The 51,717-nt window shown below is 41.6% G+C and overlaps 1 protein-coding gene and 1 pseudogene across 3 annotated transcripts; one reads left to right on the plus strand and one right to left on the minus strand.

Annotated features, from left to right (window-relative positions):
• Positions 1–3,902: 3,902 nt before the first annotated feature.
• Positions 3,903–43,692, minus strand: SUCLA2 (succinate-CoA ligase ADP-forming subunit beta). 2 transcript variants are annotated; one of them, XM_084767556.1, is made up of 11 exons: positions 43,536–43,692; positions 34,124–34,304; positions 28,637–28,736; positions 28,397–28,559; positions 20,999–21,127; positions 18,447–18,585; positions 9,732–9,893; positions 9,499–9,641; positions 7,843–7,963; positions 6,522–6,610; positions 3,903–4,667 (listed from the first exon to the last, which is right to left on the minus strand). In XM_084767556.1, the coding sequence occupies exons 1-11, from the start codon at positions 43,623–43,625 to the stop codon at positions 4,593–4,595; spliced, it is 1,392 nt and encodes a 463-aa protein (XP_084623682.1). In that variant the 5' UTR covers positions 43,626–43,692; the 3' UTR covers positions 3,903–4,592. The 2 variants fall into 2 exon arrangements, with proteins under 2 accessions (XP_084623682.1, XP_084623681.1); XM_084767555.1 differs by lacking the exon at positions 43,536–43,692 and adding an exon at positions 43,239–43,521.
• LOC311589248 (large ribosomal subunit protein uL23-like) lies at positions 14,059–16,784 on the plus strand (annotated as a pseudogene). Its single transcript has one exon. The product of its transcript is annotated as a large ribosomal subunit protein uL23-like (transcript).
• Positions 43,693–51,717: the final 8,025 nt, after the last annotated feature.

Genomic DNA, 51,717 nt, shown 5'->3' on the forward strand with positions numbered 1-51,717 from the left:
GGAATAGGACTTCACAGCAAAAAGAGAAACCTTAGTGCACACAAAGCCATGGAGACTGAACACATTACCTACTGGTAGTCAGGTCCCTGAAGAAATCAACAAGAAAATTAAAACATTCTAGACCCAAATGAATACACGAAATAACCTCAGAGAACCCTGAAAACAGTCCTAGGGGAGGGTTGACTTTGGCTCTAAGTGCATACACTAAGAAATCGGAGAGCTCCCAAGCAAACAGCGTGATGACTGGAGAAGGTGGAATGGGATGTCCTTCACAGGCATGTACATTTGAGCACTTGGTCCCCAGCTGGCAGCTTCGTTTGGGGAAGTTGTGGACTTGTTAGGTGTTGGAGCCTTGCCCTAGGAAGTATGTCACTGGGCGAGGGCTTGGAGTTTACAGCCTACTTCTTGTTCTTTCTCTGCTTCCTGCTCCAGCCACCTACCACCATGCCTTCCTTGCCGATGGACACGCTGCTCTGGAACGGTAAGCCAAATGGAGTCCTTCCTTTGATAAGCTGCTTTTGGTCATATTCTTTACTACAACAACAGAAAAGTAACTAATACGATGGTTAACTTTAAGGTTTTGGAAAAAGAAACTGAACTCCAAACCAAGAAACAAAAAAGAGCTCTCTCGGATCAGGGTAGAAATTAATGATGACAAAACAAAATAAGAATACAAAGAATCAATGAAGCAAAGAGTTCTTTGAAATGGGAAACAAGATACACTGTGGAGTCTACCAGTAAACTCTTAGAACTGACAAACACTCTCAACAAGTAGGCAGGACACAAAATAACACATGGAAATCAACAGGTTCCTATATATCAAGGACAAGTATACCAAAAAGGAAACGAGGGCAACAAGTCTATTCATAATTACCAAAACAAAAACCAGTAAGCTTGGGAGAAAGACCTCTACAATGAACCCTTTACAACACTGAGGAAACTGAGGCAGACACAAGAAGACAGAAAGACCTCTTATGCTCGAGAGTACAATAGTGTGATATTGGCCATCCTACCAAAAATCATCCGCAGATTCAATGCAACCCCAATCAAAATTCTAGAGTCATTCTTCACAAAAGCAGAAAAGGAAAAAAGAAGCCCATCTTTTTGTCTTAATTCTTTATTTGCTTTACATCCCAAGCATAGCCCCCTCCCTCCTCTCCTCCCGGTCCACCCTCTCACCCAGAAAAATACAATCTTATAATTCATGTGGAAGCACAAAAGTCTCTAGATAGCCAAAGAAATCGTAAACAAAAACTATGCTAGAGATATCACCATTCTCTGATCTTTAATGTACTACGGAGCCATAGTACACAAACAAACAGGCAAACAAAAAACCAACATGGCTCAGTCACAAAAGCAGACATGAAGATCAGTGGAATAAAGTGGAGGACCCGGATACACAGCTTCCTGACTCTTTACAAAGATGCCAGAAGCACACACTAGAGAAAGCAGCATCGGCCACAAACGGCTTTGGGGAAACTGGGTATCTACATGCAGAGGAATGAAGCTGATCTGAATCTCTCAACCTGCATGAACCTAGGACTGTTTACCCTGCAAATGCTAGCAGCACAAAGCATCCACTCCATGTCTAGGCACAGGTAAGGACCTTCTGAAGAGGACTAGACTGCACAGGAAGTAAGGTGCATAAGGAAATAATCAACAAATAAGACCTCATGACACTAAACAACTGCTGTATGCCAAGGGGAGTTATTAATAAATGCAAAGAGTGTGAGAAAATCCTTGACCCAGCAATACATATGCCAAAGGATTAGTATGTAGAATATACAAAGAACTCAAGAAACTAAAAATCAATCCAACTTTAAGGGGTTGAAGGCTCGGACCTGAATGGAGTCTCAGAAAAAAGTATAGATGGCTAATAAACTTTTTAAAAAATGACTTATTATTATGTATACAGTACTCTGCCTGCATGTACACTTGTACACCAGAAGCAGAAGAGGGCATCAGATCACATTATAGATGGTTGTGAGCCACCATGTGGTTGCTGGGAATTGAACTCAGGACCTCTGGAAGAGCAGCAGTCTGTGCTCTTAACCTCTGAGCCATCTCTCCAGCCCCGAGGCTAAATAAGCTTTTGAAAAATGTTCAGCAATAATATAAATATTCAGTCATCAGGGATTGCCTTGAGATTCTGCTTTACTCCACTCAGAATGACTACCACCAAGAAAACAAACGCTGGTGACTATGTGGAGGAAGAAGACACTTACCTCGGCTGATGTGAGTGAAAACTGAGACAGCCACTGTGGAAGCAGTGTAGAGGTTCCTCAAAAAGCTACACCAAGGACTAGCAGATGATCCAGCTACACCATTTCTGAGCTCACACCCAGAGGACTCCACAGCCTGCACATAGGTACTTGCACAACCACGTTCACTGCTGTTCTACTGACTAGCTAGGAAATAGAAAATTGAATCGGCCTAGATATTCATCAACCGATGAATAATGAAAGTGTGGCACATGTACAGAGAGTAGAATTTTAATCAGCTGCAAGGAAAAAGGAAATTGGGATATTTTCAGGAAAATGAAACGAACTGGAAAATACAGACAACCAGAGCGACAAGCACTGAACTCTCTCCTGGAGAGTCTGGGGAGTCAGGAGGCACCTTAATAGAGGTGTCACCTGGAAGAGACAACAGAATACATGTGACAGGAAACAGGCAGGGGATAAAGGGGTTAAGCCAGTATTGTGCAGGGTGAGGGAAGGCAGTGGTGAGGGTATTTAACCAAGACTAAGGATACATTAAAAAGCCTTAGAGAAACCCACTACTTTGTAAGATAATGAAAAAGTTTTTTTTTTTTAAGTACCTTCCCCTGAGATAGGATCTCTATATGTTTCTGGTGTTTACTATGTAGGGCAGAAATCCTCCTGTAAGAATGTCGCTGTTAGACAGTGAAGGCAATCATGATTTTCAGGATCTCATGGCTGCATTATCTCAGTTCTCCTGTGTCACTGTGGACACGCTGGGTGGAGGCAACCCCGGCCCTGGGAGGCACGGACCGCTTCACTGCCCCAGCTCCTCAATGCTACTTTGCCTCTCAGGCTGCCACTTTGGATACCAAGTTCTAAATCAAACACTACTGTCTTACTCTTTCATTTTCAACTCTTTAAAATCAAACCTTAAATTAATATCACAAACTTCTCAATCTTTTTTTTTTTTAAGATTGCACATTACGGAAATCTGAAATTTCTCCGTTTCCTCAGAGAAGGGCATGATTCTCAATATAGTCCTTCATACGTGGCTCCGCTGTCCAACATTTATACTCAGAATTTACATTTTTCTCTAACTACAAATCTTTGCCAGATAGAAGCACATCAGCAAAATAAACACGGACAGCTCCAACATGCAGCCTGGGCACTGTTTTTGTTTCTGCCTTGTTTTTGCTCTTTCCTCCTCACCACGTGCATCTGCTAAACATAATGTAACAGAGGAGATTTAATATCTACACGTCAGTAGTCAAGTGCCTGCCTGGCACAGAAGGCCATAAATTCTATCCCCAAAATCACACATGCAAACACACTTAAAATGTGTTATATTCTCTAAAGAAACTATAGTAGTGTATAGGACGACTCTTCCTTAACTATAAACTAGCATTTTCAGTGTTAAAATGGGCTTTTTAAGTAAGCAATGCATAATGCTATAAACAGGAAAACATCCTTATACACCCAAATTCAAAAGTACAAACACACATGTGAAAGAAGTAACAAACATGTACCAGACAGTAAACCCGTGACCCGCAGAATTCTGCTGACTTCTCTCTATACAGCTTTAGAGCACATAGTGTCACGTCCAGTTGTATGATCTATAAATCAACTCTTCAGACCTACTTACTAAAATGACCATCTCCAACTGTTACTTCAAAAGAAATAAAAATACATTACTCCAAATTATATTGGGAAATTTTTATTAACTTAAAATGGCATTCTAATTTTCCCCAAGTTCTTAATAAATGTCTTGATATCAACCTGCAGATGTTTTCACTACCACAGAATCATGAAGACTTGTAGTTATCACTGTCTTGTAATGATTAAAATGATGTTCAATAATCGACACATTACTTCTCTGAAATACTTAAGATATTCTGAGGAGTGCTTGAAAGTTCTGAGTATAAATAAGGATTGATACATTTAAGATCCATTTGATGCTGAAGATAAATATTTTTTATATAAAACGCTGTCTTAATATACCACTGTCCTAATGAGGCTGTTATTAGATATATTTTCATACTAAAGAATAAAGTTTATCTTTGTAGCAATTTTATTTATAAGACTCTTATCAATGAAGAACTTTGTATTGAACAACAGAAAACAGGCATACTGCAAGTGACATTCTGTAGAGGAAGCAAAAAAGATGGCTGCAAGAAATGAAACCGGCAGTTTGTGTTCTACATTCTTTATACACAGTCCGTTCTGAGCAGCAGGATCAAATGCAGAGCAGATGCTGTCAAAGACCTGTGTGCCTATGTGGTGATTACACTCTCCACACACTGAAAAGAAAAGGGACAACAGCAGCAGAGACCACAGTATAATAAAGAGTTACAGCACACTGACACTGTCGGCCATCCACCAAGTTCTTGCTCAGATTGGCAGCTGAAACTTCACATCCACGTGGGCTTCCTTGGCTAAGGTCACTATTTCAGAGAGCTTTACAACCTGCAAGAGAGAACAGGGCATCTCTGTCTCTATGTTCATAACAATGAATAAACAAGGCAAAAGACAGAATCTTTTCCAATTACAGCCGGGCATGGTGGTGCACGCCTTTAATCCCAGCACTCAGGGAGGCAGAGGCAGGCAGATCTCTATGAGTTCAAGGCCAGCCTGGTCTACAAAGTGAGTCCAGGACAGTCAAGGCTACACAAAGAAGCCCTGTCTGAAAAACCAGAAAAAACAACAACAACAACAACAACCAAAATCAGTGCAATCCTGACATTGCTGCAATACAGCCTTACAGGCACTGATGCTGCAAGATTGTCAAGCCTGGCATTTTTCATAACCTACACTTCAGCTAAATATGTTCTAATACAGATGTGTGGTTAGATACTCTTACCCCAATTTTATCTTGAAGACAAAAACAGTAAGTTATCCTTGTAAGATACCCCACAATTTAAAACACAACTAAATAAAACCTACATTGAAAAAGCCTACAGGCTTATTTTATAATATTGAGGTAGTAGTTTAGATATAAAAGTTTGTTTTTGTTGTTGTTGTTGTTTGTATTTTGTTTTGTTTTTTGGTGAGGTTAACAATATCCGACAAAAAGCCAAATGCCTTTTAGGATATGAGAATATCTATTTTCATATAAAATGTCATACAAATTAGACATGTCTAAGACCAAAATGCAGCTTCTTTCCTAGTAGAGTAGCTATAAAAAGAAATTGTCTGGGGTTAGAGGTACATGACTTTAAATAAGTGAATTTACATAGTCTATTTTTTCATCCATACACATGGAAATTTTACCTCCAGGAGCATCTTGGGGGCAGGAAAAGCACTGTCAAACAGTCACTACTACAGACTGAATTTCCACTTAGGAGAAAATACAGAGGACAGAAGAACATGTTAAATAGATACCCAAGGTTGCAACCATTAAATCCACACCAAGGGAGCCTCTACAGGACCATAACACAGTATTTGACACATAAACTCCAAAGGAGGATTGTTCTATAGCAGAAGGACTATAAATTAAGATCTGTGGAATATAGATTCATATTCCCCGACTGCAGAGCTAACAGCTTGCCCCCAAGTCTAACAAAGACCCGAGAGGGTATGAGATAATCCCTGACCGTTCACAAAGCCCATATTCTACTAAACAGCATGACCCTGCTTCCCTTCACACACAGGGTGAGGTGTGTGCAAGGATGCACGTGGGGATTTACTAACTAATAACAGATGAGAGAACAAACAGGTAGGAACACAGATTAGACCAGACTGGTTATGAACTAACTGGCCATTCAAGATGGATGTATATGAGGTTCTCAAAAAGAATTTCTAAATTCTCATTGCCTCCAAACTCTTTCTGCATTGTCCAACTAAACATCTCCTCTCACGCTGTTTTCTTTCTTTCTTTTTTTTCCAAGACAGGGTCTCTCTGTGTAGTCCTGGCTGTCCTGAACTTACTTTGCAGACCAGGCTGGCCTCGAACTCACTAAGATCTGCCTGCCTCTGCCTCCCAACTGCTGGGATTAAAGGCATGCACCACGCCTGCCCAGCCACATTGTTTTCTTTTAATAATTTCCCACTTGCTAGCCAGCCGTCTAGATCCTTGAATAGAAATTCCCACTTTTCCTTGTTGTAGGAGGCTAAGAACAGTTTTCATCCCCACTGCAAACCCCGTCTTAGCCATGTGTATCAACTGCTACCACTCCCCAGAATTCAGCATGTTCTCCGTATTCTTAGGTTAAGCACTAATATTAGCAGTACTAATACTTCGCTGGGCCATTTTAGAATCTAAAGGTATACAGATCCTTTCCACACTACAAATCTGTCCTTAGACTGTAAGAGCCCACTTACCATTTTAGCAGCTTCATCCAAGTCATCACAAGCAAGAATTTTAAGCCCACTGTCTGCTATTAGTGCCTTAGCATCATCAACTCGTGTACCTAGAAATGATTTACACAAATATAAGCAATGGATTAAATATATATACAAAAGCATTTAAAATCTTTTTCACACCATAAGAATTTCAGCTTGGAAGTTTCTATTATTTGACAGAAATACTTATTTAAAATCTTGTAAGAGCCTTAAACTGCCTTATGAAATATTTCATTTTACCATGTCCATGGTACACAAGCCAACTCAGAACCCCGAGGGTGGGGGGGGGACCACAATATAAAACACACGATGTTACACAAAGAAAAACTTCAAATATATTTGCTCAACGTAGTAAATGCTTTAAAAAAATCACTTTGTGAAGCCTGATGGTGGTGGCCCACACCTTTGATCCCAGGCAGAAGCAGATGGATCTCTGTGAGTTCGAGGCCAGCCAGGTCTACAGAGTAAGTTCCAGGACAGCCAAGGCTGTTACACAGAGAAACCGTATCTCAAAAACAAATACAAAAACCCAACAACAGAATCGCACTGTAGTCACATGAACGAGAGATGTCCCTACAGGCTCACGCGTCTGCACACTCAGTCCCCAGATCCTGGCACCATTTGGGGAGGTTACAGAACTTTCAAAGACAGAGAGCCTTGTCGGAGGAAGTACATCACTAGAGACAGGTTTTGATAGTTTATAGTATCGCCTCACTTCTGTGTGTGACTGAGATGTCACCTTCAGCTTCCTGCTCTTGCACTTCTGTGTGTGTGACTGAGATGTCACCTTCAGCTTCCTGCTCCTGCACTTCTGTGTGTGTGACTGAGATGTCACCTTCAGCTTCCTGCTCTTGCACTTCTGTGTGTGTGACTGAGATGTCACCTTCAGCTTCCTGCTCCTGCACTTCTGTGTGTGTGACTGAGATGTCACCTTCAGCTTCCTGCTCCTGCACTTCTGTGTGTGTGACTGAGATGTCACCTTCAGCTCCCTGCTCCTGCACTTCTGTGTGTGTGACTGAGATGTCACCTTCAGCTTCCTGCTCCTGCGTGGTGCCTTTTACACTGTTGTAGACAATCTTGGCCTCTGGAATGTTAAGCCAAAATAAACTCTTCCTTAAGTGCCATTTACTGTGGTATTTTATCACAGCAACAGAAAAATAAGTAATAGTTTTCAAGTTTTGTATTTCATGTTTTCACTGAAAAGATACAGCTATTTGTAAAATTATATTTTAAATTAACTATGCTCCTTACAACTGTATCATTTAAGCAATTAGAAACAGCTAATGTCTTTAACACTCACCTTGTAACCGTACCACAACAGGTATTTTAATTTCTAAGTCTTTTACTGCCATGACTATTCCTTGTGCAATGATATCACATCTCATAATTCCTCCAAAAATGTTAACCAGAATAGCCTGCACCTACGAAAAAAGTAAACATTAAAGGAGTAAGCGTTTGTTCTTTTCTCCCAAAACAGCAGAGTGTAAGAATCAATTCCATGGAAACATTTTCAGATAAAACCACTATTTCCTTTTCTATCTCCACTACCCGCCAGAACTTACTTCCACTAATTTCCACACTTGGCTTATATACATTTGTTTTCTACTGTATCCCGTACAACACCACCTTGTAATTCAATCTGCTTCTTCTTGTTCACCAACACACTCAGCTCAGGTCTTACCCTACACAGCGCCACAGAGACCATCCCCATTAGTAGTCATCACTGCCCCGCTCCTCATCCCTTCCTGTCATACACCCCTCCAGTTAGCCCTGGCCAGTCCTTTCCAGCTGCCGCGCCCATCCGCTACAGTCCTGTCAGCAGCTCTTTCCGCCCTTACTCTTCTTCACACTGTTGCCTATTCTTCTTTAAAGTGTCTGGACATCAACCCACCCTCCTGACGTTATCTTACCTCTACCAGTGTGTCCTCTCTGTTCAGTGTCTTTTTTACAGCCCTGAGGGGACAGGTTCTATTGCTTTCCTCATTTCCCCAATTCTTAAGGCCTTAATTTTTCCCAATATGCTGAGGACTTTCAAATGTATCCCTAATTATTATAAGAAGTAAAACATGCCGGGGCTGGAGAGATAGATAGTTCAGCAGGGAAGAGTGACTGCTACTCTTGCAGAGGACCAGAACTCAGTTCCCAGCACCCCTGTAGGTGGCTCACAGGCACCTATAACCCAGTCTCAGGAGATCCTCTTCTGGCTTCTTTGGGCACACACAGGCACATATACACACACATGTGCATGAGTGAAAAGAAAATAATGTCCTTAAATATATACAACATATTTACAGCCAATTGTTTACTAGACAGTCACCAAAACTCAAGCTCAGCACCTCAATTCCAAAATCCTTAACCACAGCCTTTGCAGTACAAGAGGCACCAACTCCCACTGTGTCTCATTTTGGCTGAGTCTTTAACTAAGAGAGAAAGACAGAGGAAGAAAGAAAGAAAAACAAACAAACGAACGAAGATGTGGTAAATGACTCTACAAGATTCCAAGGAAAAAACAGTAAAAAAAAAAATTTATACAGGAATAAGGAGTATTTTTTTCCATCTTCTAGTATCTTCTGTGATTTCCTTTTTCCTAAAGGCTAGTGCCAAAAACCCTAAATATTATCAGCAGTATCAACAATATTTACTAATGAACCAAGGATACAGACGTTCATATATTTTCACAACTCCAGGCTTTTGCAGTCAAATAATACCACCAAGACTATTTTCCCTGTGGATGACTTCCATGCCAGTTCACCAGAGGCATTTTATCAAATGTCTTCACTGCTTGCTAAATTTCAACATTAATCTGCCAAAGGTTCTCTAACTTGTTTTTACTTAAAAGTGTTCAATTTCTCTTTTCAAACTATTGTGGTTCTTTGACTTTTAATGTTGAACTAGCATACTGAGCTCTACCAATCAGTCAAGTTACTTCTCACAATTCACACAGCCCCGCCCTTACCTTCTTATCTGATGTTATAAGCTTAAATGCTTCTGTTACTTGCTGGACTGTGGCACCTCCACCAACATCAAGAAAGTTGGCTGGAGTCCCTCCATGTAGCTTTATTATATCCATTGTGGCCATAGCCAAGCCAGCACCATTTACTATCAAGAGGGAAAGATGACTCGTGTAAGAAACGGAGGAAACGCACTAAGCTGTACAAAGCCACATGTAACATGACAGCACACTGGTACCTAGACAGCCTATGTTCCCATCGAGGCCAATGTAGTTAAGATCTGCATTCGCTGCATCTCTGTCCCGTTCGTCTTCCTGGCTCCAGTCCTGAAGATCAAAGATCTTCTTCTGGCGATAGGCTGAATTTGAATCGAAATTGATCTTTGCGTCCATGCATAGCACTTAAAGGGGAAAATGAAAGTAATCTAACTTTATGCCTGATAAAATGAATTATCCAGTAACAAACATGGGTTAATATAAGGGAAAAGAGCATATTTGAATTTGTTATTTATTCAAAGTATTTCAATTTATATTCACAATTAATATAAAATACCCCAGGTACTTTTTCTGCATCCATCCCAGTAGCAAAGAACCGCCCCTCACACACCAGCTCTTCTGACAGGTGCTTCTCTGACTTCCTCGGTTCAGGGTGTAAGTTGGCACAGGATTCAAAAGCTGATAGAGTCTCACCTTGGAGACTAGTTGGGAAGTTAAGACACTTCCATTACTGCTCCTCCCTCCATGACATCCCTCACTGCCTGGCTGATTAGCATCAGGGAAAGTGCAAGACGGAACTTGTTCGGGTTGAGCAATTCTTTGACAGGCCTCCAAAGAGTAAGCCCAGGCAACTGGGCCTTCCATACACCCCATAGCCTCTGTCACAGAAAGCCCTGCACAGTTTAACCTCCAAAGGACCAGAGATGAGATTAGAATTTGCAGGCCAAAGACGTCAAATCAGTTCTGGCCAAAAGTGGACTTCAGTGACAGAAATCCTTTGTCGCCTGTAAAGGACACACCAACTTCCCTGGTTTGAATTACTGAGACTGCAGCCCTCATCCCTACCGTGGAGACTAATAAAGGACCAGGCGTGACAGCAAGCACATTTCATTTTGTTTATTTATTTTGGCTGTCTGGGACTCGCTTTGTAGACCAGGCTGGCCCTGAACTCAGAGATCTGCCTGCCTCTGCCTCCCTGAGTACTGGGATTACAGGCATGTGCCACTGCGCCCAGCTGGCAGGCACATCTTTAATCTTTCTAACTAGAATGTTACAGTGTCATAGGGAATGGCACTATTAGGAAGTGTAACCTTGTTAGAGTAGGTGTGGCATTGTTGGAGGAAGTGTGTCTCAGTCTCTTCCTGTTTCCTGCCAGTCTGAACGTAGAACTCTCAGCTCCTTCTCTGGCACCACGCCTGCGTCTGTGCAGCCATGGCTCCTGCCACGATGATAACGGACGAAACCTCTGAACTGTAAGCCAGCCTCAATCAGATATTTATAAGAACTGCCATGGTCATGGTGTCTCTTCAGAGCAACAGAAACCCTAACTAAGACATAAAGGGACTACAATACTCCATCTTAAGTGTGGACACTTTTATACGCTGTTGTGTTTGAACTATAAGTCAGTCTCTGGAAACGGCCTCTGCCTATCTTTCTCTAAGCCTAACACTCGGTATTTTCTCTACTGCTCTCCATAACTCTAGAGCCCTAGAACACACACTTCCCATTTTCTTTAACCCCTTCATTCTTATGCCCACTCCCTGCTCATTCTGCTACCTGTTTCCTTAGCTCTAAAATAAGAAACTAAGCACCCACCATAGACAGGACCTAGGCCCCCTACACGAATATAGCAGGTACAGCTCAGGCTTCATGTGGGTCCCCTAGTCAGGGGAGCAGGTCTCTGACATGGACTCGGTTGGCAGCTGTTTGATCAACACCCCCCCCCCCCCGTGGGGCTGTCTCACCAGGCTGCTGGGGAAGGGGATGTGCTCAGCCCTGATGTAACTTGATGGGGGAGGGGTCACTCCCCTTTTCTGAGGAATAAGGAAATGGGGATGGGGGAAGAGGGAGAGAAGGTGGGACCAGAAGAAGGGGGAAGGGGCTACAGTCAGGATGTGAAGTGAATAAATTAATTAACTAAAAAAATACTGTCTTTTCAGATTGTAAACATGTTGTCAACTAAGGTTGGAAAACACAGGGCAATTTGAGTAATAAATCCTATTGGCAAAGTCCAAGAGTAGCAGTGGCTCCCCTCCTGTCAAGAGCTCTGTGTTCACTCCAATACACCAGAGTTGAGAGCTAAGGTAAAGAAAACATGGCAGATTCACTATTATCACGATTTGTGGTCCACTTCCTCCTCTTCATAGTCACCTCTTCCCAGAGGGTAAATAACAAATCATCTGCAATAACTGCAGATGTTATAGATGCATGTTCTCTGCTATCTGTTAGTCCAGGGCAAACTCTGTCCTACTGTGGTCTAGCATTTGAGTGGACAGATTATCTAATCTGTAGTTGAGCTGTCAGACCCATTTTGACTTAAATTCCAGCAGGGAAGAAATCTCCAAGGGCCTCTAGGCGGTCATAATGACACTGGATAATAAGCTATTTAAACAAGGTGCTCAGAGTCTTTCTTTAAAGACAGGCTCTTGCCATGCAATCTTCGTTGGCCTGGAACTCACCACGTAAGCCAAACTCATACAGGTGTGCCTGCCTATGCCTTTCAAGTGCTCCACTATGCCCACCGCTATATATATTTTTTATATTATACTATTTTTAGACATTATTTTCCCATTACTAAAAAAAAAAAAAAGTCTATTAGGTCTCCATCTTTCAATTACTCAAACAACTAAACAGTATACATAAGAGATATACTTCATCCTATGCAGTAGATATACTCCTACAAAACAGTAATTATAAATTTAGTTACCAAAACTTCTCCGTACTATTTTAAAGACTGCCATATAAAATTCTCCAAATTTATACTATATATTATGCTATATGGCAACAGTTTACAAAGAGATAAATGTATTTTTAACAAATACTTTTGAAACTATGTATGTACCTTCTAAAGGAAATCTGCCAGTCTATAATCTTTATAACTACTACTTTGGACTACATTGGTCCAATGCTTCTAATAGAAATAAGTAAATACATCACTGTAAAAAAAAAATGTAGATGTGGCAACAAAACCTAAATTTAAACTAATCTGTCAAATAAAGCCTTCTCTTTTCCATTTATACTATCTTGCAACCTTCTGCTAAGCACACAACTACAGCTTTCAAAAAGTATTCCTCTCCTCTCCTCCTGCTCCCAGCACAGCAATATGCATCTCCCTACCAGAACCACAGCTGGCATACAACTGTGTTGTAACTAAGAGCTCAGATCCGCAGGCTATGTTTTGGGGTTGACAGCACAACTCTACAACTTGTCAAATGTCCTCAGGCAAGCCTGGTACCTTGATACTCAGTTTCATAATCTATCAAGATAGCAATAATACCGACCCCACAGAACTACTGTCACTATTAAAAGTGACTAAAAACAGAATGTGGCACTGGTATATTCTTGTTAGTGAAATATACTTATTATTACTTTTTTTTTTTACTATAGAAACCTAAGTATAACTAGAATGCATCTTGGTGAGGTCAGAATTCAAAATTGTTTAATAAGGAAAAGAAGATAAAACATGAAAGGCAAGCTGAAATGCACAAAAGCCTTTTTTTAACTAAGAAAAATAAAAATAGGTGGAGTTAAAAATCTATAGCAAATGCCAGAGTCTCAATCTAGGGAAATGGTTGCAAAGATCTCCTTCAAACAGCAACCAGTGGCTAGAAAGACGGCTCCACGGATAGAGCGCTTGCTGCACAAGCATGAGAGCTGGGCTGTGTTAACAGTCTGGCTACGGCTTAAAGGCATCCCTGTGTATTTTAGAGGCTCAGTCCTGTGTGGTGTTTAGGAGGTGGCAGAATCTGTACTTAGGAGGAAAGGCTACTGCAGCCAGCCAAACAAGGGTGCTGGCCTCTGAGTGGACTAACACGGTTCTTTTATATGTTGGCTAGTTTATATGAGAACAAGTTATAATAAAAAGAGCAAATCTGCACTCTGCATCTTTTTGGTTTCCTGTCTTCATGATGTGGCGTGTCAATGTGTTCCCATCAATGTTACACTATCACCAAGAGAGTCTCTTCAGAAGTCCAACAGTTGAGCCTGACCCTAACCAAACCTGCGAACTACATAACCCCGTCTTCTTTGTTTTAATGTACCTGCCAACATCTGCTCTCAAGAGTTCCTCATAACTGCAAGTTCATACTCTGACTAATGTGCCTTCTCATTCCCCACACCTCAAGCCTGGTAAGCACCCTTCGAACTCTTTCTATGAGCTAAACATTTTGAAATTTCTTACCTAAATGAAATCACACTCTTCTTATGTATGACTTGTTTCACTATAGTGTACTACACACACATACACAGAGAGAGAGAGAGAGAGAGAGAGAGAGAGAGAGAGAGAGAGAAGGAGGAGGAGGGGGAGGGAGAGGGGAAGGGAAGGGGGAGGGGGAGGGAAGAGGGGGAGGATGCTTATGTCAGAGTACCAAAGAGTACATACTCAGAAAGAAGAGGTGGACTCCAGGTAAAATCATTAATAACTCTAAAAACTTAAAAGTATTTAAACAAAACAATAAAAAAGAACATTTACATACTAATAGTTACTGATCTTGAGGTAAATGAAAATAATCTCATCATGAAAATAAAAGAAGTCAAAGAGGTCTGACTAGGTGAAAACTAAAAGCCTTAATATGTTCCCCAAGGTGGGCAAAATTAAACAAACAATATAATTAAAAAATATTCAGATCAAATGCCAGAAAAGCAGTTAGCATCCTTAATAAACAAAGCCTTATACCTGGAGAGATCACCACGGCACATTACTAAATGAATTAAGAAAGATATAAAATATAGTTTACGATCTCTAATTAAGTAACTAATTAAGAACATGCTTCCTAATGCTTTACTTAAGAGTGAGTAACACAGCCTTGTCACCAAGATGGCACCGAAAGCAAAGCAGGAAGCTGCTGGCCCTCCCAAAGCCAAAGCGAAGGCCTTGAAAGCTACAACAGCAGTGCTGAAAGGCGTCCACAGCCACAGAAAGAAGAGCCGTATGTCACCCACCTTCCTGTGGCCCAAGACCCTGCCGTTCCAGAGGCAGCCCACAGACCCAGGAGAAATAAGCTTGACCACTATGCCAGCATCAAATTTCCCCTGACCACAGAGTCAGCCATGAAGGAAACAGAGAATAACAACACACTGTGTTCAAGGCTAACAAGCACCAGATCATAGGCTATGAAGAAACTCTACGACATCGATGTGGCCAAAGCCAATACCTTGATAAGGCCTGATGGAGAGAAGAAGAAAATGTTTGGCTGGCTCCTGATTATGATGCCCCAGATGTTGCCAACAAGGCTGGGATCATCTAACCTAAGTCTAGCTAGCTACTTCTAAATATACACTTTTTCACCATTAAAAAAAATGAGTAATAGAAAAGAATAGTAATAACAACCAAAAATGAGAGGGAGAGGGAATAGATGAGGGCAAAGAGGAAGATTTTTAAGGATGACTAAATATATTTCATTATTGTTTTTAGTTTTGAGTACTACTGAAAAACTAATTTGAAAATATCCAGAAGCCAGCAAAGTAGTAAGACAATCACATCTGGGTGCGCTGGCAAGCAGCCACAGGTGGACAGAGACTGCTACTTGACCTGATAGAGTTTCACAGATGTGACCCAGACACAGACGTTGAGGAACCATAAGCATCTGTAGAAGAGAAAGGATAGACAGACACGACAAACACACAGCAGAGAAAGAGCCAGCGCGGCCACAACAGCGGAGACTGCAATGAAGTGCCTACAGGCCAAGGAACACCCCAGGAAGGAGAACAGCAGGAACAGAGTCCCCACTCTAGCCTCTGAAGCCACACAGCCCTGTCACATCTCGAGTTTATTTGATAAAGATTTTGGACTTCAAGTGTGAAGGGGAAAGGTCACTTAAAGTTATAGTCATTTTCATCGGGCATAGAAAACAAAGAGCATCAACAGAAAACTCCAAAACAGAAAACATGTTGAGCAAACATGAGAAACATACATTAGTAGAAATCAAAGGGCTGAACAAACTAGGCAGCACCACCTCATCGTCAGCCTGAAGACAGAACCCGGTATTTAACACTCATGCAGAACCTGCAGCAAGATGAACTCTGGAAAATATATTAGAAGACTAGAGAGAGTGGAGGGACGGAAGGAGAAAAAACTATCTGGGAAAAGACATCACAAAATGTTATTACCCCAAATAAACACATACCTTTAAAATATTACTATTTAACCCACAAGTCCGACCTCTAAAAATCTGTATGAAAGACAATCACAGATATGGTCAAAGATACAAAATAAGGTACAAGTCTTTTAGAAACATCTTCTGAAACAGATTCAACTTGAAAAGATTCTTGTGTACAATGTTAAAGGTAAGAGGCGAAAGACACCAGCGGCATACACGCACGGCCCGGAGGACGAGGGCCGAAGGAGCTGCACACGGACAGTCCTGGGCTGCAGCACGTTTCCCCCTTTGCACTGACATTTCTTGGCACAACTTTTCTCTAATAAGTACACAATGTGCAAGTACACGTTTAAGCACACTAAGAAAAGACAACCTGAAAACAAGCATGCTAAGAGCATGAAGGCATCTCCACAGCAGCAGATGGTGGCTGCTGCAATTCACCTAGACAGACCCCATGGGCTTGCTTTCAGTGTTAGCTGACTTCTCTCAAGTCACACGATCGCAACAGGAAAACCAGATGCTTTACATGGGCAATTCCTCATTCTCTAAAGAAAATCTAATTATATTCTATTTTACAAATTATGTTTATTATTATAAGAAAATTTATTCACTATATTACAATAAAAATGACTACATAAAAGTTGGTTTCTTTCATAAATAAAAGAAATAACTGTAGGTATAAAGGTAAAAACAGAACTACTAATCCTTAGTAAGATTTAACTGTACAAACAGCCTATAAACAAAACCAAATAAATTGTAGCAGTGGAAGCAGTTAATATAAAATAACAAGAAAAAAATCTGAGTAGGATAAAAATCAATTTATACTAAAGACAAAAAAAAAAAGTTCAGCCAGGCATAGTGGTGCACACCTTTAATCCCAGCATTTAGGAGGCAGAGGCAGGCAAATCGCTGTGAGTTTGAGGACAGGCTGGTCTACAAAGTGAATCTAAGATAGCCAAGGCTACACAGAGAAACCTTGTCTCAACAAAACAAAACAAAACAAAACAAACAAAACCCCTCTACACAAAGGGCACAGTAAATGATGTGCCACTGTGGTGGTTTGACTAGGTATGGCTCCCATAGACTAATGTGTTTGGATACTTGGCCAATAGGGAGTGGCACTATTAGGAGGTGTGGCCTTGTTGGAGTAGGTGTGGCCTTGCTGGAGGAAGTGTGTCACTGTGGGGGTGGGCTTTGAGGTCTCCTATGCTCAAACTAGGCCTAGTATGACACAGTCTCCTGCTGCCTGCGGATCAAGATGTAGGACTCTGTCTGTCAGATATATTGGGCCAGAAGGCTGAAGATGATGCTCCAATGTGAGCTGAAGATGATGCTCCAATGTTAGCTGAAGATGATGCTCCAATGTTAGCTGAAGATGATGCTCCAACATTACAGAGAGCTTTGGGCAACTGTTCAGGCAGCAAACTGTCTCTGTCATTTTTTCATTTTGGAAGCTGCTAACTTGCACTTCCGGTTTACTCCGGTAATTCTCAAGTCTTTGATGGGGCTGAAGACCAGATAGTTTAGTCTTAACAATTAAGCTTAACTGTTTATGGGTTAAGATGTTTTTAGGTCTGGATGGATGTTTTAAGTTGATAGAGATGAGATATGATATTGATTTACATTCAGAATTTTAGACGCACCAAGATAGGAAAGATGTTTTCTTCAAGACTGCCAAATACAAATAGCCAAAACACTATGAATGTAACATTTATATAATTCCTGATTGTTTCATGGTTCTTTTTGCTGTATGTCGTTTATTTTATTTATGTGTAATAATATAAATGTATATGTAAAAAAGAAAAATAAAATTTTTTTTTTTTTTGGTTTTTTGAGACAGGGTTTCTCTGTGTAGCCTTGGCTGTCCTGGACTCGCTTTGTAGACCAGGCTGGCCTCAAATTCACAGCGATCCACCTGCCTCTGGCTCCCAAGTGCTGGGATTACAGGCATGTGCCACCACATCCAGCTAAGAAAAATAATTTTTAAAAAAACAAAAAGATGTAGAACTCGCAGCTCCTTCTCCAGCACCATGTCTGCTTGTACATCGCCATGAGAACGGACCAAGCCTCTGAAACTGTAAGCAGCCCCAGTTAAACGTCTGCTTTATAGGCGCTGTCATGGTCATGGTGTCTCTTCACAGCAACACAAACTCTAAGACAACCAGTTACACCTACGCGAGAGCCCACAGACTTAGACAAGCTACACTTCTCTAATGGCTCCAAGTACGGAAATGACTTCACACCCGAGCCTATTTTTTCACACAAAAGAAGCAAGCATGCAGGTTTGGATGGCTAATTCTCCCAGATCATGGCTAATTCTTGCCACAATCCTCATTACTCCAAGCCAGTGCTCCCCAACAAGAGCTTTTGCCTGGGTGGAAATGCTCCATCTCTGTCGAGCCCAATATGGTGAGCACTGAATCCCGGGAATGTAACTAAGGTGACGGCGCACCTGGATTTTCAAGTGGTCGCATTTTCATAAATTTAACCAGACAGCTGTGACTGACTGATTGGCGGTCACCGTGTGTGCTTTAGTGGGTTTCCTTGGCATCTGCTCACACTCAGTTCATCGGAAGACGAGCTGCTACACAGGAACAACAGATGACACACAGCACCACGGGACACAAGAAGATTCCTTACCCTGTCCATCAGAATCTTCTACCATTGGGTTTATTTCTACCATAGTCGCGTCGTACTTCAGGAAAAGGTTATAAAGCTTGATCATGTTTTCTGCTGCAGAATCCACAATGTTAGGCGGAAATCCCATCTTCTGTGCAAGCTGAAAGTAATTTGTCTTTTTCAGTAGTAACTTGCATATGTGTCCAATCAGCATTTATATAGTGCAAATAAAAACTTTATCATTTAGGAAGATAAGCAGGAGCTGTAGTTAACAGTCACTGAAAGAGCAGCTACTAAAAAACTTAAACAACAACGAAACGTAGAACTTCAAAATCCTGAGAGGATAGGTTTTATGTCCATTTTATAAATCAGAGAATGCCCTAGAGGTCAAGTGCTGGCCATCACCCTAGATTACAGCTCCAGAGTCCATTTCATAGCTTCCCCACTGCCTTAAGCATAAAGTCAACCTAGAGGAAAGAGAGACTGATGTGCTTGCTTTGGCGGCAATATACTAAAAATTGGGACAATACACAGAAGAAAAAGAGACTTACATTTTATTAAAACTATATCTAAGAAGTAGGTTGATAATCTCAATGGTCTAAACACTGAGCAAAGTTATTAAAGCATCCTGTTTCCCCATTAAGGTGACACAAGGCATGTCAACTGGGCTTCTAGGAGAGATGCCCTCAAAGGACACTAGCTCGTCCATTAAAACTCAACTCTGGGGACTGGAGAGATGGCTCAGAGGTTAACAGCACTGGCTGTTATTCCAAAGGTATTGAGTTCAATTCCCAGCAACCACGTGGTGGCTCACAACCATCTATAGTGAGATCTGGTGCCCTCTTCTAGCATGCAGGCCGAATAATGTATAAATAATAAATAAGTAAAAAAACAAAAAACAAAAAAACTCAACTCTGTCAGGTTCCAAAGACACAGTTATTTAAGCCTCTCATCTAGAAGTTACAGAGGTGAGCAGAAATATAAATCAGAGGCATCTATGGAGTATTTTAAACAACATCAAGATCACAGTTTCCAGGGTGAAGCAAGTGTGCATCTTTTGCTGTGTTGGGGCCATGTACTTAAACCTAGGACCTCTTACACGTGTGTCAAGTGCTCTACCACTGAGCTATTCTCCCAAGCTGGAACAATTATCAATTTCAAAATTCCATTAAATTTTAAAATAGTGATACACAGGACAGGAGTCTGCTCAGAAGCACTACAAACAATTCTTTCCTGTTTCAATGATCCGCTGTAATTACTCTTGATCTTCAGTAACAGAAAAATCTTAAATCTCTTGATGGTGACTATGATTCATGTAGAGAGCCAGACAGCAAAAAGTAAAAATAAAGTAGCTGACCAAAAACAAAGCAAAACTTTAAAAAAGAAGAACAACAACAACAAGAAAAAAAAAGAATGTGACTTGGGTGAAGAACTTTACTAAATAAAGAAGAATACTCTATAAATACCATTTCACTAGCAAGATTTTCATGAGCTTTGTTTAGATTTAAATATTTGAGAATTACAAAATGATTTTCACCAATCCAATATTGCCACTGCCAAGCACTGAGACGCAACATTGCTGCTTTATCTTAGCGCTTATAAATCAAGTATCTGCTTCCTCGTCTGAATTTCACTCTCTAGTCATCACTCTCACATAACTCCCAATAACTAAGTTGGCCTTCTGCTTATTTACTCTCTCGTCTGTTTAAGCACTAGAGAAACGCCCTGTCCTGTGAGCCTTATGCCAGCCTAAGGCCTGCTGTTGCTATACTTCAAAAGCTAAGGTTATTTTAACAATGTTTTCTCATAGCAACTGTGAGCTTATATCCAAATAATTTAACCCAACAGCATCATTAAAAATAGTATCAAGTAACTCTCCAAAACACAGATTAAGGTCTAGGGTTTTGTTTGTTTGGAAGGAAAAACGGTATAGAGGCTAGGCAGAGGGGGAAGGAAGGACAGTACAGAAAACCAGAGAAACTACAAACAAATGTTACTGTGTGTATGTTGTAAGACAGCTTCTCTACCACTCTATGCAATTTACAGGAAATAATGGGGTCAGGGGAGCATTTAAAATGACTCAATGAGGATTTAAACCTCAGACTATAAAAAGCAATGACTAATAATCACCACTGATTCTTCAACAAATAAACTGAAATTAAAAAGTAAAGAAAAGGAGACCTCTACATCAGAAAGAAGGCAGTATGGGACATATTAATGAGTCACAGTGAAGACCCTCCTATGGATCTTCACTCAGATAACTTCTACTAGAAGCAATAATGAGATACTTCAGGAGCTGAAAATGACTGGATATGTGAAGACACTCAGGAATTACTGTGAATGTTACTCGATACAGCAATGACAAAACGTCCCATTTAAAAGCATTCCTGTCTTTTAAAGAAACAGAAATATTTATGAAACCTACAAAGAAAAGTACTGTAAATACTTTCAAAAACTGCAATTTAAATAAGGAATTAAACTCTTAAATTGCTTAGTGTTTTACAAAGTTAACAATCTTTCTAAAATATTATAATTATCTAACTAAAAACTAAAGATTTCAGAACATAACATACTGTCACGGCTTGTTCCTTCCTGATGCCTTCTACTATATCGACAGGCTCTTTTACGATGGCTTCAGGATTCTCAGCAGCAACATCTTCAATATTAACACCACCTTGTGCACTTCCTATCAAAACAGGACCCTACAAGGGATGGAGGAGACAAATCATCAAAATTTATTTTAGACTCAATACAATTTAAAAACTAATCTGTGTTTGTCAGATTTGGATAATCTACAGCTCCTAGACCATATTTTAAATTTTGACAATGTAGCACATCTCCAATAAGTAACCAGTATAAGTGTTTAACTGAAAAATGGAAAAGAAACAGAAACAGAAAACAAAAATAACTTGCCTGCAAGGGAAAAAGATTTAAAAAATATACACACTTATACCAAATAAGTAAATATAATCAAATACATAAAGTATACCCTATACATTTTCACATAAAACTAAAGAGACATGAAAGTATTGCTTAAAGTAAAAACAAGAAATCATCTAAGGAAAAATTGGCAGGTTTTCTAAGCTCCTTGTCTTCCTACAAGTAAGCAAAGACTGTCATGCAAGAACATTACTGACTATTGCTACAAACAATGTAAGAAAATAAGGCATAAGTACAAATAATTAAATGCTGAACTTTCAGTTCTGCCGGAAAAAAAAAAATCAATCAAGAAAATTGTAAAGTATCTAGTAGATCTGCTAATCTAGATGGCTAGAACTAATCTAGTAGAATGTAAAAATGGTAAAAATCATATTAAGATAACCTAATGAGTAAGAAAATACAGATCAGGGCTAGAGAACTGGCTCAGCAGTTAAGACGGCTGCCCTTCCAGAGGACTGGGCTTCACTCCCAACCACCAACCACCACCTGTCTGCCACTCCAGTTTCAGACAATCCAAAGTCCTCTTCTGGACTCCAGAGGCACAAGGCACACATGCAGCAATAAACATAGAGACAGGTAAAACCCATATACATAATGTTTAAAAGAAGACTGATCAACAGTAGGATATGAATGAAGAGTGTTATTGATGGGGAAAAAGATTCAAAACCTAACAGAGCCTGTGATTTCTTTTTAAATCAAGTGTGAAATAGACACATAAAAGATGAAACAAAATACAGACAGCTGTCTTATTTTAAATGTACCCATAGTCAAAAGAAAACAGTATTCTTGAACTCAGACTTAACTTGAAAAAATATTCTGAAAACTAATTTCACTTTTCTAGCCAACCACCTAGTACTTCAGTAACAAATATAAAATGTAATGTCAAATAATGGTTTAGTCCCCTTCTCTGGAAAATACAGCTCTTCAAACACTAAAAGCAATAACCGAAGGAAATCTAAGACAGTTTTTTTAAGACAGTTAATTCATATTTACATAAAAAATATTTTCTGCCATGTGGCTGGTTAGATTTTAATATATGTGGTAAGGAACTAGTTATCTGGACTTTGTTCCAGTGTAATAAATAACTTAAGTCTTTAGTCATCTTTGTCTGCGCCTAAGCAGGGACTAGCGTGACCCTGACTTTATGCTAAGGTGAGTGTGGTGGTTGGAACAGGAATGGCCTCCGTAGACTCATGTGTTTGAATGTCTGGCCCACAGGGAGTGACCCTATTAGTAGGTGTGGCCTTGTTGGAAAAGTATCACTGTGGGGGTGACAGTCTCCTCCTGCTGCCTGTGGATCAAGATGGAGAACTCTCAGCTCCTTCTCCAGCACCATGTCTGCCTGCACACCGCCATGTCCCACCATGATGATAGTGGACTAAACCTCTGACACTGTAAGGCAGCTCCAATAAAATGTTTTCCTTTATAAGAGTCATCATGGTCACAGTGTCTCTTCACAGCAATGAAACCCTAATTAAGAAACTGAATCAGTTAGCCAATGGCCATGGTAGACAGTTCAATAACATGAAGAGAGGAGCACACCTTTGAACTGAGTAACACCGTGTGGAGGACTAAGATTTAAAGATTTAGTCAACTGTGGAGATAATGATTTAATCATCCTACAACATTAAAGTCACAGAAAACATCAAATTCTAGCACCAATATGCAGTTGAAAAAGCCTGATAATTCCATTCAAAAACAAACAAGGAGTCACTGCACCCAGAATTAAGAACACCTGTATTAAAACTGCTAAGAAAGCAGGGCACAGTGGCACATGCCTATAATCCCAGCACTCAGGGAGGCAGAGGCCAGTGGACCTCTGTGAGTTCAAGGCCAGACTGATCTACAAAGCTAGTCTAGGACAGCCAAGGCTACACAAAGAAACCCTGTCTCAAAAAACAAAACAAAAAACAAACACAACAACTGCTAAGAAGCCGTTTCATTTCATCTGCATCTGCCACCCACCTATACCCCATACAGTTTGGAACTAAGAAGGAAACAACCTTCGCTCCAAGGAGTACAAAAGTGAAATGTATGTCAATATTCTGGCTTTTCGAGGTACTGTACAGGAAGCTATTTCATTTTTTAATCCCAAATACAACTGGAAACCAGCAAACGTTGGCTATCTGTAGCCACAAGAGACAAGGTGAAAGACAGCGGAAACATCAGTGCTCTAATCAGAGACTGATACTATTAGGATGTGCAGCCTTGCTGAAGGAATTGTCACTGTGGGGGCAGGCTGAAAGGTCTCCTATGCTCAAGTAGCACACAATGTCATACACATCTACTGTCTGAGGTTGAGGATGCAGAACTCTCAGCTCCCTCTCCAGCACCATGTCTGCCTGCACGATGCCATGTTTCCCACTGTGATGATAATGGACTAAACCTCTGAAACTATAAGTCAGTCCCAATTAAATGTCTGTCTTTATAAGAGTTGCCTAGGTCATGGTGACACACACACACACACACACACACATACACACACACACACACACACACACACACACACACACACACTACATACACAAACGTGAAATTCAGAAAGCAGGTATGAGGTCAGGGATATCCTGTTCTACACGGTGAGTTTCAGGTCAGCCAGAACTACATAGTGAGACCTGTCTTTACAAAAAATAAAAAAAAAAAGCACTTGGGAGGCAGAGGCAGGGGCATTTCTGTATTTTCAAGGACAGCCTGCTCTACAAAAAGAGTCCAGGACAGCCAAGGCTACACAGAGAAGCTGTCTTGAAAAAACAAAAAAAAAAAAAAAAAAAGAGAGAGAGAGAGAGAGAGAGAGAGAGAGAAGAAAAGAGGAGGAGCAGGGGGGAGAAAAGAAGAAAGAAAGGAAGAAGGAAAGAAATGAAGAAGAAGAAGAAGGAGGAGGAGAAGGAGAAGGAGAAGGAGAAGAAGGAGAAGAAGAAGAAAGAAGGAAAGAGAAAACAGATATTAAAATTCATATGCAATCTTGCTCACAATAGGCAAAATGATCTTGAAAATTAAAAGACTGGAGACCTCATCTTTATCACAAAACTATAATGATCAAAACAGTATGAAGCCAAGAATGGAAGCACATGTCTGAAGTCAAAGCACTGGGACACTGAGGGCAGCCTAGGCTACATAATAGACCCTGTCTCCAGAGGGAGAGTGTGATGCTTGCCATGAACACAATAGCAGGCCTAAAATAATCTCTCACACATACACATACTCAAATGACAGGCAGCAATAGCAACTATACACAAAGAGTAAAAGATGCTTTCTTTTTAAAATGTAATAGAGGATGGGGGAATTTAAATGCAAAGAATAAAATTGAACCTTTACTTAAATCAGACAAAAAAAATAATTCAAAATGAATTGACGACCCAAACATATGCCCTGAAACTATAAAATCCCTGAAAGGAAATACAGAGGGAAGTTTTATGACATGAATGTGGCAATGATTTTTTAGAATCACACAAAAACATCAGAAACAAAAGCTATAACAAATAATATTGTATTAAACTTGAAAACTTCTGCACAGCAAAGAAGAGTCAAAATGAAAACCAACCTACAGAATGGAAAATACTTGGAAATTAAAATATGGGAAAGAACTAAGTAGGCATTTCTCTATAAAGATAAACACACATATATAGAATACATAGTCAACAAGTATATAGAAAGACTCAATGCTATTCATTTTTACAGAGGCAGATGTCAGAACCACAACAAGGGGCCTGCAAGACGGCTCACACCGGGTAGAGACGTGCACATCCCAGCCTGACAACCTGAGTTTGAACCCCAGTATTCACAAGGTGAAAGGAAAGCAGGCAAGTGCACGTGCATGCACACATACACACACACACACAAATAATAGCAAATGTAATTTTAAAATTCAATAACCCACAGTGAGGTATCATTCCACATCTTTCAGGATGGCCACTATCAAAAAAAATTAGAAAATAAGTATTGGCAAAGAGATGGAAATTTTGGATCCCTTGTACCAATTGATGAAAAACAGAGAAAACAAATCCAACTAGGCGATAAATATTATATACATGAATATACATATGTATGTATGTATTTAACATAGCCATATGATAGAAACTCTGAGTCATTTATTTTGACCACATTTTCAATTTTTTGAAATTAAGAAACCTGGAGAGATTGTTCTGGTTGTCAATACTGTACATAATGCCAGACAGCCTGATGGGAGAGGAGGAGACATGAAGACAACGAAGATGGCAACACAGAAAGCCCATGGATGTGGCATTACTGGAAACAAAGCCTCATGTCTAGGAACCTCTCCACTGGCCCTGTATGTCTCTTCATCTGACTGTGTGTGACCTTTTCCTTATGGCTTATAATAAGCATCATCATCAAGTACAGCATTCAGTATAGTTTTGTAAATTGTTCTAAGGAATTATCAACTAGAGAGGATAAAGGAAGTCCTCAAATCTGTGCCCAAGTCATGTGTGGTTGTGCACACCTTTAATCCCAGCACTCGGGAGGCAGAGGCCAAGGATCGGAGTTCAAGGCCAGCCCAGTCGACAGAGTAAGTTCCAGGACAGCCAGAGCTACACAGAGAAACCCTGTCTTGAAAAACCGAATGAATGAATGAATGAATGCTATTTTCACTTTCCATAACCTAAATTCTTTGTCTTTCAAGAATCCTTGCCTTAAAATAAGCTTGAATTTAAAGTAAATGATAAAGCAGCCACTCACTATAATAAAGGTCTATTAAGAAAAACTTACGGAAAATTTTGGAATTGTTTTAGTACTTTTTACACATCTATTTCAGGCAAAGCACTTGTTCAGCAGATTACCAAGTTTTACTAGAAAAGTAAAGTAGCAAAGGTCATTTGATGAATTCAATTTTCTTAGGACAAAGTCAATACCAAAAGGCAGTAGGTAAATGTCAGTGAAATGTCTCATTTCACAGAGTGCTAGAGCGGGTAAGTTGACGCCCGTCACTCTGGCACACCTACTCACAGCAACTCCAACTGAAGCCTGGTCCTCTCTACACAGCCTAAGTGCGCACCCTCAAGTATCCCGCCCTCCTGCCTCAGTTTCCTCAGTACCAGGATTATAAGCATGCACAAATACCTAGCCATGTGTAAGATTTTAATTCAATCCAAAAAAAAAATACACTTCACTTGTAGCTTCTTCAATTGCTGAAATGACTTTTGATATCATTGCTTTTAAACCTAAAGCCTTATCCGTGCTATGTGAGCACTGAGCTGTGTCCTCAGCTGCTGACGGATTGGTTTGCTCAACAGAAACCTATCCATGGGATTTCCCCCAAAAGTTGGTCATACTCCAGAAAGCACAACCAAGTCTACATTAATCTAAGCTGAGAACATCAAAGAGCTTTATAATTCGCCAGTCTGGATGTAGAGGTAGGCTCTGCCTCAAACAAAACGAACATTGTGATTTTGGCCAAATGATTTCACTATTACAGTATTTTCAATCTGAGTCACTGAAAATACATTACTTTTGTTATTGAAATAAAAGCATGTTTCCATTAGTAAAAAAGACCCAAATACTTCTATGAATATTCAAGTTCTTAAAATGAACCCAAATTTGATCCTTCTCCCAAACGCTCTGGCACATCTTTAATGATATATATTCAGTTTGCTGCACTCACTACAATCAAGATGTTATTCAGGGCAGAAGCTGTAATCACAACAGCGAGGAGGCTGAAGCAAAGGACCTCTGCAAATGAGGCTGGCACAGACTACAGAGTCTCAAAACACACTTTTAAAAAGAAAGAGGTCTGGGCACAACAGAGCACCCCATAACTCAGTGCAGGTGCAGGGGGGCAGGAGGGTCTGGGAGCCTACTGATCTCCATACAGCCCCTTGGGACACATGTCCCATGTATGCCTGCACATGTATGCACATACACATACATATGTGAGCACTCACACTCATTAACTAATAAAAAAAGTAACAAAAAGAACTACAGCCACTCTTGGTTTGTCCAGAAACTTATACAGTACCTAACAAGACAGCAGGTACTGATGTAGGCCAAGTGGGAAAAGGATGTGTAAGGAAAGCAAATAAATGCATAGAGCACAACTTCTGTAAACCTTTGTGGTAAGGTTAGTGTGGTACAATTTCTGAAATAATTGACAAAGCTAAGTTATACGACAAAGAGAAATCTCTACAGCTGCCACTGAAGAATGAAAGAACGCTTTTAAAAATCATATTGAGTGGGTTTTTACTACCACCTAGTGTTATATCTCAAGAAACACATCTTATAAAAATTAAAAAATAAGACGCTTTTATTAACCAAACATTATTGAAAAGTTTAACTATCACAATATAGAAAAAATACTGCTATTAAAAAGCTGTTATATGGAAAACTACTTTCTGATCCTTAAATTTTGTTACTCTATATTATACACAATAATAATGTCCTGTATCAATTCTTACCAGGGCTTCTAGACATGTACAGTTTGCTTTGAGCAAAAAGCTAGTTAACACACCAGGCAGCCCTCTGTGCACAGTGTCTGGGAAAGGGATTGGACTGAAGTGGATGCCTATGTTAAATGCTAAAACTGTAGTTTCTGTAAAGAGAGGCAAGCAGGACTAATGCTCCTTAAAACGTATTGTTACTTTAAAACTACATTATTTAATACTCATGTCACCTTCAACTCATACCAAATAACTGAGTGAAACAAAAGAAAAACAAAACAAACAAAAACAAAAAATAAAATGAAACAAACCTAGAAGTAGAAAAAGAACAAAACGACATTTTTGGCTTATTCTTTCTTCTTTGGTAAGACTACCAAGAAACTAATTTTCTCAGTCCATTAACCCAAATATGATCTTGAGATTTAAGCTACTTCTAATGAATTCACCACTTGAATACCCCATGAAGTGTATTACGGTGGGGTTTTCTTATTTTTAAAAAAAAATTTTTAATTATATTACACATACTATTTTTCAAACATGACAATTTCTGTGTGAGTTCTAGATAATCTTATTTCTCATGTTCAACTTTTGAAACTGGACACCATAAATAAATCCTCATGCGTCCTGTCTACAAGTACTCACTTGAAATGACCTCTCCATTGTTATTGCAAAGTAGTATTCTCTCCTGGGATATTTTCGCTCACAGATCAACACTTGATTGCATATTCTGCCCTTTGCTCCTGTTTGCTTGGTAATCAATTTTTTCCCAATCATCTGTGAGGAAACAGCTTTTGCTTCTTCTGGACTACAACAAGAAAAAGAATTCAAATTCTTCTGTCCTCGAATTAAATAATAAGTTTTCTTTAAGAAATTATGACTTACGAGAAAACTATCTTCACGCCTCCTTTGAGGCCACTTGAAAATGTTCCTTTTCCTCTGCCACCAGCTAAAACCTGTGCCTTTATTACAACATCCTTTGACCCTGGAAGAAAAATACTTTTTATTACACAGAAAGCAGGGAATCACATGCAAGACAGCATTTTATTTAACATGCACACTAATACGTGTTATTAAACAATGTCCCATGAATCCACCATGTCTAAGACTGAGGCATTCCATGTGCATAGATTTTCTAGATTTGAAAAGTAGAACATTTACCATCTAAAAGATGCCTTTTTAGGTACTCAAATTATTTCTGAAACAGTATACTGAAAATATTTTAGCAATTCTCAGACTAGCACTTTAACAAGTATTAAAAGTACAACATTGATATGAAAATGTTTTCTTAAAACTTCCCAGGGCTGGAGAGACGGCTCAGTGGTTAAGATCTCTTGCTGTTCTTCCAGCAGAACCAGGCTCAGTTCCCAGCACCGCATGGCGACTCACAGCCATCCCTAACTCCAACTCCAGGTGACCCAATACCTTCTTCTGACCTTCCCAGGCACCGGCACAGATGAGATGTCTGAAGGCAAAACACCCATGCATAACCAGATCTAAATTAAAACGAACAAACAAAACACTTCCCACTCTCTCTATTAGATATAAACTTGTGTCATGAGACTGCTGGGCCACACATACTACTTTAAGTAGGAGTTGGAACTTGGGATAAGGCCATGACTTGAGACAATTCCTGTACCTGGACTATTCAATTAATGCCTTATTCCCTCCAATAACAACAAGTCTTGTTACCATACATCATCAAGCAGTGATGATATGAAGAGGAAGTTAGGAAGCTGGACACATTTTAAAAATTCCCAAATGCTGTGTATGTGGATAAGTCATTCACATAGCTTGTAAGCAGGATAACGGTTCTTCTTTAACCAGCAGAATGCACACTATATCTTTCCCTCCCCTTTCTAATTTACTGTATAAAACTAGCAAACTTGGGGCTGGGGAGACACTTCAGTGGGTTAAACTGCTTAATGAGCAAGCATGAGGACCCAAGCTCAGGCCCCAGCACCCAAATAAAAAGCCATCAGGTACACATCTATCCACAAAGGCAAACCCTTAGAGCTTGCTTACCAGACAACCATGCTGAAACTGTGAGCTCTGTGTTCAGTAGGTGATGCTGTCTCTAAAACATAGTGTGGAGGGCTGACCAAATGCTCAGCAGGTGAAAGCATTTGTCACACCAGGCTAAGGACCTAAGTTCAATACCCAGGGCCCAAAGGAAAACACTGAAATGTTGTTCTCTTGTTTACACACACACACACACACACACACACACACACACACACACACACACACACACACACACACTCTCGCACATGCACACCAGTATTTTCTTACGTGGAGAGCAATAAAAGAAGACACCAGTACCGACCTCCGGCCTCACATGCACCCACACAGGAACATTCCTCCCCCAAACCTAGCAAACGGGATCATTAATCTAGATTTTACTTACTGTTCATAATCAAGGGTAACATCTCTTAGAAAAGCCTTCGCTTGGCACAAGATATGCACAATCTTTGATGCTCTTCACTCTGTCTCTGTTAACATTTTGCCCACCCTGGCAGTGTGGCATCATTTACCATATTATGGCAAAAGAATACAGGGCTTCATGCTATCTGCTGTATCTCAGGCACAAAGCCATCTCTGGGATATGACCACCACCCTCTAACTATGTATTTGAACAGGCTAAAGACGGGTACTCTACTATGAAAAAAAGTCATTTCCTAATGCACAAAGCAGAATGAACAAACCAATCAGGGAGATAATAAATGCTTTTGATGATCAAATAAGAAGTGAACTGAGCTGGGCCTCATTGCACATGCTTTTAGTGACAGCACTGGGAGGCAGAGGAAGGAGGAGCTCTGAGTCACAGGGCAGCCTGGTCTACAGAGTGAGTTCCAGGACAGCCAACTGTACACAGAGAAACCCAGTCTCAAAACAAAGCAAAGCAAAGCAAAACAGAAGAAGTGAACTACAGTCCACAGGATTACTACAGACCATGTGTGTGGACGCCTGGCCACTCCTTATTGCCTCCAGCAGGGCACCTGGCCTGGCCACCATTCTTCTTACCTGGATGATGGGATGTTTAAAGCAGTAGCCAAAGAACAGATCATGTTCTACTCAAAACTGCTCCAAACACTCATTTCAGTCAGAGTAAACGCTACCGCACTGACAATGGTCTACAAGGCCCTACGGCCTAGAGAGTGCCCTCTTAGCGCCTGGGCCATCGCTGCACTCCAGCTGCCGTCCTTTCATCCTGCCATCAGGACTCACCCTAACACACCATCGGAAGTGCCTTCAACCAGCTGTCCTGCCAAGTTTCTCTAAGTCTCACCTTGCTTACTTATGCTGACAAGGCTAGTTAATAATGCAATCTGCCCACCTCTGGCCAGTTTCCCTGCTCTGACCTACTTTTCCCACCAGAGATCATCACCTTCTAAAATAATGCGTAACTGTCTTCTGCGTATCACTTGCTGCTTAGCTTCCCCACTAGAACAAGGCTCCAGGCAGCAGAACCTTAGCTGTATTCATTGATGTTTATAAGCTGCTGCAAGAATTCCAAGACATAGCTTGCTTAACGTTGAAAAAAGGAACACGTTAAAAATAAACTGAATCTTCCTAAATCTAGACTATTTTCCATTGCTCTTGACTCAACTGAAAACACCTGAGGCTCAAAAGTGCCTCATTTAGAAAAGACAGTTTCTTTTCAATATGCCAGACTCTACCACTCACAAGTGTGTAAACTAGTAATATGTAATTAAAGGCAGTTTAAACATTAACTTAAAAACCAACAATAATGTCCTCACCCAGAAATCCACAGCTAGCCTCCGGGACCAGAAGAGGTAGTGTCCAAACTAAAACGCAACTCTAATTCATTCTAACTCTCCCTGGTTTCTGCCAACTATGCATGGTCTCCCATTTTAGAAATATTCATTTTCATACAAAGATGTAAAGAAGGGAGAAGAATTAGAAAATTAAGCATGAGGACAAATGATTAAAATTTAATTTAATCAACTCCATTAATTCATGCAATCGATGCCTTACATATCAGACCACATGCAGATACAAGAGTGACGGGAGAATCTGAACCTTCCCTCTCAGAGATCACAGCACTATTGTCATTTTCAGTATGTTGTAGAAACTAACTTTCTCAATACATGTGATCTCTGTCCCACAGGTTCAAAGTCAGAGCTCCACGGCTGGAGACACGACCAGGTGGGTAAGAGTTACTGCTCTTGCAGACACCCACGTCAGGTGGCAGGCTCACACTGCCTGTGCCTCCAGTTCCCGTGGATCCCACAGCCTCTCCTGGGCTCTGTGGGCACCTGCATACATGTGGTACACGAGTACTCACACAGGCACACACACTACACACAAATCTTTTTAAGTAACAAATCTTTTTAAAAAGTCAGAGCTCTCACCTGCCCTTTATAGAGCTAAGTCTTAAGCCACAGAAGTTGTCAGAAATACAAAATATTTTTTAAAAAATTCTCGTTTTTTTAAAGTTTTTCAATTTTTTTCCAGAAAAAAATTTAAGTAGAAAAAAAAAATAATAATAATTTGGAATTAGGTACAGATTTCCTGACTTCATTAATAAATAAATCAGGACCTGTTGACACTGACACAAATTCAAATCTCATTGCATTCAATTAACTGGCATTTCAGATTAGTACTCTACAAAACTTTTGTTGAATAATTTGAAAAAATGTTTGATTGTGGTAACAACAGAAACTGTAAATAGTCATACTCTCAAGTCAAGAAGACAATAGCATCTCATTCAAATCATTATCTTGTGATATTTTAAAGAAAACTCTCATTTTACAGCTAAGATAAATATAATTTTAAACATTTCTTAAATTTTGTGTGAAAAGCTAATAAAAAGCAAAGTTCACCAAAGCTTTGTTTGTTTGTTTTTTAAGACAGGGTTTCTCTGTGTAGCCCTGGCTGTCCTGGGTTCATTTTATAGACCAGCTGGCCTCAAACTCTGAGAGATCTGCCTGCCTCTGCCTCCCAAGTGCTGAGATTACAGCACAGGCATGTGCCACCATGTCAAGTGAGCCAAAGCATATTTGGAGACACAGTAATCACAGTACATCCAAGATGACTGCCTACTTACCCACACAAAAACAGTGGACCTCAAATACTACTGTACAGAAAACAACACATTGTGATTACATTATTTCATTATGTTTTCATAGCACACTTTGAAAATGTAAATTTGTGCTTATTTCATAAAAATCAAAATTTGTTTAAGATACTCCTACAAGGGCTGGAGAGATGGCTCAGAGGTTAAGAGCACTGGCCACTCTTCCAAAGGTCCTGAGTTCAATTTCCAGCAACCACATGGTAGCTCACAATCATCTATAATGAGATCTGGTGCCCTCTTCTGGTGTACATGCAAGCAAAAACGTTGTGTATCTGTGACAAATAAATAAATCTTTAAAAAAAAAATTTTTTTAAGACACTCCTACAGATTCAAATTAATGACTGTTACTAAGGATTCTCTCAATAAAAGAATGTACTAGCAAATGTGGGCATCTCCTGAACTCGGTTAACACTAACATGTATTGATTAGCTGATTATCAGGCATCCTTCTGGACCTTTGGGATGTATAAGAAAACAAGTAAGACACAGCATGCTTGCAGGGAGCTTAGTCTAGACCTCAGCTTCTGCAGTCTCCTGTGTTTATTTCCCATACCGGGAGCTGGGAAGTTAAGCCCCACGCTCTCTACATCACACATAAACAGCTAACAGTTCCCGTCAGAATTTTTTTCTAAACAAAACAAACAAAATACTCTGCCACAGCCACCACACTTTAAGCTACAAAGTCAAGAGATTCGCTTTCCCCATAAGTCTGATCTAGCTAAAAAAAAAAAAAGAGAGGATTTCAGCATCCTAACACCAATAATAATGATTCCTAAGTAACTAACACTGCAGTTCAATAGCATCTATAATAACTGTAAATTCTCAACAATTATAAAATTCTACCTTCTCAAAAAAAAAAAAAATAGGCAAATGTGGTGGCACATGCATAAACCCAGAATTTTAGGAGGTAAAGACAGGGAAACCTCAGTTCAAAGTCATCCTTCACAACATGAGAACACACCTCCTAAAATAAATGTCAAAAGTTATCAAACCAAAAGTAAAGCTCACATCTTATCCAAGGTTCTGTGTCAAGGTGACCAAATTTTGGTTAGGTTTTTGTTTGTTTGTTTGTTTGTTTTTTAGTTTTTCAAGACAAGGTTTCTGTGTAGCCTTGGCTGTGCTGGACTCTCTTTGTAGACCAGGCTGGCCTTGAACTCGCAGCAATCTACCTGCCTCTGCCTCTCAAGTGCTGGGATTAAAGGCATGCGCCGCCACCGCCGCCGCCGCCGCCGCCACCACCACCACCTGGCCAACTAAGGTTTTTTTAAGTACCTAATTTTTTGGCAATTGCATAAGCTTCATCTGATGACTTTGCCACGAATCCTTTGGGAACAGAGACGCCAGCTTCCTGCAGTAATTCCATACTCAAGTATTCATGCAGGGAGAGGTTCCTTTGCTGCTGCTGCTGTGCTTGAAGGACATGCTTGTTAAATAATCCAGAATTTCCCAGAACCTAAAAAAAATTAGACACTCATTTTAAGTATGACAGTATTTTACCACTATTTTGTTTTTTAAATAAAAAGAGGAGGAAGAAGCGGAGAGGGAGGAGGGAGGGAGGGAGGGAGGAAAGGAGGGAGGGAGGAAGGGAAAGAAGGAAGCAAGGAATAAATGAATGAAGGACCTCTTCATATTTGGTTCTAGAGTGTTCAGTTCTTCATAACTACAACAAAATTACTACATTAAGTCATCCAAACCAACAAAGTACCTCATTATAATATAAAACTAAAAGCTGGTCTACCAGTTAAACATCAAATGTTACCCTTGTAACTTAACTATTTCCTCATCCCTAGTCCCTATCTTACATGTGTTTTATTACCATATCCCCCAGCCTACGGAAATGTTACCTGAATGATAAATTAGGAGGCTCTGCGGCCAGTCTCATCTCCACCAAACTGAAACTGTTTCCCAATGTTTTCTCTATCTTCCTCTGGGATCTGTGTCACCTGGCATTGGGTGTGCGACAGCTGAATGACTGATTCCCACACTCCTTCCAAGAGAACACAGCAACTACAAACTCCCCTTTCAAACCATGCTGACTAGTCATTCTATTAGACATTTAAAGCACGTGCCAACTAGAAATAGAATGGTGAAATTATCCTCTAAGGCTTAATTCTAGTGTGCATTTGCACACAAGGAAAGACAGGAAACAAACATGCCAGATGGCAACAGAATGAGAAAGAGTGCTCATACAGAGAGAAAACTACAACAGCCCTGATTCCAATTTAATCAGAATCATAACAAAAAAACCAAAGGGGTGGCTTAGGGATAAGGGGCTTGCAGGGCAAGTCTGGCCACCTAAGTGTAATCTTCAGACTCCTTGGAAAGGTGAAAGCTGTCCTTTGCCTCCAAACATGCACAGCAGAGAACAGTAACAAACACCCTAATACACAGATATCACACACACACACACACACACACACACACACACACACACACACATTTTTTTCCTTATTCAGCAGACTGTCACAAAGAAATCTCTCACTTTTATTTTACTCCTGAAAGAGAAGTAAGCTAGCTTTTCAGCTTCCTGTACCGAGGGCACAACTCAGGAAGCACGAACATCAGCTAGATCTCTAGCATCTGCCAGCCAGAGTCTAAGCTGAACCTAGTAAGATGTTGAAATACTGCCTTCTTTTTTAAAACTGCTTTCAACCTTACAATATACAGAACACATTAGCCACAAAAACCTTTCAAGGCTGCACTGAAACCAGCTATACACATCCACTGCAGACACATGAATCAAACACACCAAAACATAATTCACATACAAAATACAGTATCAAAGCTCAAAAGATGGCTAAGTGGTTAAGAGCATTGGTTGTTCTTCCAGGGGACCACGGTATGTAGTGGATGTAAACATGTTTTTTATTTGATCTCAAGTGTGGGATGTGAAACAGACTTGCGTAAGGGTGTGTGGGGTTTTTCCCACTAAAAACAGACTTGTAAGAAAACAGGTGATGTTTGTCCACTGGAAAAGAAAGCACCTCTTGTGGGGGCATGGTCTTTTGCCAACTGATAAACATCCTAATACAGACTCTGAGAGGATATATATGAGCCCAAAACAAGAGGCAGGGCCTTTTGGTCTTGGCTGTTCATCACTCCACTTCAAGATGCTCCTAGAGAGAGCTGCTCCAGTGAACGCTTCTCTTCGAGGTTCCATCTGTGGTTGCAGTTACCTTCACTAAATTGCTGGTTTGCTGTTAACAGATCTGTTGGAATCCTGCTGACGCCAATGGAATCACTCCAAGGAATTGCATCTAAAAAGGTCTACTTCTCCTGTTCCCATTAACTTCTTTGCTCTCCTATCTAGGGTAGGTGGGCTGAAAGGGAGGTATAAGCACTAAAGAATCCCAAATGAAGTAGGTTTGAAAAAGTTAAAAGCCTCCAAGAGTTCAATTCCCAGCACCCACACAGCAGCTCACAACTATCTGTAACTCAAGTTCCAGGGACACCCTCACACAGACACATGCAGGCAAAGCACCAATGCACACGAAATAAAAATAAATAAATGATTTTTAAAACACAGTATCTCAGAGTTGATTTTTTTTTTCCTTCCTCCCCACCCCCAAGACAGAGTTTTCTCTGTGTAAACAGCTCTGGCTGTCCTCTTTGTAGACAAGGCTGGCCTCGAACTCACAGCAATCCATCTGCCTTGGCCTGCCTAGTGCTGGAATTAAAGATGAGCTCCACCACACCCAGCTCTTAGAGTTAAATGTAAAGAGCCTTATAGTCTGTTCCTTGAAATGAATTTTTATTTATTATGTATACAGTGCTCTGCCTGCATGTACACCCGCAGGCCAGAAGAGGGCATCAGATCACATCATAGATGGTTATGAGACACCATGTGGTTGCTAGGAATTGAACTCAGGACCTCTGGAGGAGCAGTCAGTCAGTGCCCTTAACCTCTGAGCCATCTCTATATCCCTTGAAATGAGTTCTTGATCTACTGCATCAAAATTAAAGCTGTCTTCAGATGCAGGTTCCTGGACTCCATTCAAACCAGAATCTCTCAACTGGACTCAAAAGAAATCAGAACTGGTCACCAATCATTTTGCTGATTCTTTTTTTTTTTTTTAAGATTTATTTATTTATTTATTGTGTATACAATGCTCTGCCTGCATGTACACTTGCAGGCCAGAAGAGTATCAGATCACATTATAGATGGTTGTGAGCCACCATGTGGTTGCTGGGAATTGAACTCATGACCTCTGGAAGAGCAGTCAGTGCTCTTAACCACTGAGCCATCTCTCCAGCCCATTTCGCTGATTCTTAAGGAGCCTAGTTTGAGAATCTCTAACCAACAAGTCAACCACAAATAATAGCAGTTTACTGCTAATTCATCTCGCTAAAAGCCTGGCTAAGGCGGACAACATGGTTCAGAGGGTAAAAGTGGCTTCCATGCAAGCCTAGTAACCGGAGTTCAAACCCCAAAACCATTAAGTGTGGAAAGAGAAAAACAACTCTACAAAGTTGTCCACTGAACTCCATGCGCACACAGAGTTCACATACACACACACAGACACACACACACACGAGGGGGGGGAAGGAGGAGCAGGAAGAACGTGAACAAGAAAAAACAATAATGAAGCTAAAGCGTGGCTCACATTTCCTTTGGCTAACTCAATACCTTGATTCAATGTCACCCCAATATTAAGGGCCAGCAACTTCCCGCTGTTCTAGTAGTCTATATCCTGACATGTTCCTAGGTATTAGCAACAAAATGAGTCTACACCTATCCAAGCACACACTGTAACAGTCACAGACGGCTGACTCTAAGACAGAAATGTAAATGGCCCAATTGATCACCAACAAGATAAATTATAGATATTTATAGAATAGGATACTTCAGAGGGAAAAAAAAGTTGTTCACACATGAATTAAAGTCACAAATGTAATGCTGAAGCAAAGACGCCAAACATCAGAATAAAAGCTTCTAAGACATTTTCTATGCATGTGGGTCATGGCACACATAAGGAGGTCAAAGGACAACCTGCGTGAGTCAGTTCTCTCCTTTACCATGTGAGTCCCAGGGACCCAACTCAGGTCTTCAAGCTTGCTGGCACATGCCTTTACCCACTGAGCCTTGCCTCTGGCCCCCATGGTCTCTTTTTATAGAGTTCAAACTGGTCAAAATTGGCCTGTGATGGCAAAAGTCTGTAGGCTTAGATTTTTCACAAACCTACTTTATTTAGCGTTCTTACACACCCTTATCTCCCTTCCAACCCCCCAACCCTAGGTAGGAGAGAAAGAAGTTAGATGGAGGAAAACGGGATATGGACGTCTTTAGCCTTCCGGCTGCGTAGTGTCATCGGGTACTATGGGGTAATGCCAATCTCAGCTGTCAACAGCAAAAGCAGCAGGCAGCCCCCCATCAGTCTCCTCCAAAACGACCCTTCTCCCTCTGTGTTCTCTTTTTTTATACCCTTCAGAGTCCTCAGACTTCAACTAACTCCAGCTAGCAAAGACAACATCCTGCACAAGACAATTATCAGCTGTGGGCAAACTAAAAACCCAAACTAAAATTCCATACTTGGGATTAAAACAAAAACATATTTACATAACTGAGTTTACAAAGAAACCAAAACTTCCATTACAGAAGTCAGACTCAGTGATAACTTTTCAAGGGAGCATTAATAAAAAGGGGAGGGGGCATGGTGCTCTCTGTGTGCTGACAACTCTGTACACCTTACATTACCTGAGTATTGACTTAAAAACTATACAAGCATAAAAATCAATCTAGCCCTTAATTAATGTATTTTCTTGTATATAAACTATACCTCAAAATAATAATAAAGGTGGAGGAAGTACCTAGATAAGCCTAGAAAAGGTTGTCACACTAATTTTTTTTTTTAATGTGTCTATAGAGGATGGTGTACTGCCAATGCTAAAACCGTTAATGCTGGAGCTAGAGAGATGGCTCGGCTCATCAGTTAACAGCACACACTGTTGTATAGTGACAACTCTATAATTTTGGTTTCTTTAAAAAACACAGAAATTTTATAAGAATATGTTTTTGCTTTAATCCCAGGTGTGGGATGTGGGACTGCTATGCAGCAGCTGACTGTGACTGGCCTCATGCTCTAGCAGACGCGTGGTTTTGCCAGCTGCAGAGAGTTTCTGCAATTGTGTGATGTTTGGAATTCTGAGCATTTTTAGATGATATATAAATGCTAGGGCCCCCAACAGGTGAGTTTGGTGATTGTTGGTTGTTCAGGGAGGTTGGTTGAGGTTTGTTTGTAGTTGTGCTCAGAGAAGAAACAAGAAATTAGATTCAAGCATCTCTCTCTCTCTCTGTTCTTCTTTCTCTCCTATCTAGTGATAGGCAGTCAAAGTGGGGGCAGGATAAAAGGTGGGAAAAAGAACCAACAAAGTAGTGAAGACAAGCTACACTGTTGCTCGAGAGGACCCAGGTTCTGTTCCCAGCACCCACACTGAACAGTTCACAACTACATGTAACTCCAGTTTTGACGGACCTGATGCTCTCTTTCAGACTCTATAGTTACCTGCACACATGTATGTCACATAAATATACATGTTAATTAAAAACAAAATAATTCTTAAAAAAAATAAACGGTAACCATGCCACTAGACAGCACTTCCTTAGCTGCATGCATTAGAAAGAAATACCATAGGGATGGATTCCCCACTCCTAAAGCATAAAATCTAAAGTATACAGTAAGGACATCAGACATCTGAACTACACATTAGATACTGACTTTAAATCAATGATGAAGTTCCTACATATGACTATACTATCGTTATCTGGGGAAGAGTCCTACTCCTTGGGAGTTGGGGTATTTTGTCTTTATTTGAGATGTCCCAGGCTGGTCTAAAACCCCATGAACCAAGAGATCCCGTCATCTCAGCTCCAAAGTAGCTGGTACACATTATGGGTTGCAATTGTTTTATTTTAAAGATACATGTGTAAGTACCCAGAAGAAAAGTGCCAAGATGCCTTCAACTTATTCTCAGGTGCTCCAGTAAAAAGAAATATGTGTATAAATATGTGTAAATATGTGTAAGCCGGGCATTGTGGCACACGCCTTTAATCCCAGCACTCAGGAAGCAGAGGTGGATTGCTGTAAAACCAAGCCAGCCTGGCCTACAAAGTGCGTCTAGGACAGCTAAAGCTTATTACACAGAGAAACCATGTCTCAAAAAACAAAAATAAATAAATGTGTATTATATAAAAATATAATTTTTGAGACAATTACAATATTTATCCCTTGCCCTGCCTCCCTCCAAACCCTCCATATACCCTCCTTCAAATTCATAACCTTTTTTCACTAGTTGTTATTGCATGCATATATGTATCCACATATACATATATATATTCCTAAATATAACCTATTCAGTCCATCTAAAGCTACCTGTATGTATGTTTTCAGGGATGAGCACTCAGTACCAAACAACTAGTAATTTGCTTGTCCCTGGGGAAGGCCACTGCTCCCATTTCCAGCTTTTCGTAGTTCTCGAGGCTTTGTGGACTTCTTCGTCCAGTCTGGCATGTTCATTGGTGTCATCCATGTTGAGCTCACACTTGAGCCGTCAGTCATGTTGCTAAGACCTGATATGTGTAGCTTCTAATATTACTATACGACACAGTCTCACAACAAACTCCCTGCCTCTTGCAATCTTTACGGTCCCTCTTCATCAATGCTCCCTGAGCCATAAGTGTGAGAGTGTTCTGTAGGTGTGTCCATCAGGCCTGGGCTCCACAGCTCTGCAGTTTGACTGTGGTTTTCTGTACAAGTCTCCATCTGTGGCAAAGAGAAGGGTCCTAGATAAGGGATGGGGACTTATCTGCAGCTAGAAGGACAAATGTTATGGACTGTTGTTAGGAATTATGCTGGTTTAATAAATTAGTGGTTGTAAATTCTCCACTAGCCATGGCTTCACCAACACTAAGTTGTTAGCTAGGTTTCCAATATCAGCCGTGGTCGCCCTCTTATCGAGCAGGTCTTGGATCTAATGAGAGTTGCTGACGACCATCAAGGCATGAGGGCACCACTGTATCTATAAGGTTACAGTGGCACACTGGTCATTGATATGGTTCATAGTGTCACAACTGGTTAGGGCTGTTGACTGTCTCCCTCCTTTGGGAACACTGCATGGTGCCTCCTGGCAGCAAGGAAACCAGTCTTCAGGGAGGGGGCACTTGGATCAGTTCCAGCTCAGCGATCTCTGGACCCTGTCTCTGAAGTACATGGTGTCTTCAGCAACAGAGACTTTTGTACCTTTCACGTCTGAGGGGTGACCAAGGGCAAGAGCAAGGGGCTGTGTGTTGGGGAAGTTTCTTGGCCAACAACTCAGAGGGCTTCTCATGTCTAGTATAGGAGTTTTTGGTCATTGGCTCTTTAAAGATAAAACGTATGTAGACGGTAGTGGTGGCACATGCCTTTATTTCCAGCACTCTATTAAGAGGCAGAGGCAGAGGCAGCTAGATCTCTCTGAGTTCAAGGTTTGCCTGGTCTACAGACTGAGTTCCAGGACAGGCTACACAGAGAAACTCTGTCTGGAAAAATTGGGGAAAAAAAAAAAACACATGTGGTAACATGTTAAATTAGGTAAAAGCATTATAATACTACTGTTGGAACATTTTCATTAGTTTGAGTTTAGGTGTTTGTTTGGGTTTTTGGGTTTGGTTTGGTTTTTTTTGTTTTGTTTTGTTTTAGTCTCTTTGGTTTCTCAAGATAGGGTTGCTCTGTGTAGCCTTGATAGCCTCAACCTCATTCTATAGACCAGGCTGGTCTTGAACTCAGAGATCCATGCCAAGCTCTTGAAATGGTTTTAATGTCTGAAGTATTTAAATAAACTGTTTCCTTGCAGCACTAGCTGTTGTCACTTCAAGTTTCATTAGTTTTGAATTCTGTTAGTAATACAAATTCCTGAATAATCCTGAGGCCTGGGCAGCATCAGAAGTTACAATTAGACAGGAGGAGAAGTTTTGATGTTCTACTGCACTGGCTGTAACAATAATATATTGTCTAATTTAAAGCAACTGAAAGCAACAGTTACATGTTTTTCATCATTAAGAAATGACAAACTGTTTGAGGTTAACAAAATGCTAATTACCCCGCTTTGAACATTATAAGCACACATGAATTGAAGCATTAAGCATCAACTAAAAAGGAGGGGGGGGTGGCACAAGGAAATTTAAAGAAAAAGAATATTCCTGCCAAAAAAGTGACCAATTCCTGAACAAAACCCAAATTATTTTCTAAAAGGATACAGAAAAACTGAAAGGCCAGTCAAACAGTTGTGTTTTCTTTCCAAGACAGGGTTTCTCTGTATAGTCCAGGCTGTCCTGGAACTCACTCACTCTCTAAGACCAGGCTGACTTTGAACTCAGAAATTCGAGTTCTGGGATTGAAGGCCTGAGACACCACCACCCTGCTCCAAGGAATATTTTTTTATGTGAACTGACTTGCTAAATTTAATGTGTGACCTTGAACACGTTGCCTCCTAAGACACTGTGCCTTCACGTACAAGAGCAAGGGGTCAGGCTAGTAACAAACTGAAGATATATTCTTAATACTGGAGTGCAAGGAAAGAGCTATCATAAAGATAACGTATTACACATCCTGTAGAGAGATGCAAAGGCATTTTTAAAGGAATTTCTAAACGGATTAAAAACTACTAGAACGAAAACTTATTTGTTCACTACATCCTTGGTCTCTAAAAACTTAGCAGGGTCATTTAAGGAAAAGGGGAGGGGCTAAATCTATTCAACTATGGGGTGTCTGAAGAGTTACTTCAGAACATTCTGGAACTATCGTAGAAAGCTGATCTTGCTCTTGCAGTTTTAGGGTACTAACATTGAGGGCCAGTTCTCACGGGGCTTGTTGTTTGATTGGTTTGCTTTCTTTCTATTGAGACAGCGTCTCCTGTAGCCTTGGCTGGTCTTGAACTCTCGTCTTGAATGTCTGAGCCTCTTGCCTCCAAGATTGAGTGTTAGGATTACAGGGCCGCTGGAGATGGAACCCCGGGACCTCTTACACACTAGGTGGCCACTCTACAAAATGAACTGCATCCCCGGTCCCCAGTAGGTTATGTTCTTGACGCCGTAAAGCAGACACAGCACGCAGCTTCAGACTGGACGGTTGTGGAATTAAACCTCAGCCTTTCATCTCAGCTGCTATAGGCCAAGGTACTTCTTCACCAAGTCGTCAGCGATGACTGGGTCTTAAATGACAGCCCCAGTGCTCTTGACAAGCCTTAACGACCTTAGGACAACATCGGGCACACTCTAAATACCGAGACACAAAACCAACGAAAACAAGTCGGTACTGGAGCGTGTCCAGAAACGAAGTCGTCGGTTAAGACTCTTCCCTTGACTCTCCCATCTAGTCAGCTGGAAAACCGAAAACTCGTTAGCAGCACTCACACTCCCAGGGGCTGGACCGATCATCAAAACACAACTATTTGGGGGAAGGCAGGCAGGCCGACCCCGCTGCCGTTCCGAAGTCCTTCCCACCCACGACAGTTCCCGGGACGGGGAAGTACACTTGAAGGGCATCCCCCTAACCCAAAAGGGGACCGGAAGCGCCGGCCCACCGGCTGGGACCGACCCAGGCTCCTCCCGGCGCCGCCGCACTCCGGCAGGCGAGCCCCGCAGCCGGCCCGCGCCCCCGCGCCTCGCCCGCCGATCCCCCGGGGCTGGAGCGAACCGGGGCACACTTACCTGGGCGGCGGCCCGTAGTGTAGTCTGCGGCCGGTGGCTCCTCAGGGCGGCCGCGGCCAACTGCCGGCCGTAGAACATGGACGCCGCCATTCCTGAGTCCGACCCGTCCCCTCGGCACCGCGCAGGCGCAGAGACGCAGCCGCCTCCGCCAGGGACGCGGACCCCGGCGGGCGACCTGAACAATCCCCGGGGCGGGGCCTCGGGTTAACCCTGTCGCTGCGGGACTGGACTGGTTTGGCAGTCACAAGGGGAACTTTGGCCCTCGGGACTTTCACCTCAGTCTGGAAGTGCTTGAGCTGTGGCCACTGGGCCACCAGGACACTTTCTAGAGAACTGAAGCGCCACCACTTCTGTCTTCTTATCTTCTCTGAGCCCTTAGTGGCCTCACTTGTAAAGTGGGGTTAATTCGCGGGAGAATATGTGCTTTGAGCCTTTAGGATACAATAACTGAAATTAAATAAAATAGACAGCACACCTAATACTAGAAAGATTGTCATTGACTAGTTACTGAAGCCTACTGCATTCTGGAAACACTGGCAAAGTGTCTTTAAAGACATCTGGAGAGATGAGTCAGTGGGTAAGAGCTGGTACTGCTGTTGGAAAGGACCTAAGCTCGGTTCCCAGCACCATGTCAGGCAGCTCGCCTCGGCTACGGGATCTAAAAGCCTCTTCTGGCCCCCTAGACACCTGCACCCCGATGTGCACTTATACAGCAGCACATACATATAATTAAAAGAAAATACTATCACTTTTGAACTGAAAAAAGTATTAAGTGAGATAACCCAGGACCCAGAAAGACATATTCCATGGTCTCTCTCATCTTAAATGTGATATTTTTGATTTTTTTATATGTGTGTATTTATGCGTGAGCAATGGTTAGAGGCCAGGAAACTATACAGGAGCCCGTAGAGGACAAAATAATATGCTTGGGTGTGGGAGTGGTAACTCTGAGGAGGGGCAGGGATGCAAGAGAGAGGAGGAGGGGATCAACTAAAACTGCAGAATAAAAATGCCCCAAGGAAACTGGTTAGTTGTATGCTAATTTTTAAAAACATACACACCCCAAGATATGCTGGGTGGTATATGCCTGCAACCCCAGCCCACTGGAAGCTGTGGCAGAAAGTTAAAGGACTCCAGACTACTCTACAGCTCACAGTGAGACCGTGCCTTGGAAGAAGAAGAAGAAGAAGAAGAAGAAGAAGAAGAAGAAGAAGAAGAAGAAGAAGAAGAAGAAGAAGAAGAAGAAGAAGAAGAAGAAGAAGAAGGTGGGCAAATACCCCACCATAAATGGGACCCCTCAGCATCCTGCCATGGAGGGGATAATGGTCTCATGAGGCCTCACCCCTCATTGAGGATTAATTGAACGTTAATGATTGATTGGGGGGGGGCGGCGCGACAGTTTCTTGAGTGGAGTAGCCTATACTCCTGTAAGCAAGCCTAGTGAAACTCATTCGGTCATCGAAGAAAAGGCGTGAAAGCAAAGTGAGATTATTTGGGAAGAGGAAGGGTAGCTGCAGAATTTCAAGGGCAACAAAAGAAGAAACCAGGTGGCTATGATCAAAACGCATTATATACTGAGGCTAGAGAGATGGCTCCGCAGTTAAGACACTTGTTGCTCTTTTAGAGCATCCCAATGTGGTTCCCAACACCCACGTGGCAGCTCACATCATCTGTAACTTGGAGAGGAATTTTAATTCAGAACATAGCTGCTCTGGCAAGAGATCACATCCAAAAAGCTTGTAGCTGGAACAACAGACACACCTGTAACCCCAGGAGACAGACAAGCAGATCTCTGAGTTCAAGGCCAGGCTGGTATAGAGCAAGTTTCAGGTAAAGAAAAGCTTAGGTCCAGGCATGGCAGTACATGCCTTTCATCCCAGCACTCAGGAGGCAGAGGCAGGCAGGTCTCTGAGTTCTAGTCAGTACTGTTCAGTCAGTTCATTGAGTCAGTGAGGTGAGAGGCAGTGCAGTGGAGTTGAGTTCATGGCAGTTCAGCTCACAGAATTCAGAGGCAGTTTTTACCAGGAAAGTTTTACAGAGACAGGTTGAAGAGAGAACAAGTGAAGACACAGATAAAGACAGGATGAGAAGGAGCCAGAAGATTAGAACAGATGGCTAGAGTCAGTTTGAGGTCAAATAGAGCAATTCGGTGAGAAACTAAGAGAAGCCAGATTGACTCAGTCAGCTTAGAGAGGAGTTTGAGCCAGAAAAGCTGAGTTGAACCAGCCAACCAGAGTCCAGAAAGAACTAGAGAGGGTAAGTTTATTCAGCAATAAGTTTCAGAGACCATAAACATTCTAGGCCTACTTTAGATTGTATGGAGGCTAGAAGCTTCCAGGATTAGGCTTCAGTTAGCAGACAGAGGCAGTAAGCCTCCAAGACAGCATTTAAAACAGGCGAATAAAATAACTTCCAAACTCCCAGCACTTGGAAGGCAGAGGCAGGGGAATCGCTGTAAGTTAGAGGCCAGCCTGGCCTACAAAGTGAGTCCAGGACAGCCAAAGCTACACTGAGAAAACCTGTCTCAAAAACCAAAAAATAATAAAATAAAATAACTGCCAAACTGATGCATCAGCCAAGGACAATGCATGCAGAGAACCTAGACCCCCTGCTCAGATGTAGCCAATGAACAGCTCACCCTCTATGTCTTGGGGTGGGGGGGGGCAGGGGGGGGGCAGAGGGAGAGGTGGTTAGGATTTGATCACTATCCCTTGGTGGGGCGGGCCTTGAGGGCACACACAGGAAGGGGGCAGGGAATGCAGGCTATCCTGATGAGACATGATAGGCTGTGGTTAGCTCCCCTCCATGCCCCTCCTGTCAGAGGTCTAAGGGTGGGGAATAGGGCAGAAGAGGGAGACAGAGTGGGAACAAATACATTGGGATGTAATGTGAATAAATTTTAATTTTTTTAAAAAGAATTTTAAAATGTTTTTAAAGTTACTTTAACCATGACAAAAATTCCAGAGGATCTGATGCCTTCTTCTGGCCTTCAAGAGATGCAACCAGTACATACATGCAGGCAAAACTCCCACACACATAAAATGAAATTTTAAATATTAAATACATGTATGGAATGCTGTGATGGGACTCACTATTGTGTACAGTTAATATTTACTAATTAAAATATGTTTAAATGAAAAAACAAAGCAGGAACACCATCCCAGGCCCCACCCAGGGGAAATTAGGGCATTTTTTATTAGAGTCTCTGATGCTGTAATACAATAGCCACACAAACCACTCAGACTCCAATCTTAATCAGCCATGGATGGCTTATTGAGAGATCTTGGACCCCCAAAACAAGGCTGATTGCAATCAAGGTCACAGAAAGGACTTGGCCTGTTTCCCAGAGTCAATTTATAAAGGCAAAAACCAAAATTAGCTCACACGGGGAGGAGCATGGTGGAACAGGGTGGTCACTCAACTTATTTCGCAAACTAGCAGTTCTAATTGACCTTTAGTTTGATTAGCCCTAAGTGAGATAAGTAAGGCAGTACTTAGTGTGTATCCAAAGTGTAACCAAGTGTGTAGATAACAATAGTGCAGCCAGAGGGTAGCCACGTGTGTAAATAACAAAATATGAATTATGACAGAGTCATTTAGTGTAGGGTAACTTGACCCCCTGGCAGGGAATGTTAAAGTCAGCTATGAAAAACTGCTTCTTGGAAGCAGAGTTGAAAAGTTTAAAAACTCTGAACTTAATTTCCCCTTATAAACAAAATGGAAGCTGAATACGAAAATGGCTGCAGCTATGTCACAGAGCAGACACATCCATCACCTTAATTTCACTTCCAGGCCCTGTGATAAAGCGCCCTGACAAAAGCAACTTACGGCAGAAGAGGGTCATTTGGCTCACAGTTCAAGGTTACAGTCCGTCATTTGTGGGAGATCAAGGTGACAGGAACGAGAAACAAACTAGACACATGCACAGCCAGGAGCAGAAAACAGCAGGTTACTGCCTGCACACGCAGATCCCTCACCAAGGGAACACTGCTACCCACAGCACGTGAGTGCATCTTCCCACTAGGAGTCCTTCGTGTAGACATGCCCACAGGCCAGCCTGGTCCAGACAATCCCTCCTTGAGACTCCAGATTTATAATTTAAACCGGCCATCACAAACACAAAATCCCCTGCTAGACAGATGCCTGGGCTCCTGCTCCCACTCCCAGGATCACTGAGTTTTAAAATACGTGGAAGAAATACTGGGAGTATAGCTCAGTTGACAGAGTGCTTAACTGGCATACGTGAAGCATGATTTCGCTCCCCAGCAGCACAAAAATTGGGCACAGTGTCACATATCTGCAATGTCAGCATTTCAAGTGTTGGAGGCAGGATCAGAAGTCCAAAGGTAATCTTTGGCCACATACTAGTGCCAGGCTGTGGTAATAACACTTTTCTGAAGGCTTGGGGTGGTGGGGGAGGGGGGGAGGGGGGCCTCTTGCCTGCAAACAGACTGATCTTTTCCCAGACTTTGCAGCTGAGCTAATAATATTCCTAGAGCATTTAAGACTATGTAGTCAACCTGATGTCCTACTGTGTGCTCAGCCTGTCTCATTTAACTTGTCTTTAGGAGCACAATGTACCAACCTTGTTATGTCTTGGATGTCCAGGAATAATCAACTTTTACAACCAAAGTTAAATGTTTAATATATATATATTAATTAATATATTAATATTATATACTCTTCCATGCCCTGGCCCAGAATAATGTATGTGTATATGTCTGGGCTGTGGTTACCATTGGATGAAAGTAGCCAAATGGTTGAAAGCAACCTTCAAACAAATACCCTATAAATGTTGGAAGCAACAGTGGGTATAAGTTGATGACATCTGTTTGCACGTTTTTGTTGGTTGGTTTGGTTTGGGGTTTTTTTGGAGGGAGGGTTGTTTTTTTGTTTGTTTGTTTGTTGTTTTTCTTTGAGACAGAGTTTCTGTGTGTAGCCCAGGCTGTCCTAGAACTAGCTCTGTAGGTCAGGCTGGTCTGGAACTCATAGCGATTCTGCCTGCCTAGGCTAGGATTAAAGGCCACCATGCCCAATTTTCATTCATTCCATCGAATTAGTCAATTGACCATCTTAATCTCTAGAGGAACTCATGTTAGCAGAGGATGGGCTTTAAGTTGCACTTAAATGCATGGGCTTTGAACTCGAGAGGAGGTGAATTTTGGCTTTCAAAAACCAAAGCTCAGAAGAACTCATGCAAAGGTCACACACCAGAAAAAATAACTGAAAGTTCTGTAGAGACAAACAGACCAAAAATTAAAAAAAAACAAAAACAAAAAAAAAAACCCAGAATTCCTCCACTTTCTTTCAACCAGACATTGACTACTTGGAGCCTGACCCAGTGACCTGTGTTGCCTTACAGCAACAAATACAGCCTTTTCCCAAAGAGCCACACGTTATGAAATTTATAAGAGCTGGTCATGGCAGTACATACCTTTAGTCCTGAGGCAGAGACAGGAGGACTTCTGTGAGTCCCAGACTAGCCTGGTCCAAATTTAGAGAGTCCCAGGACAGCCAAGGCTACATAGAGAAACTTTGTGTCAAAAAATAAAATAAAACAAAATGTATAAGATAGTGAGCTGCCCACTTAAAACCATGTCACTTCTCTTCTCTTGACCATTGTAAAAGGACATCATAGCCCCTAGAGAGGAGGTTGATTTTCCCTCATTACACTTCTCCATAGTGTTCTTGTGTTCCTCCTTCTCCTCCACTCCTCCCAGCTACTCTACGTGTGTGTGTGTGTGTGTGTGTGTGTGTGTGTGTGTGTGTGTGTGTGTGTGTGTGTGAAGTCCACATGCTGGTATCAGGTGTTTTAGCCACACTCTACCCTTTCGTTGTTGGTTTTGAGACAGAGCCAGAGCCTCTCACTGAACTGGGAGCTGGCAGATCTGGTTGGCCTGGCTAACCAACAAGCCCCAGGGATTCTAGGTGTGTGAGACTGGGTGCTAGGGAAATCTGAATTTAGTCTTATGCTTGTACAGCAAGAGGTTTTCCAACTGGGCTATTGTCCTAGACCCCAGTTGTGAATACTCTTTTCATTTAAAAAATGTATTATTTTATTTTATGTGCATGAGTGTTTTGCCTGCGAGTATGTCTGTGTGCCACATGCATGCCTGGTACCCACAGAGGTCAGAAAAAGACATCAGATCCTCTGTAACTGGAGTTATGGGGATGGTTGTGAGCTACCACGTGGTGCTAAGAATCAAACACAAGTCCTCTGTAAGGGCACCAAGTGCTCCTAACTTCTGAGCTGTCTCAAACATGTATATTCTTTTAAAAATCTTTGTCAGTTCTTATCTGGTGAACACTTTTACCCTGACACTTGGAGCTCCTCATTCTTGGCATGACATTTTGGTGGCCTGGCTGGGAAGTTCTCCTTATAACTCTTGGCCTCTCCATGCCATTGCTATAGCAGGTGGCCAACTGGCTCAAGTGCAACTAAAGATCTCTGGCTGGGGCTGCCCTCCAGTAAAAGCTGATGACCTCTGAGCTGAAAGTCCAGACCACTTTGCCCATCAGGGTAAAAGTTAAGAAGTGCCTTTCAGTATAATGCAGAAAGCTTTCCTTCCCATTTGGATATGAAGGGCCCTGGCCAAGGCTGAACACTTTAGTGGGAGACAACAGAAAAATGAGGTTAGTCCACCAAAGATAAGGAACTACTTTCCTTCCTTCACGGAGCCCCCTCACTCTCAATATGTGGTACTGTGGACCGGAGCAGCTTGTCCGGGCAGGTGCACACAGTCTGTGTGGACTCCCTCATTCCTGCCCCCCCTCATTGTTTTTCCCTTCTGTGCTTTAGTGTGGGAGGCAACAGGACATGTGGCTATGGCGTTCAAGTGTGGCCTCGGTGTTCGTATCCGTCATTTTTCTTCCCTGCCAGGTTCCCTGCCCCAAGCTGCCCACATGTTTTCATTCCATCCACAGTGGGAGGCTATCCTGTCCCTCATAGCTGATCTGTAGCCAGTTTCAGTAATTCTTCAAGGCTGGTCTGGCTTGGCCAGTCGGACCAGTTCAGCTGCAGAGTGAAACCAAGTGTTAATAACATCACAGGCTGGGAGGCTGCTGCTTCTCCTGAGCACATCCACAAAGAGAGCGCTGCTTAGGAGTCAGTTTGCAGGACTCATTCAAGACCTGCAAAATCATTTGCATGTGCACACACACACACACACACACACATACACACATACTCACACATGTACTCATGCATGCACATGCACATGAGCACACACACATGCACACACAGACATTTCTGGGGTAAGTGGTGTGCCTCTGATAGGACCCACAATAGGTGTCCCACCCTCTACTCTCTTTGACTTACCCCAAGGTTGTACCCTCAAGCATCCATGGCATTTCTGACACCAAGCCTGCTGCCCTGTAATGGCACAGAGCTGCCTGGGACCTCAAAAGTCTTCCCTATAGTCTATATTGCAGACCCCACATTACCCAACAAGTTCTCCCTGAGGCATGGGATGGTTCCCTTTCTGGGTGCTCACTGACAGCCACTCCTTCCACAGTTCCTCGTAAGAACCAGCTCAGTTTCCCCCAAAGGCCCCAATATCCTTTAAAGCCTGAGCAGTGGGAAGTTTACATCCTCTGATGGATCAATTTCTGTCCACCACTGTAATTCCTTGCCATAGCTCTGTCTTGAAAGTAGTTAAATGGGGCTGGAGAGATGGCTCAGCGGTTAAGAGCACCATCTGCTCTTCCAGAGGTCCTGAGTTCAATTCCCAGCAACCACATGGTGGCTCACAACCATTTATACTGGAGTCTGATGCCCTCTTCTGGCCTGCAGATGTACATGCAGATAGAGCAATTGTATACATAAAATAAGCATCAATAAATAAAATATTTTAAAAAAAGAAAAGAAAAGAAAGAAAAAGAAAGTAGTTAAATGGATCCTACAGAAATGCTCAAGGACGTGGGGCTATAAATGAGGCTGTGGTCCCAATCCAATTTACACCTTGTTGGACAGATAGTATAGCCTTTGGTACCTCTTAATTTACATGTTAAGTCATGGGACATTTTCTTTTCTCAGACTGGATTTCTTCAACCAGATTACTAACTAGCTTCCCTGAACTAGGTCCTACCCAGGCTTCCAAGGAAGCCCCTACCTCTCTACACAGGCCCCTAGCCCAGACTCTGTTCTTCCTTAATTTCCCCCCAGGAACAGACTCCTTCAATA

Source organism: Acomys minous (assembly GCF_964271855.1).
Source record: "Acomys minous genome assembly, chromosome: 18".
Lineage (NCBI taxonomy): Eukaryota > Metazoa > Chordata > Mammalia > Rodentia > Muridae > Acomys > Acomys minous.

Coding starts and splice junctions, on each gene's coding strand:
- SUCLA2 (XM_084767555.1), bottom strand. CDS start 43,370: ATGCCCTTCAAGTGTACTTCCCCGTCCCGGGAACTGTCGTGGGTGGGA. Junction 21,128..28,396: donor CAATGGAGAGGTCATTTCAA/GTGAGTACTTGT, acceptor CATCCCTTGTAG/GGTCCTGTTTTGATAGGAAG. Junction 4,668..6,521: donor TGGATGAAGCTGCTAAAATG/GTAAGTGGGCTC, acceptor TCTCTCTTGCAG/GTTGTAAAGCTCTCTGAAAT.